General features: G+C 39.1%; 2 protein-coding genes, 3 long non-coding RNA genes and 1 other non-coding gene across 8 annotated transcripts; 2 read left to right on the top strand and 4 right to left on the bottom strand.

Moving 5' to 3' along the window:
- Window positions 1-6005: 6005 nt before the first annotated feature.
- On the bottom strand, window positions 6006-17167 carry LOC148730097 (uncharacterized). Its single transcript, XM_088760988.1, has 2 exons — window positions 6814-17167; window positions 6006-6564 (listed from the first exon to the last, which is right to left on the bottom strand). Exons 1-2 carry the CDS (start codon window positions 12158-12160, stop codon window positions 6206-6208), a joined length of 5706 nt encoding a protein of 1901 aa, XP_088617114.1. The 5' UTR covers window positions 12161-17167; the 3' UTR covers window positions 6006-6205.
- A 4742-nt stretch (window positions 17168-21909) lies between these two features.
- Window positions 21910-29325, bottom strand: LOC148730096 (uncharacterized). Its single transcript, XR_016002179.1, has 3 exons — window positions 29230-29325; window positions 26333-26447; window positions 21910-21994 (listed from the first exon to the last, which is right to left on the bottom strand). It is a non-coding gene; the product is annotated as an uncharacterized LOC148730096 (long non-coding RNA).
- A 6679-nt stretch (window positions 29326-36004) lies between these two features.
- Window positions 36005-41019, bottom strand: LOC148730094 (uncharacterized). Of its 2 annotated transcripts, none has more exons than XR_016001628.1 (5): window positions 40485-41019; window positions 39940-40010; window positions 38305-38409; window positions 37509-37617; window positions 36005-36984 (listed from the first exon to the last, which is right to left on the bottom strand). It is a non-coding gene; the product is annotated as an uncharacterized LOC148730094 (long non-coding RNA). The 2 variants fall into 2 exon arrangements; XR_016001629.1 differs by having other exon boundaries at window positions 36005-36981.
- Trnaa-agc (transfer RNA alanine (anticodon AGC)) lies at window positions 38868-38940 on the bottom strand. Its single transcript has one exon. It is a non-coding gene; the product is annotated as a tRNA-Ala (tRNA).
- A 57-nt stretch (window positions 41020-41076) lies between the features above and the next one.
- On the top strand, window positions 41077-45561 carry LOC148730093 (uncharacterized). Of its 2 annotated transcripts, XR_016001631.1 has the most exons (5): window positions 41077-41193; window positions 42026-42149; window positions 43006-43340; window positions 43819-43908; window positions 44706-45561. It is a non-coding gene; the product is annotated as an uncharacterized LOC148730093 (long non-coding RNA). The 2 variants fall into 2 exon arrangements; XR_016001630.1 differs by lacking the exon at window positions 41077-41193 and having other exon boundaries at window positions 41501-42149.
- A 10431-nt stretch (window positions 45562-55992) lies between these two features.
- On the top strand, window positions 55993-59199 carry LOC148730092 (uncharacterized). Its single transcript, XM_088762318.1, has 5 exons — window positions 55993-56162; window positions 57405-57449; window positions 57871-57918; window positions 58322-58459; window positions 59006-59199. The coding sequence occupies exons 1-4, from the start codon at window positions 56081-56083 to the stop codon at window positions 58447-58449; spliced, it is 303 nt and encodes a 100-aa protein (XP_088618444.1). The 5' UTR covers window positions 55993-56080; the 3' UTR covers window positions 58450-58459; window positions 59006-59199.
- Window positions 59200-59443: the final 244 nt, after the last annotated feature.

Genomic DNA, 59443 nt, shown 5'->3' with positions numbered 1-59443 from the left:
CAGTGAGGGTTTGGTCAAAAACGGAGGATAAAGGTACAAAATCAACTGTTTTTTTTTTCCTTTCGTTCATCTACCTTGTACCTGTGGGAGTCTCTCTTTCCTCGAGAAAAACTGTTTGAAAGACATGCCAAAGTATTGTATGGAATATCCTTCCAGCGCATAACTGATTCGACACATAAATAGCACACGCACATCAACGATGGCAGTTTTTTCAGCACGGTAAACTACTGCCTTTTTCCTATTTCTCGGAATTGACCAATGTCATTCTTCCCCTGAAATAAATTTAAACTCCAATTCTCGGCGAAGGAAAAGGAACAACTTTCGGAAACGCAAATTTAGCCAGTACTCCTAAATTTAATTGTTATGATATTAAATGAATTATATGAGTACTACAGTTCCTAAACGAGCCCCGGGACCCCCCTCTCCCTTTTTTATTTCAAAACTTTACCACTTTCCTTATTTCAAAACTTTCCCCTTTTTTATTTTCAAATTTTCGCTCCTATAAGATAAACAAACAAAAAGTAAAGTTTCACAAAAAATCTCAGAGCAGGTTTCAGAGGAATGAAATCAGGGACCGGCCATTATTTATCGCCTGAGGGGGAGGAGGGGGTCAGAGAATCTTGACTGTCATAATTACATTTATCTGATCCCCGGTATTGCTTTGTAACATTCTTATGACCCCTCCCCCCCCCCCATCAATGAAAAATAATTGGCTGGCAGTCATTTTTCTATAGTTCTCCCCCTTTATACTCAGTCGGCGACGACTAGTTCCCTCTATGTTCTCCCTACAAACCAATGATCGCCCATAATCCTCCACCCCCTCCCCCTTCAGTCTGTAACTAATGACTCTGGTTCCTGAATAAGAGATCTAAAACAGCATGGTGTAACAACTTGCTAGGAGTTAAGAAAACTGGTATGGTCCATAAATGATATGAAAAATGCAGACAGCCGTATTTATTGTATTTCAGTCCTTTGAATTCTAAATGAAAGATTCTGATTCAATGAAAGATTCTGTTGCAAAGAAACCTTTATATTTAGTCTTTATGAAATGGAATGCATAATTAATGCTGGGGTTATATGGAACTCTTTCCGAACATGGGTTCAAAGTGTGAGAAGACAGCAAAGTGCGATTGTTAAAGTAAATTAGATCATAATCCTTGTTCAGGGATCGGTCATTATTTATCAAAAGGGAGGGGGGTTCGGAGTATTTTGGTTGTGTCACATTAAAACAATTTCTCTCCCCTCCTCTTCACCTTAAGGCCTTTTTTTATTCTAACGATACCCCCACTAATGGGCGGTCAATTTCCAGAATTTTTTTTTTAATTCTATATTGAAGTTTTTGATGCTCTATTATAAAGCTAAAGCAGTTCCTTTGCCAATGCGCAGCTGCCGTACAAAGGCGCGATTATTAGAGTAAATAATGTTAGATAACTAATGAGTGGTCCCTTAGAAACCGAAGTTTTAAAGGTTTGCTGATATCATTCGCTGAGGAATAACGTTTTAATGTGCTGGAGATCGACATTTCTCCCGACAAAGCTGATGCATGAAAAGGTTCAGTTATGGAATCTTTGCGGTGATTAGGTGTCGCTAGATTACGATTATTTTCAAATTGCCCTAATGAGTATTGAGTTTCCTTTCGGACAAAAACTTGTGCATGCAAAACGTAGTGAATTAGACTTATGGAATATTGCAGCTTTCAATTTCATTCAGTGTTCACATAAATTATACCCGTGACAAGTTTCCGCACACTGTCTGTTTCACCGATAAATTAGAAGAAATGAGTCATAAGCGAGACAGGCCCATCGATGCATTATATCTTTTAATATTTAGCCGAGGCTCCAGTAAAGGGCTCTAAATTGTTGGTAACATAATTATTGAGTGTAGGAGAATGAAACTAGATAACTTACTTGAGCTCTTGAAAGACATGACCTTCTGTTACTTCATGTCCTACTCAGTTGGCATGTGGTTGCTGTCCGGTCGCCGGCTGTCCGGCTTTAGAATTACCTGACACATGTTATCAAACTATTTGTCGTACCAAAAAGTCGTAATTTTAAGCCAAATAGGTAATCGAAGCTCGGAGCTCTATGTTCGAAGTTCCTGACAGAACATAGACAATTATTACTTCATCGAGTGAAAACATATTTGCAATGCAAATCAATCATTCCGTTACCTCACTGTTTGTCATCTAAATGACATTGCGACAAGAGTAGGTGTTATTTTTGCTAATGATACTTTTTGCTGCAGTGAACTGTAGTTGTGTCCAGGAAGAGTTACTCATATGTTATAGGGAAAAAGACAAAATGACAGGATTCAAAAAGGGAAGGCAAAAATGAGAGTAAAGACAAAGATGACTTCTTGAAAAACTTTTGAGTAACAGAGTAGAAATCTGAAGACCTTTTTCCAAAAGCAAGAAAACCAGAAATGCGATAAGTGCAATGTTCACCTGAAAAAAAAGCGCCCAGAATCTAACTCAAACTTAGTGTTGACTGGCATAATATCTTGTTGAGCATGATGTGAATTTCACAAGACACGGTTTTAACATGATTAATAGCACCAGCACTCCACTTAATTTCAGACTTTCCAGTAAACAAAGGAACTTAAGCAAAGAAAAAATTAAAAAAATAATAATAATGTTCCACTTTTACTAGCGCAATCTGTAAGGGTCTATACCCTCAAACAAAGGGAAAGGAATACTGTTCGTTGCGAAGGAACTGTTAGCTAAAGAACGGCTGCGAAGGAGAAGTGGCATTTTCAGGCCAGTGGAGACAAACACCAGACATGCGCGCAGGAGGATGCTGCGAACCACACGCGACAATCGTCTTTCGAGCTCTAACCGACCTCCCATAGTGCCAGGCTCTGTTCACCTCAAAAAAAAGCAGATTTGCTTTGTAGAGCATTACAAAATTCTCAAACCATTATCTTGGTTGATTGGGCATCGAATATAACAAAGAGCTTTTTTGATGCTTATGGAAACAAGGGCTTTCTAGGTTGGCAAGTAGTGGCGTAGCTAGGATTTCAGACATTCGAATTCTGTGCTCCTTACGTAAACTGGCCCACACTGGTGCTTCATTTTGTATGAAATATAAATATAGAGGCAAGACCGATACAACGTAGATAAGTAAATTTTAAGACGGAGCACTATATTTCTGCTGGCCAAACCAGCCTTCTTCATGTGGAGTGGAATTAACAGAGAATTGGGGTGATGCTTCATAGATAGCTGTATGATGTAACAGCGGAAATATGTAAAACTAATTTGATTGACAATGAGATAACAATAAAAATAGAAATAGTTAGCAAAAATAGAAATGAAGTAAGGTAAATTGGATAAATAACTAGAAACTAATACATTTCTTCGCGAGCGTTAAGGCCATCTGGATAAATAGTGTTGCCTCTTGAAATTAAAAAAGCTTCCCTGGCCTTGCGTATCGAGTCTCTCTTGGAAAACACTTTTTCGATGGCGATTAGCTCCATGTCGTGAGCAGAGTGGTTAGGAGAGGAAATGAAGTGTTCTGCCGCTGTAGTAGGTTTAGATTTAGAGTTAGATTTATCAATGGTACGGCGGTGTTAATTAAAACGGTCTTTTAAACGTCGTTTAGTTTCTCCTATGTATTGTAAGTTACAGCGGTTACACTGAATTAAGTAGATAAGGTTTTTAGTGTCACAGGTCAAGTGAGATTCAATGGGACGTGTTTCGCCGGTAGAAAAAAGGGTATAGTTAGTAAGACCGTCAGAGATGTAGGGGCAAGTAGCGCAGTTTCTACCACAACGGAAAGAGCCGGGGGGGAGTTGAGGATGGGAAATGGTAGAATTAGAGGGGAGTTTGGCTGTTACTAATGTGTCGCGAAGGTTGGGGGAGCGTCTGACGGCGAGAACTGGCAGCTGAGGAAAAGCTTTTTTGCAGCGGTTAGAAGACTGCAGTAGATGCCAGTGTTTTTCGATGATGTTGGAGATGCGAGGAAGCGACGGATTAAAAGTAGTTATAAATGGAATACGGTTAGGTTTTTTTACGTCTTTAGTTTGTAAGGTAAGTGTGCGGCAGATGTCAGCGGCGCGTTGTATTTGTTTGGTGACGAAATTATTGCTTTATCCTCGTTTGAGAGGGTATGAGGTAAGTTGAGCGGCGCGAGTCTCAAAGGCTTTATCTGTAGAACAGATACGTCGTAGGCGGAGTGCCAGACTGAACGGAATGGCTTTTTTGGTATGTAATGGATGGCAAGAAGAGTGCAATAGATACATATGTTTGTCTGTGGGTTTGGTGTAGAGGTCAGTGGAGATATTACCGTCGGTGGTTAAAGAGACACTTACGTCAAGGAAAGCCACATTAGTGGAAAAGTGTGAGCTGGTGAATTTGATGGTGGGGTGGGTATTGTTAAGATTATCGACGAAAATTTTTCAGGTTATCTAAACCTTCGGTCCAGACCATAAAGATATCGTCGAAGTATCTAAACCAAGTGTGGGGTTTACATGGGGCATTTTTCAAAGCGTTAGGTTCGAAAAGACCAAGAAAGAAAGGTTAGCGAAAGAAGGGCCATTTTGGTACCCATGGCTGTGCCGTGAACTTGGAGGTAATGAGCATCATTAAAAGTAAAATTGTTCATGGTAAGAACCATACGAATGAGGTCACAAAGTGTGACGGTAGGAATAGGGGTATTGGAGGAGGTACACAGAAAATGGTCACAAGCATTAATACCTTCGTTATGTGGGATATTGGTGTAGAGGGATGAAACATCAAGTGTAACTAGTAAAGAATTAGGGGGCAAATTACCAATGTAAAACAGTTTGTTGAGGAAGTCATTGGTGTCTTTGATATAAGATGGTAGTTTGTGAACGAGTGGTTGGAGGTAGTGGTCAACAAACTGGGATATTCGTTCAGTGGGGTGGCTATTGGATGAGACAATAGGGCGTCCTGAATTACCGGGTTTGTGTATTTTGGGTAAGATGTAAAATCGTCCTGGTCTTACGTCAGTCTGCAAGAGGTATTGTTTTGTTGTTTCGTTGATGAGTTGGTCGTTATGCATCCTGTTAACAAAAAAGGTAACACGTTTTTGTATATCAGCAGTGATGTCGTTTGTCAAGCGTTTATACAATATAGTGTCAGAATGTTGTCTGTTGCATTCATAGATGTACCAGGTTGTGTCCATAACAACAATACCAGAACCTTTGTCGGCGGGTTTTCTAATTATGTCTTTACGTTCCCTAAGTGAGCGTATGGCTTATCGTTCTGTAGGAGTGAGATTGTCCCGGATTCTTTTAGGTTTGTGTATCAACAAGCTCGTGTTCACACCGCGAAAATGACTGATAAATGGAGTATGATTAGAGCCATGCGGATTCTGTGCATTCGCGCGGTTTTTGCCAAACGGAACCATAGCTTTTATCTATTTTTCTATTAGAACATAGCTAGCTGAACCGCGCAATCAAATTCAATATTTGTAAGCGTGCTCAAAATCCCGATAGTGCACGCTGACAGCGTCAGCAAATCGCTTCGCCAGAAATTTTTTTTTCGCGCGAGCGGCCGATTCTTAGCGCGGGAAAAATAATATATTTCGCGACAATAATGGATACAAAAAGAAACTCGGCCTACTAGTCCGAAAACGAAGACAATGTTTCGACCTTTTCCCTTGGGCTAGAGTTCTGAAATGAGGCAGAAAAAGAGAAAAACAAAGGAAAAGGAGACGCGGCATCAGCGCCGTCACGATTCGCTTCAACTGATATTGTTGTCCATTTTTCCCGTCGGATTTGATGCACAATTCTACCGGCTATGTTCTAAAACAATTGGTTCATGCTTTCAGCTGTGCACTATCGAGTTATGGAGCACGTGGGAAGTTTGGAGAGCACGAAAGAAGCTAGAGTTGCCCTCGGCTATCGCCTCGGGCAACTCTTACGCTTCTTTCGTGCTCTCCAAACTTCCCGCGTGCTCCATAACTCGATAGTGCACGCTAAAGCATGAACCAATTGTTAAACAACCAATCTTTTCAACCACCAAAACACAACACCATCGACTACAGAAGTGCCATTACTTAACTCCTTTAATAATTAGCCTACTAAGTTAAAGATTACAATACGTACAGCACGCCAAAAGTTACTATGGTTGTGATGATTTAAACTATGAACAATTTTCAAATTTTAAAGAATTACTTCGATGTCAAAACTAGAAATTAAACTTAATAGGTTCTAGAGGAACCATACTCCGAGAAAAGTCCAACGTTCATTGCAATAAAGTCACAGACGATGGGTTATTGTAAGACGTTGCGACATCAACATGCTCAGGTCCGAGCTTTTTCAGCCAAACATCCAGCACTCCCTCGTGACAGTCTTTTGCCTGCATTAGGTCACCCAGCTGCTTGTGGACTAGGCCCAGGTTATTGTAAGACGTCGCGACATCAACATGCTCAGGTCCGAGCTTTTTCAGCCGAACATCCAGGGCTCGCTTGTGAAAGTCTTTTGCCTGCTTTAGGTCACCCAGTTGCTCGTGGACATGGCCCAGGTTATTGTAAGACGTTGAGACATAAACATGCTCAGGTACGAGCTTTTTCAGCCAAACATCCAGCGCTCGCTCGTGACAGTCTTTGCCTGCATTAGGTCACCCAGCTGCTTGTGGACTAAGCCCAGGTTATTGTAAGACGTCGCGACATCAACATGCTCAGGTCCGAGCTTTTTCATCCGAACATCCAGGGCTCGCTTGTGAAAGTCTTTTGCCTACTTTAGGTCACCCAGCTGCTCGTGGACATGGCCCAGGTTATTGTAAGACGTTGCGACATGAAACATGCTCAGGTCCGAGCTTTTTCAGCCAAACATCCAGCACTCGCTCGTGACAGTCTTTAGCCTGCTTTAGGTCACCCAGCTGCTCGTGGACTAGGCCCAGGTTATTGTAAGACGTTCCGACATCAACATGCTCAGGTCCGAGTTTTTTCAGCCGAACATCCAGGGCTCGCTTGTGAAAGTCTTTTGCCTGCTTTAGGTCACCCAGTTGCTCGTGGACAAGGCCCAGGTTATTGTAAGACGTTGCGACATAAACATGCTCAGGTCCGAGCTTTTTCAGCCAAACATCCAGCGCTCGCTCGTGACAGTCTTTTGCCTGCTTTAGGTCACCCAGCTGCTTGTGGACTAGGCCCAGGTTATTGTAAGACGTTGCGACATCAACATGCTCAGGTCCGAGCTTTTTCAGCTTAACATCCAGCGCTCGCTCGTGACAGTGTTTTGCCTGCTTTAGGTCACCCAGCTGCTCGTGGACTAGGCCCAGGTTATTGTAAGACATTGCGACATCAACATGCTCAGGTCCGAGCTTTTTCAGCCAAACATCCAGCGCTCGCTCGTGAGAGTCTTTTGCCTGCTTTAGGTCACCCAGCTGCTTGTGGACTAGGCCCAGGTTATTGTAAGACGTTGCGACAGAAACATGATCAGGTCCGAGCTCTTTCAGCTTAACATCCAGCGCTCGCTCGTGATAGTCTTTTGCCTGCTTTAGGTCACCCAGCTGCTCGTGGACTAGGCCCAGGTTATTGTAAGACGTTGCGACAGAAACATGATCAGGTCCGAGCTTTTTCAGCCAAACATCCAGCGCTAGCTCGTGACAGTCTTTTGCCTGCTTTAGGTCACCCAGCTGCTCGTGGACTAGGCCCAGGTTATTGTAAGACGTTGCGACAGAAACATGATCAGGTCCGAGCTTTTTCAGCCAAACATCCAGCGCTCGCTCGTGACAGTGTTTTGCCTGCTTTAGGTCACCCAGCTGCTCGTGGACTAGGCCCAGGTTATTGTAAGACATTGCGACAGAAACATGATCAGGTCCGAGCTTTTTCAGCTTAACATCCAGCGCTCGCTCTTGATAGTCTTTTGCCTGCTTTAGGTCACCCAGCTGCCTGTGGACTAGGCCCAGGCTATCGTAAGACGTTGCGACAGAAACATGATCAGGTCCGAGCTTTTTCAGCTTAACATCCAGCGCTCGCTCATTACAGTCTTTTGCCTGCTTTAGGTCACCCAGCTGCTTGTGGACTAGGCCCAGGTTATTGTAACACGTTGCGACATCAACATGCTCAGGTCCGAGCTTTTTCAGCCAAACATCCAGGGCTCGCTCGTGAAAGTCTTTTGCCTGCTTTAGGTCACCCAGTCGCCCGTGGACAACGCCCAGGTTATTGTAAGACGTTGCGACATCAACATGCTCAGGTCCGAGCTTTTTCAGCTTAACATCCAGCGCTCGCTCGTGACAGTCTTTTGTCTGCTTTAGGTCACCTAGCTGCTCGTGGACTAGGCCCAGGTTATTGTAAGACATTGCGACATCAACATGCTCAGGTCCGAGCTTTTTCAGCTTAACATCCAGCGCTCGCTCGTGATAGTCTTTTGCCTGCTTTAGGTCACCCAGCTGCCTGTGGACTAGGCCCAGGCTATTGTAAGACGTTGCGACAGAAACATGATCAGGTCCGAGCTTTTTCAGCTTAACATCCAGCGCTCGCTCGTGACAGTCTTTTGCCTGCTTTAGGTCACCCAGCTGCTCGTGGACTAGGCCCAGGTTATTGTAAGACGTTGCGACATCAACATGCTCAGGTCCGAGCTTTTTCAGCCGAACATCCAGGGCTCGCTCGTGAAAGTCTTTTGCCTGCTTTAGGTCACCCAGTTGCCCGTAGACAAGGCCCAGGTTATTGTAAGACGTTGCGACATCAACATGCTCAGGTCCGAGCTTTTTCAGCCAAACATCCAGCGCTCGCTCGTGACAGTCTTTTGTCTGCTTTAGGTCACCCAGCTGCTCGTGGACTAGGCCCAGGTTATTGTAAGACGTTGCGACATGAACATGCTCAGGTCCGAGCTTTTTCAGCCGAACATCCAGGGCTCGCTTGTGAAAGTCTTTTGCCTGCTTTAGGTCACCCAGTTGCTGGTGGACACGGCCCAGGTTATTGTACGACGTTGCGACATCAACATGCTCAGGTCCGAGCTTTTTCAGCTTAACATCCAGCGCTCGCTCGTGACAGTCTTTTGCCTGCTTTAGGTCACCCAGTTGCTGGTGGACACGGCCCAGGTTATTGTACGACGTTGCGACATCAACATGCTCAGGTCCGAGCTTTTTCAGCTTAACATCCAGCGCTCGCTCGTGACAGTCTTTTGCCTGCTTTAGGTCACCCAGTTGCTGGTGGACACGGCCCAGGTTATTGTACGACGTTGCGACATCAACATGCTCAGGTCCGAGCTTTTTCAGCCAAACATCCAGCGCTCGCTCGTGATAGTCTTTTGCCTGCTTTAGGTCACCCAGCTGCTTGTGGACTAGGCCCAGGTTATTGTAAGACGTTGCGACAGAAACATGATCAGGTCCGAGCTTTTTCAGCCAAACATCCAGCGCTAGCTCGAGACAGTCTTTTGCCTGCTTTAGGTCACCCAGCTGCTCGTGGACTAGGCCCAGGTTATTGTAAGACATTGCGACATTAACATGCTCTGGTCCGAGCTTTTTCAGCGTAACATCCAGCGCTCGCTCGTGATAGTCTTTTGCCTGCTTTAGGTCACCCAGCTGCCTGTGGACTAAGCCCAGGTTATGGTAAGACGCTGCGACAGAAACATGATCAGGTCCGAGCTTTTTCAGCCAAACATCCAGCGCTCGCTCGTTACAGTCTTTTGCCTGCTTTAGGTCACCTAGCTGCATGTGGACTAGGCCCAGGTTATTGTAACACGTTGCGACATCAACATGCTCAGGTCCGAGCTTTTTCAGCTTAACATCCAGGGCTCGCTCGTGAAAGTCTTTTGCCTGCTTTAGGTCACCCAGTCGCCCGTGGACAAGGCCCAGGTTATTGTAAGACGTTGCGACATCAACATGCTCAGGTCCGAGCTTTTTCAGCCAAACATCCAGCGCTCGCTCGTGACAGTCTTTTGTCTGCTTTAGGTCACCCAGCTGCTCGTGGACTAGGCCCAGGTTATTGTAAGACGTTGCGACATGAACATGCTCAGGTCCGAGCTTTTTCAGGTGAACATCCAGGGCTCGTTCGTGAAAGTCTTTTGCCTGCTTTAGGTCACCCAGTTGCTCGTGGACACGGCCCAGATTATTATAAATAAAGGTTTTTTGTAATTCATTACTTGGGTTTCTTAACTCGGCGATTGCTAGGACTGCTGTAAAGTAGCTTCTTGCAGCTGGATATTGAGAGTGGTCGCAGCACATATTTCCGAGAGTTGTAAAGACGTTAGAATAGTCCTGCAAAGTCGATCCACCAATATGAGCGACTTGCGATATTCCTTCTTTAGAAAAGAAGGGGTTTGCGTCTGTAATCACTTTTGCCAAATGAGGGACAATTCTCGTGCCAATGACTAGAGAATCTTGATCCTCAAATCTGGAGAGGGATAAAGCAGCTCCCAATATGGATTTGATTTTCTCATCCTTTGTACATTTTTTCGTTATTGAATTAGCAACGTAATGGACGACTCCATGCACTCGAATGTACACACCGCTCTCCTCTTCGTCAAACAATAACAATGGGCATCGCTTTATCTTTACGCCAATTGCATCTTTATCTTCATATTCCTTTTCCATTTCCATAATGTACTCGACAGCAATATCTTTTAATATTGGTTGTGGCGCACAAAGAGAGAGAAAAGTGAACAAGTGCTTTATAACTCTGTCGGAACTAATTTCCTTTTCCAAGGCGAGTGTTATTGCTGTGGTCATTGTTTTTGGGTAACTTGGGTTTGTCTTGGCTAGAATGTTCTCAGTTGTGCGTCGCTGTCCTTTTTCAAGTTTTTTTAGATAGTCGGTCCAGCCGAAGTTTGGAGCTATTTTACCTTCCCGAACTTGTCTTACATAGACGGCGGCGCCGGCCAAAGCAAGTGGCAGGTAGTCCAGATACCGTGCAATTTCTTTTTCCATCTTATCATCAGTGACACCAGAAAGGAGCCTTAACAAAGAGCTGGCATCGTCAGGAAGCATCCCTTCACTTACTGATATTTGCTGAATGGAAGAACTTGTCAAAGGAATAGACGCGGTGTCTTGCGTTGTTATCAATAACTGGCCCCTCATCCATTGCTGGTTGGCTAAATCTGCCAAATAAGTATATACCTGGGACAGATTAGTGACATTGTCAACTACCAGTAACCACGAAGTGTAAAGCCCAATTTTTGCGCTTATCAGGGTCTTGAGACTTGCAATTTTCTTTTCTGTGTTCAGATCTTTGGAATTATAAGTGTCTGTAACTGAGTAATCCGGACATTTACAGTTTCGAGCGAAAGAGACATACGACTCCAAAAGTGTCTCTGAATTTTCTGCATTAAGCGTCATAACAAATGAAATCCCAGAGGGAGTTTCTTTGCTTTCGTCGAAAAATTGCTTAGCTACTAGTCGAGCCAGCTGAGATTTTCCACTTCCAGGGTTTCCTGATAAGTACAAGGTGCTTAAGCTGTGATTGTTGGAGCTTTTGAGTGCTTTGAGATGTTGTATGATTTTACCAACATCAGATTCGCGAGGGGAGACGTCATGTGCAGGTTCAGGGGGGAGAATGCAAAATGGGGGAACTTTGGTTTGCAGCTGTTCTTCAAGCGTCTGCCGCTGATTCTCTTTTTTTTCAAGTTCCTTGTCTTTTTCTTCAAGTCTTGTTTCTTTTTCAACAAGTTCCTTTTTTTGTTGTTGAATTTTTGTCTCCTTATTTTGAACCTCCTGTTGAAGGTCGTTAACTTTCTTCAAAACATTTCTTAACTCTTTCGTGGGGAAACTTGTCTGAGTTTGGATTGCACGGATTTGTAGAGTGGGGAGACCGAGTGCGTGAAATGCAGTATTCACCTTTAAAATATCATCTTGAAAATCTCTGCTGGATAGGAAGCCTCGTGGTCTATGCGCAAAGTCTTCATTACGAAATTTTCTGAGATCATCCACATTTGACTGAACAGCTGGATGGAGACTGCAGATGGAATCGGAATAAAGAATGGCATAAAACAGCATGGTACAATCCCATTCCGCTCTGTCACCATTGATCATAGTTTTCAAGAGAAGGGCGTTTCTTCTTCTGTTTCGTGGGGATTCATGGCTCTCAAAGTCCATTCCATTTTTTGGTGCATCTTTCCATTCTCCCAGGGTTGCCTTGTAGCGATTATCCCATTCTTGTTTGAAGATTGTTCGAAGGCCCTCAGCTAGTACATCGGTGACAATGCAACAGATCCTGTAGTAATTCAATTGCTCCTCAGTATATTCCATTGGAGCGGCCATATTCAATCAGACCCTTTCAAAAGCAATGTCGCCATTAGTCAAGTCAGTTAGTTATATCACTTTGTTTATCTTTTCTAAGGACTAAGAATTTTTAAACTTGTCTAAACATTTACTACGATTAAGTTGGGTAAGACACGGACAAGGTTTTGGGACGGGGATTTGACCATAAGGTTGTCAGGGGAAATTTTATTCGTTTGGTAACCAAATCTCAAAAGCTGTGGGTCGCCAACTGTCAAACTTGGAAGGGGGTCTCAATGGGGTTAACCGTCAACCGTGAAATGGCCAAAATATTAACCGTCAACCGTCAAAAACTCAATATTTCTATCGTCAACCGTCAAATAAGCAAGCCAATGTTAGCCGTCAAATGTCTCAGATATCCTTAATTAAGAACTAAACGATTGCCTAAACTGGGGTCAACATCTGTTGTTCATACATTTACGTAAGTCTTTTAACTCCGCGACCAAACTGACTTCCGGTGTGGAAACACTTCCGGTGTCGGAAAACGATAGTCATCTCTATCAAATAGGTGTTACAAATTAACAGTTCTAAACAACCACGTCATTATGAAAAATGACAGCCCAATTTGACAGCCCAATTTGCGCGTTTAGTTGGTCTTATAAACGACATTCCAAAAAATTACCGTTAACCGATGTATGACCTAAAATTTAATCGTCAACTGTAAAAAGGGCTCCGTTTAAACCGTTAACCGTCAACGTGAGCCCCATCTTGGAAAAAAAGTCAAACGACACTTCGCCTATATCAAAAACAACAACAACAAAAATAATATTTTAACCTCAAAACTTGGTCGCCAAACTTTCGTCGCTTCTCACTGAACTGAAAATGGTAGTACGCATTTGTTAACTGGGAAGTTTGTGCTCTCCCTTTATACTCTTTCGTCTCCGACAGAGTACAAAAGGGGGGAGGGGAGGGAAGTGGGACTGTAGAAAACTCACTGCCAGAGCTTTCTGGGGGGATAAAGTAAATTGTACTGTGATAAAATACGGTCATTTTCACATTCCCACACAGATAAAAGATTTCCCCAACCCATCATGAAAAGAAGAACGGTTTGCAAACACACAATTTCTAAGCGAGTTTACCAAGCTTTTCTGGCTTTGCATCTCATACAACAATGACAAAGATCGAGGCCGCGGAACAACATACCCCTTAAGCGACCTGATACTGGCTCGGCCAATCCCAGCGTTCATTTAGACGCAGTATTAGCCAATTCGTTTATTGGCAACTCGTTACCACTAATTCATTTAATTGATTCAACAGTCTTTAACTGGCGTCAATCGAATACGATTCAAGTTTCCTAGAGTGCTGAAATTCAAATTTAAAAAATCTGAACAAAACTTTTAAAATATTTTAAGGTAAGAAAAAGCTTGTAAGAGCAATTTAAGTCGTCACATAGAACGAGGTAGTGGTTCATAGTTCTTTTCTTCCGTTTCCGCATTAGTGATCATACTGAGGTCGTTATCATCAATATGTAATCTGCGAAATTGTCTTGAAAAACGACAAATAATAACCGACACTATAGCTGGCGAGAAACCTTTCTCTCACAAAAAGATAACATCACATATTAAGGGTCATGTTTAGACACCAAACTTTTTACGAGAAATATTAAATATTGTTATATACCTAGACTTTCACTCAACGAAACGATCACTGTGTGTCCCTCCCGCTTCCTCAACTTTTAGCCGTTACTATGTTGTAAATTGACATATCAGCTCGTGGCTATGGGCCGCGTGCTCGTGTAGCACTCTTTGCACATAAAATAATTAACAATCCAACAGGCATCCCGGCAAGTTTTTTCTTGAACTCTACCTCTAGCTCCTGACTTCGATAGCCATTACACTAGATTTGTATCTAACCTTAACTTCCGTAGGCCTCTAATACATAACAATTATGGAGCTTCTACTTTTACTTTCATTGCATCGAAAATATGAGAGGCTATTCCACTGCATCTAAAAAAATTATGTTAATATCGCTTCTCCAAATAATTCAAGCTATATCTTCTAAATTCGCAATCTGCTTCTTAGAATGCATTGATTCAGTTTACTTTAGTTTCTTTGTTCTTAGTCTTTGTTGTTTTGATTCATTAAAATTCACGTATCTACCAATATTTGTTACTTTAGCACCTTTACCATGAGTACTTATATAACTGCAATGTAAAAAAAAAATTAGTTCTCCTTCTTTTAAACTTAATTTAATTTTTATTTATTTATTTACTTGTTTACTCATTTCTCTTTTCTCTTTGTTTATAATATTAACTTTGTATAAATACCTTGGTTAGTGTAAATATAGAATTAAAGTAAAGTAAGTCAGGTGTAAATGTTAAGATACACCAGTTAATTACACGTGACAGTGGCCAACTCGAAAGCTATGCTACTTTGGTCCCTGTGCACATTTTACTTTTGATTATTGATGTAATTTACTGTTTCTTATATATTATGACTTTTATAATCTGTAGTAACCTCTTGAAATAGTGCGAATAAAGACTTTGTTGTTGTTGTTGTTGTTGTTGTTGTTGTAGCAAGAGATAAAAACAAGTTGAGTTGGGAGCAACGTGAGCGGTGTTGTTACGTATGAAAATTATTTAAATATCGAATCAACCGAGTACAGTTGTCGTCCGGCAACGACACTGTGATTGGTTGATTCTTGGTCAACGTGCCCCTGATCAAATACATATATCTTGTTAACCAAGCGCGAGGGCTGAACTGGGAGAATATCGGCCCGAGGTTTTGACAGTACGGACTGAGCGTAGCGAGGTCCGTACAAAAAAGACCGAGGGCCGATATTCTTCCAGTACGGTCCCGAGCAAACTTGGTTAATAAGAGATTTATTAAACAACAAACATATGAAATACATATATAGAATTAGAAAGAGATTTATTATACGATTGAAGTTCAAAGGGAGACAAGTGCGGTATCATTCGGGACCATTCGGGACAGTGCCTGGTTCAATACTGAGAGAATATTGACCGGCAATAGAGCCTTTTGATCGGTTGATTTTAGTTATTGGCCCTCTGACTGCCCGAGTCGTGTAATAAAAATGTATCCCGACCGGGATACAATTTGTATTTGTATGTTTTTGCCATATGGGAAAGTCTAAATATATAACATAACAATTATGTATGGTCCCTCAGGAAACTAGTTAGTTTTTTCACCTAGCTAACTGTTTCCCTGTTTCCCTAGTTTTGTATACCTAACTAACTGTTTCCCTCGGGACAATACAGTAAGTGTGTAATGTAGGCTTTTTTATGCGGGCGCCGATATTAAGTAGTGTCCCAAAGCAGTTCTCTCAACAGTTCCTGGAAAACTGCTTCCTAAATCCTTAAAAGAATTGCTTTTGCTTCAGCACCAAAGCATTTCCATCAGAGTCGAAATCAGTCGTTCGAGATTCATGAAAAATCTAGTGGAAAAAAATCTTAGGGCGAATTTTAAGTATAGTATATGAACTATTGGAGCCGAGGTATTAGATTCGCTGATAAAAAGGTCGGAGCTCTTAACCGTGTAGAGATCGCTTAATCCTTTCATTCCCAAGATCTCATTTGTAATTCTCCTTACTATCTGCCATACAATTCTTACGATGTCAGCTGAGAGAATTTGGCATTGAATCAACTAATAGTCCCCTAAATGCCTATTACGTGTCTGCTTGATAGTGTATTGATTTTGTATGGAGAAATTCTGTCTTGATCACTCATGCGAGTTAACTGTTTAAAAAGCCCTTTACTCTAATTAGCAAGCACAGAAAGAGAAATATTTAACCTTTAATTTTAACGTAAAGTGAAACCACAGAATCCAATCAGGTGAACGCTTAATTAAGGAACTCTTAGAAAAAAAGTTACCCAGGGTTTAAATCTCGGGTCATGATTTCTTTCTTTTACAATGTTATGAAGTGTAAACGATATTTCGTGCGAGTAACGGAATTAAAGAAACTGCACACCCACTCTTCCCAGCAACAGTCAACTCGTCACAAGTAAGGGTGACTGTAAGGTTCATTGGGGGAGGGGTAACCTCGAAGTTGCTCACATTGATCCAAACAAATGCGAGATTTAAGGCCCGTTTAACGGTTTTAACATTTCACTAACATTCGTTCCACAAATGTTGAACGGATGTTAAGCAGATGTTTAACGCAAAAACAAATTTGCGCGGAGGCCTTTCAGAGGCCCTTAAAAGTTCTTCAAATGGTTTTATCAAGGAAAAGTTGAGTCGATGTTGAATGAAAGTTTGAACTGATTTAAACTTGATTCAACACGCTTTTAACAAGGTTTTAACACTTTTTACGTTTTCAACAATGTTGGACGACCTGTTCAAACGCACCGAACATTTGCTTCAACAAAGTGTTAAGTGCATGTCGAAACAGATGTTGACACCATGCATTTAACGCGCCTTTACAGATGAATTAGACCAAATTGAAATTATCGTTACATACTTATACTTAAAGAAACACCTAATTGTGAATTTATTGTCACAAAGTTTAGTTTTTGAGGGGGTTCCGACAGAGTATAAAGGGAGGGCTATATAAAATTGACTTCCAGTTACTCGCTGATGAGGGGAGTGGGGATCATAAGAATATTGTAAAGCTTTATGCGGGGATAAGGTAAATTTTATTGTAATACAATACAGTCATTTTCACATTCCCACACAGATCAACGATTTCTTCGGCCCATCACGGAAAGAAGAAAGGTTTGAAAACACGTAACTTTAGGAAAATTAAGGAAGCTTTCCTGTCTCTGCATTTCATACGACAAAGATCGAGGCCGCGCGAGACAACATGCCGCTTGAGCGACCTGGTACTGGCTCGGCCGATCCCAGCATTCATTTGGACGCAGTATTAGCCAAGTCAGTAATTACTGGCAACGTATTACCATTAATTAATTTAATGGAATCGACATTCTTCAAATGACATCAGTTGAATACGATCTACATTTCCTAGAATGTTCAAATTCAAATTAAAAAAAAAAATTGCGAACAAAACTTTTAAAATATTTTAATGTAAGAATTTTTTTTTAAGAGCAATTTAAGTCGTCACATATAACACAGTGGTTCTATGATCGATCTTTTCTTCCTTTCCGCGCATCAGTGATCACACCGAGGCCATTATCATCAATGTCTTATCTGCAAAATTGTCTTGAAAAACAACAAATAACAGCCGGCACTAGTCTGCAGAAATCGTTTCTGAATTTTATTTATCATATCCAGTAACTATCGAGTACTAATTTGAAATTTCTTCTCTAAAGTAGCCCTTGTGAGATGTTGTTTGTAATTTGTTTACTTGACCCAGCAGAGCATGTAACTTGCATCCGTAATGATGACTAAAGTAACTGTATGTATATCTACATCTAACCACTATTCCAGTTACCAATCTACAGTAGTATCCTCGTAATTCGGGGAGAAGTAAATGGATTCGGGTTAGCGAAGGCTCGAGGTATCGGGACTGGAGTTGAATTGCAGTTGTTCTATCATAATTAATAACGAATCATGTATACACTTCTTGCACGATCGAGAGTCGTTTCGCACATTTAGTTTGTTCCGTATAAGAACGTTTACTTTAGAAGGATTAGCTAAATGTGTCACGTTTTCATAAATGTTACCACGTTCTTATCGATCACGAGTAAAGGTTGGGACGTGTCAATCAGCTCTGTTCAGACACCTACCTAAAGTTAACGTAGCTCCATTTTCTGCCTTTAAAAGCACACACAACCCACAATTCCTCTATTCGCTCCGACGAAGGGCTAACGCTCGAAACGTTAGCTTTAGTAATCGTTACGGTGGCCAATTTACCATTTCAACTTTGTTGATATATCCAAATGATTTTATTACCTAAAGTTAGTGTTATTAGGGTAAATTTGAGCCAAGGGAAAGTATCATCAGTTTGAGTCAACCGAGCTCACATCGACTATTGAATTTAATGATACAAAGTATGCCAAAATTGTCCGAGCGTTCCATTCAAATCCTTGAGAAAAAATAAGAATCGACGAAACTTACCGGATCACAGGTTTTGGGAACTGACGAGTTGAACTCCCAAAATCTCAATTAACAGAAGAAAAGTAATTGAATTCGGCAATCTTCGGTAGAATCGCGAAGGTAAAGCAAATATTTCAAAATCAGCGAGGCGTGTTCATCTCGTGATGTTCATTACAATGCCTCTATTATTAAAACTTTAAGTAATTCTCAGGAGATGGTTAATACAATAGATTGCTTTCACTCACGCGATAAGAGCCATGCAAATTTATCGGAACACAAGAGAAATTTATATCAGAAAAGAGTTCAAATCCCAGAGCGCCGTCCTGGTTCACTAAGTGGAAGTTAGGGGTAGGACATTTCCTCTGCCCGCTCAGTTCTACGGGTATCTATGTGAGAGTGGGTTAATCTTGTACCAGATGCTATGGTGTAAATTTAATGTAAAAGGTCTGTGTACGATATAGTATCTCAATCCTCGTACCCAGACCATTCATGGCCAAGAGGTTACAGTCACACAGTGGGATCTAGGTACCAAATTAAGATAGGGATAACATGTGGCCACCGCTGCAGCAAAACAAAGACAGATTTGAAAATGCCCAATAATTCAACAGACAGTGTACTTTCTCATCAAAGTGACTTACTGCGTAATCAGGAAATTTTAGAAATCTACTCGTTTAATAAAATGAATTTTATAAAGTTACATTTGTTTAATGCTATTCTTCGAAGAAACTCAGAAGAGGAGTTTGTTATGTCCAAGAGATTATAAACCTGAATAATCTGTTGTTAAATATGCCTTAAACTGAATCACCATCTTTGGAAGAAAGACCGAAAGTCGGAAAGCTGTTCATTTGTTGCTTTATGAACTTCAAATCTTCCAATTACTTTTCTAACTATTTAACCACTGAGATTATTTTATGATGAGAACGCCCAGCAAACACTCATACGCGGGAGAATTATGCTAATTTTTGCCCTCGCACCCTTTTGTTCCACCACTGTGGCAAATTTTGCATCGAAATATCGTAAAGAATATAAAAAAAAAGAAAAGAAAAGAAAACTCTTGGAAATAAATCCCCGAATCGATAAACGACACAGTATGGTAACATTATTGTCCGAAGAGAAATATTTTTGCCTCCTTTTTTGTTTTCTTTTTTGAAGAGGGGGGTGAATGCTTTTTAAGGAATGGTCATTATTTGTCGCCTACAAGAATGGGGGGGGGGGGGGAGGGGGGTTGAAGGATGTTGTTTGTATCACAGTAAAACTTACCTAAGGCCTTGCTAGGGTTCTATGATATTCTTATGGTTCAAATTTTCTGATTTTCTGAACCTCCCTCCCATCCTCTAAACCCTTTATATTCAAAACCAGGATTACGGCTAACCAGGCTGGCTCGTTTGACTTGGAATCACAAAGTTGATTACACACGCGCCAAGATCTCGGTAAAATCGCGCCAGCCCGGATTATGTAACCAGGCCCTCTGTTAGTGTGTTAGTAGTTAAAATGTGTCGATTTGTCGAAGTCTGCTAAAACCAGAACAAAAGCACCAATGATTTTCGTTATTTTTCTTACCTATTCAAGAACATGTTTTTGCGCGCGAAATATCTTTGTGAATCAAAATCAGACAAATTTTTCATTTTTGTAAATAGGCTGAGTTTACCTCATGCTAGGTGAATAAAATATATCAGATCTTCAAAAAGGCTCATAAAATTGGATTAAACCAAGACAGTTACATCAAACTGATTTGCAATTAAACTCACTTGAAATTGATATATGCTCCGTGAGAAGAGAGTTTTTTATATCCTTGTGTACATATAAAAAAAGTTACTGAGACAATGTCAGAACTGCAAGTAGATTAATCAACTATTTATACCAACCTTTGATGTATATTGTATTGAGAACTTGAATGTTAATACTTAGTCGAAAGTTGAAGTAGCTTTTCTGCGAGCTTATTCTATGCGCTAGTGTTCTCTGCATTTGATGTTCTGAAAATGTGTTTTAAAATTGTCTTCGCTTTGAAATAGGTATTCAGTACCTATGGAATATACAGAACACTTATTGTCCGCTGGCGGATCCGAGTTTAATAATATCTCTTCCGAGTGAGAAGAGGGAACAATTAAGAGATATTGTGTGATATGCTGGCGAAGGTCTCTGTAGTAAAAGTGAAAGTCTCTGCCTAATTTATCCTAACATACAATTTTTTAATGAAATATCGATTTTTTTTTTGCATTCTACGATATATTTAGCGTTAATCTTCAATCAGAACCATATGTCCCTGAAACAACTTTCCCATTGCGGACTAGGGATATAAAATTATTAGATGTTTTCAAAGGTTCTTTTATTAAAATCATAGCCGCAGTTTTATCATTGCTACAAGGTTTTGTTCCTTTAATAATAGTAATCTCTGTACCATGATCAATTAAGAAAAACTCCTGTAAAACTCATTTATGCCTCTTGCTCGCTTGCCAATAACCAAGTGTTGTACACTGTGCATTGCTAGGGATGAGCACGGTTTGCTGGGAGAATTAAACGGACAACCTTTATTTGCCGTAATTTGGCCACTCAGTTGAGTGGCCGTTTATTATTAATACCAAATCGAATTACAGTGAAACCGGAAATAAAAACCTAATCCCAGCAAAGGTGAGGGCAAACACCCATCGAAAGAGGACTCAACGCACTTCTGAGAATGCTCGAAAACATTGGGCGGGTTAATAGGGTGGGGAATGTTTGCCCTGCACCGAAGCTTAACTAAAAGAGGCCCGAAATCAAATATTCGGATGTTTAAGTATCTCCTATTATAAGTTCCGGATGTAACCCATCCGGGATAATGAAAAGTCGCGGCGCAGGATGCATAAATTAATTTATTCCCTTTGGTAATAAATGTCATTTAAAGTAAATAGGAAAGAAACAAACGAAAAAATTACGAGTATAAAAACCAGCAAACAAAACTTAAAGAACAAATCGAAAAGCAAAAAGGCCAATCCACAAGATAATTCCCGCAAGATGTTTAAGCTGCACAGTAACCTGGACACGCTATAAAGTCATAAAATAACCTGAATTAAAGCATCTTTCTCTATGAACTTGATTTCATAGACTTGTTCATGATCAATAACGTACCATGCCTCTCTACCAGTTAGCTTTGTTTTCCCTCGAGTCCTGATGTTTCCCGAAAAGAGGTCGAGGAAAAAATCAGGACTCTTGGGGAAACAAAATTAACTGTTTTCCTCGGAACCATTCATTAAGTGTATAATCAGTAGGCCTGTCTATACAGGCGCTGATATTAAGTAGTGTTCCAAAGCAGTTCTCTCGAAAGTTCCAGGAAAACTGCTTCCTAAATCCTTAAAAGAATTGCTTTTGCTTTAGCACAAAAGCCTTTCCATCAGAGTTGAAATCAGTCGTTCCAGATTCCTTAAAACTTTAGTGGAAAAGAGGCTTGGGGCGAATTTTCAATGAGCATATGAACTATTGGAGCCGAGGTATAAGGTTCGTTGATGAAAAGTTCGGCGCTCTTAACCATGTAGAGATCACTTAATCCTTTCATTCCCAAGATATCATTAGCAATTCTCTTTACTCTCTGCTGCACAATTCTTACGATGTCAGTTGGGAGAATTTGATATTGGATCAACTAATAGTCCTCTAAATGACTATGACGTGTCTGCTTGATAGTGTATTGGTATGGTAGGGAGAAATTCTGTCTTGATCACTCATGGGAGTTAAATAATTAAGAAGCTTTTTACTCTAACTGACAAGGACAGAAACATAAAAATTTTACCTTAAATATCCACGAAAAGTGAGACCGCAAAATTCAACCAGGTGATCAGCATATACCACAGGTGAAATAAAAAACCAGCGAGGTTGTACGCTTGACAAGAAATTCCTAGAAAGAAATGACCCAGGGTTTTAGATTTCGGGTCAAGATTTCTTACTTTTACAATGTTATGAGGAATAAACAACAGTGCACACGAGTGACGGACTGTAGGAAATTGCCAGCGACCAACCCCTGACAAGGGGTCGGGCATTGAGCATGAAGCATTGAGTCCTTAATCTGGTTTTAAACTTTTAATTGTCTTATTGACACTTCTCTAAAGCACTGAACACTACGTAGTTTAACAGTGCAAGATAGCCCTATATTTTTACCAGTGAAATTACCGGAACTACCATTTGACTCAATGACGTCACAATATCGATATCGAAGAAAAACGTCCAATACCTTACACGGTAACGTATCGATTCGGAAAATCCGTATCGGCCTATCCTAAGTGCCGTGTATTGAGGCGAAACAACTAAGACGCAAAGCAAGCCAGTGAAGTGATATGGTAGCTCGAACGATAAATTAAACATTTTAAAAACTATTTGCAACTTACAAATAACGCAACACAAGTTGAGAGGTCAAAAAAATATTCTCTAGGTGGAAGTAATTTCCGAAGACCAACCGACCTGTAAAAATAACTAGTATGCTATCATAAAGAACATTCTTGCTTAGGTTCAATGATATTGTCAAGAAAGCGCTAAAGAATTTATTTAGGGATATGTAAATAATTATTTTATTCTCTTAGGATCAATGTAGTGGGTGATATTTGTATCTGTTACGTAACTTGTATTCTTCACTTGTGTAATGCGTTGTGTAATTAACCTTTATTGTATATATCAAATTGTTTTCTTCATTCTTTTCTGGCACCTTGCGTCCACATGTATTTAAGGATTCGGGTGGTTACGGTGTGTGTTTTTTTTTTTTTTGAGAGGGAGAAGGTCACCGGCGGCGAAGGTTGGAAAAGTTACAGAGACTCATTTAGGCACGTTTCAATCACTGAGAGTCATTCAGAAAAAACTCGTTCTTGCACACGACAAAGAATTCATTTCCCGGGGGCTTGCGCGTGCCGAGAAGCTGGCCCAAAAAAAAAAAAACACGCAGAAGAAGAAAAAGGAGAAGGTTATCTTCTGTCAAAGGGAAAGCCAGTGAAGACAAGGGGAATGAAGGAAAAATCTGGGCGAGGACCGAGTTACGTTAAATTGGAGACTACTACGTTTAGCTGCGTAAAACGTGAGTTGAGTTTAAATTGTTAAACGCGAGTCTGGGTTGTTAAACCCGAAGATTGGTTTGTGAATCGTGAGTTTGGTTTATGTGTCGTTTGGTGGTGAAACGTGGTTGTTAAGAACAGGTCAAGCACAGGACGCGAAGGTCAACGGAACTGAACTAAAAAAAAAACCTACCTTTTTTTATCTTAATAGTAATTACTCTTGTAAATAGTTTTAGTGTACTGTAGTTTAGATTATCATATTTTCTGTAAATTTAATTAGGATAAATAATTTAGTTCATTATGTTGGTTTCTCTATTGTTTTAATTAGGATAATAGATATTTGTAGGCCTACGTTTAGTTGTGTTATGGCGTGTCTTCTCGGGTTCGTTTGTGCTTGGTGTTTTGTCTGTGTTGGAGGGCGCCCACCTTTGTGGCGCCGATTCGTCACAGATATTTAGGGCCGAGATAAATTCATATGTTTGATACTCGCCAAATCAGCCGTGCACATGCGCAATAAGACGAATACTCCCGGAGTCTCGAACACAATAAAGTTTTTCACGCTACCTAGAGGGTCTCCTATACTTTTTACGTGAGGGGTGATTGGATAATTTTTGTCTCGTGAATCGTGATTTTATTTTTTATCTACTCGTTAATCGAACGAATTTTTTACTAACGTGACCCGCAAATTGAGAGCTTAATAAACGTGATTCGTGAACCATTTTGTTTCGCGTGATAAATTTCGGCTATTTAATTGTTGTGGAATTGTACGTATTGTTCTCGAACAGCTGTGGTAAGGTGTTGGCAGGAGATGGACCTCATGTGGATTGATACAGTCAGAAAACAGACCACTGAGGAACCGGTCATTATTTATTGAGGGGGGCGGGGAGGGTCACTATATTTGGGGAGAGGGTGACAATTTTTTGAGCCCCACTTTGGGGAGGGCCATTTTTAAAAAGATTCCATTGAGGGTAGGGCTACGATTTTTTGAGATTATAAGTATTCACCACGAGTCTTTGAACTCAGAGTTCTCTTGACTGGTTACAGCATGAAAAGTACATGTGTTATGGATGGGAAAGGTCTTTATTAAAGGCATAACTGTTTAATGAAACACTCTATATTTGTGTCGGTTTGTTAGATGATTCGTTTGTTGTACGAATGTTGTACAAATTTAAAAATACAACTCATGAGAAAATGTCATAATCAGTAGCAGCTACTAAAAAACTGCAAAAGTGCCATGTCTGACTTGCGCACGTGCACCACACATTGACTATATAACTAATGATACCTAACAACATGCTCTACTTTTTGAACAGAGACCGGCAATATTTTCTTCGAGAATGAAAGTAATATCTAAAACTTCTGACAGTTAGTCTGACACATGATCCACGTATGGTGTGCCAGATGAGGAATTATCCCAGTATTGGCCATGATATGGTCATCAGAAGTATCCTCCTGCACTGAACTAATTCGGCTGGCCGCTTCAAAAACACTGCAGTCATCGTCATCATCGTATCCGTCGTCGTCACCACCATCATCATCATCGTGGTAACTACCGGTACTGGTTGCATCACTGGCTCCATATTTGCCTAGTAGGCTCGAGAAATAGTCCCTTGCGTCACTGCTAAGCCGAGTTGTATCATGTTGTCATACCAGTAACACCAACCATTTCTTCTCTCTTTTGTTCAACTTGAAAACAAGCTTTTTTTAACTTTTGAACAATGAAGATGATGTCGAGGATAAAGAATCAGATCAAGAATATAAAGATGATGTAGTACTTGAGGAAATCGGCGGCGAAAGTGATGAAGATGAAACAACAGAGAATGCACAACAAAGTGAAAATAATGAAGATGACAGCGAGGACAACGACGACAGTGACGACAGAGATCACGACGACGACAACGACGACAGCAGTGGCGGCGTTAGCGATGAAGTCAATGAAGGCAACAATGACGATAACAGCGAAGAAGTGCAAATAAGTGACATTCTGTGTACTACCAGATTTGGTAGAACATGCAGTACATAGAAAGGACGAGATCTTTATTATTGATTCTGTTCTAAAGAAGGTTGATATCTGACTATGGGAAAAGCTGAAAGTTAGTTCTAAACCACTGTTTTACTGTTTTCGCCGTTCGGAAGGGTCACAATTTTTTTTTTATTTAAGCTTTTGGAGGGTCAATTTATTTAAATCCTTTATGGGGGAGGGCCACAACTTCTTGGCCAAAATTTTTCTCAGTTTAGTGGCCCTCCCCCCCCCCCCAGTAAATAATGACCGGTCCCTAATGGTTCTTGAACAACTAAGATGAGACATTAGACCATTTTTTGTCGCACGAGACTGGTCACGATTGGAAAAATAACATATTCATTTAACGTGATTGTCTTGAATTTTGCGTGACCGTGAAAGAGTTTGGGATATTATTCGTGACGCGTGAAAAGACCAAATGCCTTTGCGTGACTTAGTATTACAGAGGGATATAGGGGACCCTCTACCCTCTACCTAGAAAGAACATTAGTCAAAATCTCTGGTACCCTATGTAGAGCTACTCAGGTATTCATGGCGATCGAGAAAATCTTGAACACACACAGAATTTTGAACAAGGCGATAACGTTCTTTGGATATTTTCCTATGGAGGAAAGACATTGAGAACGCAGCAAATAAAAGTCAGAAAAATTAATTAACCAAGGAATCATTAAACCATAAATTCGTGGATGAGCTGGCCATATGGTTCTTCCGCGTTACGCTTTCATTTTCAAGGCGAGGCGCAGTCGGCTGTTAAGGCTAAATATTGCTCCTCGGTACCGACTATTAACACACGAATTCCTTCAGACAATCCCTAAAACTTCCACTCAAACGCTGAACTTGTCTTACGCGTTATTCGTGTCCCTGAACTTGAGGGCAGAGTGTTTTTTTTGTCACAAGTCCCTTATGGAGATTTCAATCTTTTAAAGCATGGAAAAAATGGCTAGTGGGTTTAAACCATCACTTACCATTCCACGATTTTTTTTAAGGCAGCAGTACACTATTATTTCGTGATTTATCAAGCGATGTGTACTTTTGTGGCGTAATGTCAGTTGTAACAAATGACAGATAGGACTAGTTGCAAGGACAGGTCGAGTCCCTTCGTGTGTGCAAACACCAGCGCAGGACTAATGAAAACACCCTCTACTCTAGTTGATAAACAACGAAACAATTGACTAACCTTAAGCCTTCTACCAAGAAGAAAATCACAAAATCTAACCAGATGATCAGCACATACGATGAATGAAGTAGTGAAGTAAAAAAACCATCGAGGCTGAACACTAGACAAGAAATCCCTAGAAAGAAATGACACCGGGTTGATATTTCGGTTCAAGATTTCCTAATTCCACAGTTTTATGAAGTATTTTGTATTTATTTGTATTTGCGAATATTTATACAGGGTGGCCCAGTTTATCAGATAGCTAGTTTAAATGGGGCCCTGTGAAACCTACCCCTCCCACCCCAGGGGAGGACATCCATCACACAGTGATCTCGTGGGAAATTAAAGTCTCCTACCCCTAACCCTGCAGGAGACGGTACCGCCATTTATTCGGACCTATCCGAGAAGACTAGAATATCTAACCATTTCTTGATGTTATAGTAAGGTAACATATTCTTCTCAATTATTTTAAGACCTTGAGTGTTGGTCCGGCCGGGGCTCGAACCCTCGACCTCCTGCACAACAGTTCAGCGCTCTATCCATTGAGCTAACCGGGAGGCGGTATATAGGGTAAACAATATTTCAAGCGAGCAACGCTCGGTTGGTAATTGCCTTCGTGGGTCCTGTATTTCTTGTTGAATTGCTAATTCGATTTAGTTAATGATTTTTGCTTGAAAGATCCCGCCACAATTAGAGAGGGAGGGTACGAGGGTTCTTGTCATTCTGTCACTGTCTGCGTGATATTAATATTAATATTAATATCTGCGTAATATTAAATCTTATTTATTGGAATCAAATTCCCAACTGAGGTCAATTGAATTTCCTGTTCTAGAATGTTTGTGATTTGAGGAAATCTTTACAAAACGTTAATGCTACCGTTCTTGGACTTCCAGATTTTAAATTTAAAGCACTTTTCCTATCGGAAAAACTCTTAAGAGCGGCTCTTATTAATTGATGTTTTCACGTGTGAACTATTATCGATTCTCTCAATGTGCCATTCGTTTTTGTTGCTATCGGCATAAGAGGGCAACGCCGCCAAGATCATTCGTGTCTACAATAATTTTTGAAACCAAAGCTGGAAAGCAAGAAATAAGTCATGGATCGTTAATGGCCGGCAGTAATGTAGGGGAATCGTCGACTAGACTAGGACTTATACTAAGCTGTTAGGAGTTGACTGATCCGTCATATTCATAGCTCGCTAATGGTGATTAGGGATTCTAGCCAAATCGAGGCGCTGTTGTTTACCAGAAGTTCATGAGTATTTATAGTGAATGAACAGATAACGTCTCAACAGAACTGGCAATCGAAATACCGTGCAAAATACCTCTGTCACGTTCATCGATCAAGTTTATAGCAATCTGAAAACACGCGTATTTTGTTGGCCTTTCAGCGGGCATTTTATAAAGCTCCGAAGTTTGTTGACATGTAACACATTTTTTTCCAACCGTAAGATAGCGGTAGCTCTTGGCCGAGATAATAATAGACTTTCAGAAAGCTATCAACACAGACAACTGGCCAGATATTTTATGAAATGAGTGAAACTACAGACTCAGTTTAGAACGAGAAATCGAAGTATCTATCAACTCAAAAGCGAAAGCGCTGACTGCATTAATTAGTATACTCATTCAGCAAACACTTCCCTGCTTTGATCATTCGTTTCATTAGACATTGGAGAATAAGATAAGAAGATAGGAATGACTTTGACTCACTATTTCAATTCAGGACTCTCAGGAACTCTTGAATTCGACGCAGGAACAGTTTCATTTAACAGATCAGATGAAGAAAATTTTTATACCATCATTTGTTTAAGGGTGCGGTTCATACCGATCTCATGATTTTAGCAATTTCGATTTTTGTACGTAGCGTAACGTCAGTTGTGACAAATGACAGATTGGACTATTTGTAAGGACCAGTCGAGTCCCTTCGTGTGTGCTGACCTCAATCTTTAGAACTAATCAGACCTTTCGTCTAGTTGATAAGCAAAGAAGCAATTGACTAACCTTAGCTTTCTACCAAAAGGAAACTAAACTACAAAATCCAACCAGATGATCAGCACATACGATGCATGAAAAAAAAAAAAAAAAAAAACCATCGAGGTCATGGACTAGACAAGAAATTCCTAGAGAAAAATGACACCGGGTTTATATTTCGGGTCAAGATTTCCTTTTTCTACAGTATTATGAAGTGTAAACAATATTTCAATGGAGTGACGGATTGTAGGTAATTACCTTCGCGAGTTCCTTTATTTCTTGTTTAATTAATTGCCAATTCGATTAAATGATTTCTGCTTCAAAGATCTCGCCACAGTAAGAGAGAGAGGAAGTGAGGGTTCTTGTCATTCTGCTACTGCCTGTCTTGCGTAATGTTTCAATGTTATTCATTGGAGTCAAATTCTCAATTAACGGCAGCAGAGTTCGAAGCTCAGCATTAAAAGTGAATGAACAGATCATGTCACAACAGGACTCACAATCGCCGAAATACCGAACAAAATACGTCTGTCATAAACATCAGTCACTCATTCAGCAATCTGCGTTTAGTTAAGGTGTACTAGCGAGTAATACTGTTGGCCTTTCAATGTACTTGTTATGAAGCCAAAACGTTAATCGGTATATGCAACCCATAATTTCCGTCTGGAAGATAGCGGCAATATTTTTGGGTCAGGCTAATGATAGACTTTCGGGTAGCTATCGACACAGACTTTGCAGGATATTTCATAATTGAATCAAGCAACATAGATTTGGTCTGAGTCCGTTAAACTAAAGACAATAGCGCTTGAAAGGACAAATCTAAATATCCATCTATTCAAAAATAAACTGATGCGGCAAAATAGCTTAAATAGTGGTTGAAATACTGCTCTGCTTTGATCAATCGTTTCACAAGATATCTTGGAATTACAATAAGAATAATATTTAACTCACCGTTTCAAGATTTTCACGGACTTTTGAAATCGAACTCAGAGCGTGGCAGATCAGATAAACATAATTCTCCAGCCTGTCACTTACCGGAGCACGAAAGTGAAAATACTCTTTTGTTAAGGGCGCGGTGCATTATCATCTCGTGACTTCAGCTATTTAGATGTCTAGTTTTGTGGCATAACGTCAACTGTACCAAATGACAGATTTTATTTAATGGCTGTAACCAGAGAAAATTAGGTGGGAAATTGAATAACTTGGATGCGGGTATTAAAAATAAATGAAAATCGGGCGATCTGTGCAAGTTTTTGTCCAAAATCTGTCCTTTCTGTCCACTCGTAATTTTCCTCACATTTATCGTTTTATCACGCAATATGCCCTCAAAATGGGAAGCAGTGGGGGAGGGAGAGCTGGGAATAATTCATTTAGTGGTTGTGAGTATTATTGATTTGTTTGAGACACTAAATTTGTTTTGTTTTGTTTTTTGCTCAGCCACTGGTCAGTATGTGAAGTTTCCTTTCCCTTTGAGGAAGGGTAGTTTGCTGAGAAAAAAAAAATCAGTAGATCCAGCCTTTTTGCGTATGTGTTATTTTAGCGGGAAAAGCCAAGCCTTAGGCAGCCTATATAACAGTAATTGCCGCCGGTTGAGTGCTATTAGACTACAAAGCGTTGAAAGATATGCATTTTCGAGATTTTTTTTTTGTGTGTCTTTCTTTCAAGGTCAATTAACAATTGTTCCACGAGCGCGAGTTGGATATGAGATGATAGATAGCCAACGAGGCGCGTAGCGCCTCGTTGGCTATAATCATCTCATATCTAACAAGCGCGAGTGGAATAACTGTTTCATTAAAAAAAAGCGCCCCCAAGATATTAGACAAATCTTCTCGACTTTACTTTGTTAGAAGAAACGGATGTTACAATGTACAGATATTAGATTATGGTATATTGGCTCATATACCATAACGGCTAAGCCAATAAAAAGTCTTGAATTGCATTATCCAATGATCCAGTTTTTAATAATTACAATTAGACCTGTTGAAATCAGGAACCTTTCCGAAATAGAATTCCGATTTGGAACGAAAAGAGTCATTACTTGAGAGGTAAGTGGATCAAACAGCGAGGCATTTCCAAGTACGTCCATGACATCATTGTAGCCTTCTATGAGCTGGAAAATAAAAAATTTCGTGACCGAAATCATTCTAAATTTCCATCATCCTAAACTGTGACAAGCTGGGACCATTTGCTGGTACTCGTGTAATTTGTTCTTTTTACTCTTCTTTTTCCCTGCTTTATTTTGTTATGGTTGCTGCAACCAAATTGTTGATAATTTGTAAGGAATCATGTATATTCAATTCTTGCATAATCAATAAAACAGTGGGCATAACAGTCAATAGTTTTAAAGTCTACCAAGTAGTTTCAACTGTATCCGGGAGTCACCCTTTGGAATTTAATTATCCTCAAAACTCATTCGAACGTAGTGTATCCACGGCTAATTCACAGTTTCCTTTGAAGTTGTTTTGGTAACCATCATGACCACCGTGACGTAATCAGAACGCCATTAACGACTTACGGTAGTTCCTTCTTACAGGGGGAAGGGACATTTCCCCACCCCCTCAGTTCGCAAAGTATCAGTTGGCGCATTTCGATCACTGGACTTAAAATTCGCAAAAAGTTCAAATGTTTTAAATATTTTGGCACTCTATGAAGGTTATGAAAAAATAGTTTTGACTAGTGTTAAAATCCGAAAAAAAAAAAAGAGAAAATCCTGCATTTCTAGTCTTCTTTTCTTTATCCTATCGATATTTGGCTAACATAGGCTGAGAATGTTTTGGCGCGCGCTTCAAGTTGGCGGAAGAAGAGGAAAAACTCAGAACTCTTATGGGCTCCAGCTCTTATCCATTCTCTCAGTTTGTATTTTGACGTAGATGTTAGAATTGTCTTGAAATAACGTTAACGACGTTAAAATAGTTCAACTCTTAAATGCTATAATTGTGTTTTGAGTTGAGACGTTTTGCGTGCGCGCGCGCAAATCGCAGGAGTTTCCGCGCCTTTTTTTTTGACAGGATTAGGGGGAAAAATGATTCCTAATACTCTTCACATATTACACAGTTACCAAACATGCGTGAATGTTTTGTCATGAAAGTGATTGCCTTAACTTGTTTTTCAATTTTGTTCTGAGTTCAGACGTTTTGCGCGAGCGCAAAAATCGATCCAAGAAAAACAAATCGATTGTCCACTGTAACTGACACTCCGTTACAGTTTGAAATACGTACCTTTTTTAATCTCGACGATTCACTTGTACATAACACTCACAGAAAAAATACAGAATTAACGATGCGAACTTAAACCCAACGAAACTAAAATACAACGAAAGGAATACGAGAAACTAAAGGAAAATACAAACGAAAGCGTAACTACTTACAAGATCTGGACGGCACTCCGGAATAACAACGACTGAATGAAAATCACAACTACGATGTTATATAGCGGATAAAAGGCTAAAACAATAGACTAAACAAGGCTACACAATACTCAAAGGCGATTACATGAAACAGCGCTGACAAACTTAATTTACATTTTGACAGCACGAAAAAATACAAACTAATAAATACAGAACTGAACTATCGAGACGAGAACTATTTACACTAATTACATTTAACAAAGACGAACGACAGAACTGATGAAAAAAAAAAAAAAACTCTCGTGGCTACAGCCACCATCATTTTAGATGGTGCACATTTTCGAAGCAGATCTGTAACTTGCCTTCAAATGACGGCTAAAAGAGTAAATTATTTTCTTGTAAATTTTTTCTGTTGTTGCTGCGATTTGATGTTATCATTTACTTGCTCAGAGTTTCAAAACAGGTAGAAAACTATCGCTGAGGTGTCTTTATCCAGTCCTCGTAAAATTTAAAAAAAAATTAAATATTGAAATGGGTCCCTGAGGAGGGAACTTACACGCGAAAAACCAAACAGCAGCATCAACAACTAATACGAAATTTTGCTAAGTTCTACAGCATTCGGTGGTTTCACACAGAATCACTGAGTGGGGCAATGAAAGCAATTTTCAGCTGTGGAGCGGGAATTTAAACGACTGAGCCAACCTTCAAAAATGCAAGTGTTTAAGGATTGCCCGAGAAGGAGAGAGGGGATTTTGAAGCTTCGAGTTGATCGACGCATAGCTCCTGAAAGTGTTTTATACTCTTCATATATCACACAGTTACCACAAATACAGTAATGCTTTGAGATGAAATGATTACCTTTTGATTCCAATCTTGAATTTCTTTTTTTCAAGATGAAATAAGAAGCTTTCCGACGCAAACGGAAAGGGACATCTCAGGTAAATCAGTCCGTTTATGTGAATTAGGTAGAGCGAAACTTGGGCAAGTGAGAAAATTCCTATCAAGGATAATGGTGTTCCAAGAGAAACACAAAGGGACCGTTCATTATTTTGCGCCTGACAGGGGATTGGAAGATTTTGGTTGCGTTAGGATAAAATTATCATCCCCTCCCCCCCCATTCGTTTTTTTTACTCTTACGATTCTTTCTTATTCGCAGTTAATTGGAAGTCAATTTTCTATAGCCCCCTCTTTATACTCTCTTGGCGAAGACGGATCACCCCACTGATTCCCCTAAAAACAATGTGATCCCCAAAAATCCTCCATTCACATACTCCATTCAAATCGACTTGCGCTGCGCGCTGGTTGGATTTTGAAATCAAGCGTCTGATTTCATATCAAATTGAATCCCACTCTCTTCAGTTATTTATTCATTATTTATTATCCCACCTATGTATGATTTTTCAGAGTTAAATGAAATTTAAATGGACGGATCTATTTGGAAACGCGGTGAACGTAAGTTGCACAGACTTTAACTAGCTTTGTAAGTCTTGATTTTCCACAATCGGCGATTTGTCTATAAAACTTGAATTGCATCACCAATCAGGTGAAAAGCTAAAACCAGTCATGAATTGTTCACTTCCTTTTTACTGCGCCTCAGGAAGTTTGCTCGTATGTTTTGAAATTATCTACGACTCCTTAATCTGATGGCTGCTGTGACTGCTGTGGCTCAATCGATGAATCTCGGCATTAATCAATCAATATCAGTTAGTCAGCTTGTCAGTCAGCCAATCAATCATTCATTCAGTGAGTGAGTCAGTCAATCATTTACTCTGTTATTCCTCGAATTTTACTGACGAAGTGCTTTTAGTCGAAGTCAGAAACATGGAACTCCATTTCTCCTTTTGGTAGTCAAGACCTCACGACTATAAATTGGTACCATTAACAGAGTAAAGAACAATCACAATTATAGACAGTTCAGTGATAATTATGCTGACAATAAGTCATCCGTCGTCTTTTGTAAAAATATATCTGTGGCTGGTTTCATATGGTTTAGCTACCAATTTATAGTCGTGAGGTCTTGACTACCATAATGGTACCATTCACTTGACTAAGATTTCCAGTGTGGCAGTCGAAACGTCAATTTTTTTAACTAGATAGCTTGACTCTACGATTGAACTCCTCATTCAGCACTTTAACCATGATGAACAAAAGTATCTATTATTAAAGGTCAAATATAGATCAAGCCTCGCCCCGCTTAACAACTCTCAACCATTTGGTTTCTAAAATGCAGTTTGTAATTCTCTCCTCAATCTGCTGAACATTTCTGTTATATCGTAATGAGAATGTAGCATTACATCAAGATAGACTAAAAGCACTTCGTCAGTAAAATTCGAGTTTGAGTAAATTGCTGGTAAATTGTATATAGGTGGCCGGTTTCATATGCTTTAGCTACCAATTTTGTTTTCTCCATCAGGTGCCATTTACATGGAGGGTCTCAGCCTGATTTCAAGTTCCCTATCAAAGGGAATCGCCCTTAGCACAAGCATGATTGTAGTCACATTTTATTTTCAATTCTTGTTTTTCGTTAGTTTGTTAGATGATTGTAGATTTCGAGATTTTTAATGAAGAGGAAAATTAACAGTGTGTTATGTCAAGGAGTGTTTGACAATTTTTCTCCTCAATTTGTCATTACATTGTATGTACCAAGAAAGGACACCTACCACAGTGGATAGATAACAACCTACCCAACAGCATGTTCCGCATTTTATCAGACACGTATCACTCCTGAGGAAAATTTTCCACCATAGGCCGGCGTGAGAGGTGTGGGAGGGGGGGGGAGGGTGGGGGAGAGGGGTCACATCCTGAAGTGCCACTTTGGGACATAGATATATTATAGGTGATATTATAAAGTATGATAAGAATTCTCATGCTATAAAATATAACTTTTTCCTCCGCAGGAGGAACTCACCTTTGAACTCCTCCCCTTTGTTAAGTCTCATTCTTGATTCATGCCGTTGAGCGGATTTTAATTGACCCGTGGAACATGCTGTATGATTAATGATTTGGTTTCACCGAAAGTGTTAAGATTCGTCAAGTTTCCATGTAATCTGAGCTTTCTTCTAACTTCAGACCTTTATAAAGGCTAGGGATTTTCGCCACTTTAAAGTGTAGGGTGCCTCGGGAATTTGAAGTTCTTGGGCAACCTTAAAATTACGAACTCCGTTTTACTTTCAAATTATATGCATGTTTACCGTGAATTTTTGCAAAGCAGCCATCTATCTTCTCTTGACGATATTTGTCCCTACTTTGCCATTTTTCTCTCCCAGTGAAAAGGTTTTACTTCTTGGTAATTTGATTAATTTTGGGTGTTTTTGTAGACAACATGGCTCGCCTAAGTCACTGAAGATAGGTAAATAAAATCGGGACGAAATTAATTCCAAAATGTGCGCCTTTAAGTTGTCCTGTATTTTTTTAAATCAGCTGATCCAAGTAAGCCCTTACTATTATTTGTTTCCTGGCAACCTTTGCATATTATTTATATTAGTCAATTGCAATTTAGAATTGATAAGTTGCATATAAACTACGATCTTTTCTGTAAAAGTACTCTCCAGATTATAGACCCCAAGCCAAACAAAATATTTGAACACCAGACCTGTCTGTACACAGCTCTATGGAAAATAAATAGACAGCCTTACTGCTTGCAGCATGTATAAATGCTATTGTTAGTCAGGGCTCACTGGGATGAGAATAATTTTGCAAAGTCTAACACAGGCTGAAATAACTAAATTAAGTTTCCTTAAAGGTAACTTAAAGGTTAACATTAGAAGTATTTAAGTCATCTTTAGGTGACATACGGAAGTTCTGAAATGTATCTTTAATTGAACTTTCCGAAGTCAATTAAAGTGTCCTTATGAACCATTTAGTTGACACTTTAAGGTCACATAAAAGCAAACCTAAATAACCATTTCATTGATTTTAGGAATCCTCTTAATTCTTGTAAAGTCAACCAAAACTTCTACTTGTAAATGCATCTTCAAGGTTTCTTCAATCTTTTGTTTCCCTTTAAGTACTGCTTAAAGTTACAGGTTTTGTTGTAATTCATCTTTAGTTGTACTTTCAGACTCTCTTAAATTTCAAGTTTTGTTAACATTCATCTTTAAGTGCCTCTAAAAGCAGCAGGTTTCACTTTCAACTGACTTTTGATTTGCTTAATCACACCCACATTTATATCCCAATAACTTATGATATTTTGGGCAACCTTACAATTGATAGAAAAAGAAGCATCACACATTCAAGTAATAACAAAGTGTTTGAAATTGCAGTGATGAAATAGTTTCATTCAAAACTCATTTGTTCCCCTGAGATAACATAAACCTACAATGAAGCTGAGGATATCCCAGTCGAGCCCCATACATAATTAAAAAAAGAGATGTCCAAATGTTTGAATTACTGATTGACATACTTTATTAAAATTGTTTCACTTTCGTCAATGTATAATATAATCTCAGTCATGCAGGTAACAGAATATTTACCACTATAAAAGTATGACAAATACACAAATTATATAACTAGCTGTAGTAACACACTACACAAAAAGCTATTGATTCACAAATTGTACTCTCAAGTCCAGCTACTAAGAAATGTGATTTGAAATGATACTTGTCTAACAATAAAAAATATAAGTTCAACCTATCAATCTAAAATTCAGAAAAATTTTCTTAATTGACTTAAATTTGCAATAAGTCTCAGTTATTTGCTACATTATTACAACTGTAATACTTATTAAATATGATCATATACCTTAATTTCTTTTAGTAAACAAGTGATAGAAAACAGTTCTCTTACTCTAAAATGCAGCTGAAACTTTGATAGACAAAAATGATGAGTACATCTATATAGAAAAAAGTATCTCATGTGGAGGAAATTTATTAACATTGAAGAATTCACGATCACTTACTTTAGATGAGACCATAATTATTCAATGAAAAAGAAGCCTCATGCAGGCATGTGAAATAAACTCATTCTAGACTTGGCTTGACATTTTGTACATTTCGATTTCATTGATTAGTAAAACAATTTTCTCCCTGTATTATTGCCTACTCTGGAAAATTTTCAGTAGGTGGGCATCTCAGAAAAGGTTTCCCATAAACCCTGGGCGGATTCTCTCCTTAGCTCTTGAAGTGAGCTTTTTCTTATAAGCCTTGTCAAGTTTCTTTTCAATTTTTTTTCAATCTCCTACTTTCCCACTGAAGGTGAGGCACAGAGTACTTTGTTACTTTTGAGGCATTTCCATCGACATCCTTGTAGCAGCTTTCCTCACTGCTCATTGCCTCCATGACAAGAACCTCTGCTGCTCTTCCCTTTTCATGCTGGTTGGCCCGGTTGACCAGCTCCAGGGCTGTAGTTCATCTCATTAACTTCTAAAAAAATAAAAAATTAAAAAGGCATGAGAAGGGTATTATAGGACTTCAAATGAAAAATATGATCCAAATCACTAATTTCTCTTGATATGTATATGTGTGTACCCATTGTAAGAATGGAATTCTTAAGCATGTTATAATATAGGGTCTCTTTGTCCTTTTTTTTTTCATCAAATGGTGCATACAAACTATCATTTATCTCACATCACATTTTAATATTTTTCAAATTTATTTTACAAAGATTTTCTTGGAAGGCTCTAGATACAGACCAGAATACCTAACTTATTTAACAATTTCTCTAATAAGAACATAGTCCCTTAGATGTGTCTATATTCAAACTCATCCAATTTTGAAGTGCCAAAATAAAGACATTCAATGGGAAATAGCTTCCCTCCCATTGATCAAGTGTACTTGAGGGTGTACTCAGTCTGGTAACATTGAACATCTGTCGGACCCCATCATTTGTGAACAGCAGGGTATATGAAAAGTAAAATATTCAAAATAGTATCCCAGCCAATAAATACCTCTCTTTGGTGACCACTCTTCCAGGTTTTTTGTTTATGAGCCTCATAGTGGTTACCACTCTTCAGCTTCTGTGTTTTCACACATATTTGAAATATCTTTGTAAAGCAGCTGTTTAAAGAAATGATTATGAAAATGCCATGAGAACCTGTTTGTAAAAAGATTCCCACATAAATTAATGACAATGTTCAAATTTATAATAAGTTATGGCAGGCCGCCTTGGAATATCTGCCAAGTGATATAAATTTGCAGTATGTCCTTGGTGATTCATTGCTAAGGTGTAAAGTATGCTTTTTTGAGGATCTACACTGAAGTGTCTCAGATCTAGAGACAAGAAATAAACCCGAAAATTTCAGTTTGCAACATATTTAAATTTCTGTAACATTTGGGAAAGTTAATATGTAAGTTAGGAAAAACTGTAAAATGCACCCCCCCCTCTTGTCCTAAATTTGACCATGTAATGAAGGTGCTCATTAGAAGTTTCAGGGTATCTAACTGTGTTACTGAATGCTAGTTTTATGATGACATTTATGTTGAGGGGAAAGTGGTAAAAGACATGAATTGATGGTAGAGACAAAAAGCAGGGGTATCATTAAGGGCTGGGCAATAGACAAATTGACCAACTTTGAGCATAATTTTGCCTGGATGTTTTCAAGCCAAGGCCTTCAATAAAACTCAAGTTGCCATAAAGGAGATATGCATCAATATGCTTGAGTGCAAAATCCTTATGCTCACCCACAAAATGTAATGACACCCCAGTAAAAGTGAAATGCATGTGCTATGATTATTGGTAGCTACCTTCTGACTTCTTTTGTCCAAGGACACTTTTCAAGTCCTCCTTGTTGATGTATTGCCTGCTCTATTGTCCGCTCAAAAAGGATGTTGTTGCTGTCAGAATTTATTCTAAGACAAAAACAAATACAATGAAGCCTGGTATTCTGTAGTAACAGCATTAACACTAAGACAAAAGTACAGTCAAACCTCGATTATCCGGACCTGTTGGGACTTAGGTAATCAGTCAGGATAAATGAAAATATGAATCGTATATGAGAACGATTCTTCGCAGTAAAGCACTATTTGAGCAATAGTGAAAATCAGACCCGAAAAAAATTTCAGGCCTGTACGGGATTCGAACCACTGACCTCTGCGATACTAGTGCAGCGCTCTACCAATTGAGCTAACAAGCCAACTGGGAGCAGGCCATCAAATTAATTCGATATAAACCCGTAGATGATAAATCAAACAACAACAAACATATGAAACATATGTGTGAACTGCGGTTATGAGACGTATATGAGAACGATTCTTCGCAGTAAAGCACTATTTGAGCAATAGTGAAAATCAGACCTGAAAAAAATTTCAGGCCTGTACGGGATTCGAACCACTGACCTCTGCGATGCTAGTGCAGCGCTCTACCAATTGAGCTAACAAGCCAACTGGGAGCAGGCCATCAAATTAATTCGATATAAACCCGTAGATGATAAATCAAACAACAACAAACATATGAAACATATGTGCGAACTGCGGTTATGAGACGTATATGAGAACGATTCTTCGCAGTAAAGCACTATTTGAGCAATAGTGAAAATCAGAAGCTGCGAAGAATTGTTCTCATATACGTCTCATAACCGCAGTTCACACATGTTTCATATGTTTGTTGTTGTTTGAAAATATGAATATTAATGAGAAAATAATGTAAACAAAAGAAATGAAGATAAAAATCTGCTTCGATGACTCTCCAAGTGCTCGATCTTTTGAAAGCGGAGGAGGCAATGTTTTAAACGCACTTTTCCTGAATTTAGACATAATCTCTGAATTTTTTTACCTCATAAACTTTGGAAGATCAAAGCTCATTAATGGTCATGAAAAAATCGGGACCAGAGAAAAAGTCTGGATAATCGAAAAGTCCGCAAAATCGAGGTTCCACTGTAACCACCATAAGGTGTTCACATAACATCTCAATATTTCAAGCAGCAGCTTAGACTCGGATTTCCTTGCTCAATCAAGATTTATAACATAACCAAAGTAAAGCGCGCACTCTGATTGGTCAATTTAGCGTCCCCCATTTGCCCATGGGTGTACGCTGCTGACGTGAGCAAATGCAAAGACTATTTTTCCGCGCGCGCTTGTTTTTTCTGGTAACGTAAGATTTGTTAAATAAAAGGGAACTCTTTAGCTACAATGTATCAATGTTATGTTATAAAACAAATGGTAAACACCACACCGTACACCATTGAGTTATGGATGCACTTGGGAGGTTTGCTAAGCACTCAAGAAGCTAGAGTCGCTCTCGGCTATCGCCTCGAGCGACTCTTACGCTTCTTTCGTGCTTAGCAACCTCCCGCGTGCATCCATAACTCAATAGTGTACGCTGTGGTGTTTACCATTTGTTAAAAAGTAAAATACCTCTGAATCTAAAAACATATTACTCACTCTTCGTCACGATAGAAACCACCGAAGTCATCTTTTTTCAAAAGGAGTTTGTACATTCTCCTCACAGTTCTCTAAAAGAATGAAAAAAATTCAACAATCAGTTTGTCACGTTTGTCCTATTTCTACTTTCGCGCTTTTTAAAAACCCTGGTTGTTTGAAGGCTAGATGATGTGGAGCAATCGACACAAGCACAATTAAAAATTAACCTTACCCATCTATGTGAATAAAACTGGCAAGGTCAAGAGGGTCCAAGAGAAAAAATGATAAAATGGATTTTCATACTAGATAATTCTCGTTGAAACAAAAGGGAGGAAAAAAACTTTTCTGGTAGACCTGTTTATGGTAAAGGATCATCAAGTAAATGTAACCACATCTAATCATGTCAATTGATTACCGCCGAAATAATTAATTTAATTATGCATATAATTCGCGCGCCAAACATGTACTCAACGTAAAAGAAAATCTTCCACGAAACAGAACTGATTCAAGCAAATTATGAACACATATCACATTATTAATGCTTATCAGTTATGTTTTTTACTCACTCGACAAGCCGGTGGAACTACTACCGTCGTTCGCCTTTGTCTTCTGTTTTGGCGCCGACGGACGTTGGCTGCATTAACAACAGTTTGAAGACGGCTCTCGATCCGCTGAAGCGCTTCAGAGTTTTCTTTGTTGCTGCGCTCTTGCTGCTGCCGAAGCTTTACATTTTCGCTCGCCAGAGCGTGATTGCTGCGGATCAACTCCTTCAGAAGCACAATGCAATCGTCGGACACTTTATTCCTTTTTTCGCCGCTGGAATCACATCATGGTTTTTATCGTGCAATCGTCTTTCTGCCATATTCTTTTCTTACTTGCTTTAACTTCCAATTAACGGTAAAATAACCACACTACAAGTGCTTCTCTCGGATGCTTTGTGATGCTTTGTTAACAAAGTAGTCAAACGTAATATTGAGGTTCAAAAAAGCGCGAATTAATAGTGCTAAACAAGGACCTCCTGTTAACATATTGCCTCGTTGTGATGTGTATCGTACTGTGCCTGGCTAATGGGGTGACGCCATATCGAAGGCGTTCGTCGAGGGTCGAACACACAAGTTTATAGTACAGCGGTTAAAATTGAAATAGGTCGTGTAAGCTGCAGCACGTGTTCCCCGCGAAAAGTTCAAACCCGAAGTGTGTAAAATCGCACTGAACAAAGGATGAAGATATACAAAAACGAATGAAAATGCACTTTCTTCCTAGTTACCTTGTGAGGTAAATATTTCGTACCTTAACACCTCATGATTTAATGAGAATAGTGACTACTGTATTAAACTTAAAAACTAAATGTCGCGTGTGGGTGCAGAGCGTGAGACAAATGAGAATTCCGCAATTGTAACCAACCTGTTTTAAGTGCACCAGCTCGATGCAAGACCAAGATAGAGAAAGCCAGCCCGTTTTGGCGTCAGCGACTTCACTAAAAATATAATGACAGGCAACTAAAGGCTTACTTTATTCTCAAAGTGACTGCCGTCTTAAATTGAAGGAACAGCTTTTTTCACTTACGACTTAATAATTTTACACTTGTTATAAGCAGTAGAAGTAGACATTGCATGCCTAACATGTTTGCTCTTCTGTTGGCAGAACAGGGCAAGTCAATAAGTCATGTCTACAGTACTTAGTCGCTACTAGATAAATAGGGTTAATTTATTACAGCGAGGAGCGCTTTCGTATATTTTATGAAACCGCAGTACACATATATGATTTTCATTTATTCAAATTTATTGGCGGGTTTAACACGAACCAACATAATGACCTGCTCCCAGTTGGCTTGTTAGCTCAGTTTGTAGAGCACTGCACCGGTATCGCAGAGGTAATAGGTTCAACGCCGTACGGACCTAAAATTTTTTCAGGCCTTATTTCCACCTACTAGATAAGTAGGGTTTATTACTGCGAAGAACGCTTTCATACATTTTATGAAAGCGCAGTAAACATATATTATTTTCATATATTTACTGAGTCGTCGCCATCATAACGCATTCTAGTGTCTTAGTCAAAAATTATCTACGGTTTTTAAATGTCATCCTTTCGCGGGATTTCGCGCCAGTACAAATGAAGACTCGAGTGTAATTGGAAGCAAGGAAACAGAAAGGCGAGAAAACACGAACTACACGTTCGAACTTTGCTTGTTCAAGTAAACAGCTTCATACCGATACCAAAGTTTCAAAAAGGTTAGTTATAAATATATCTGAAAATCTAGCTGTGTGTAGGTCAAGGATATCTTGTAACAAAGGAAATTAAATTAAGCGTTAAGTCACGGCGTCGACGTTATCATTCGATGAGATTTCTTGTGCATGAAGGTGATTTCGTTAGTTGTGAATTGTTTTCTTTTAATTGGGATTAGAAAAATTATGAAAGCATGCTTGTGATAAAAAAGCTGGCATGGCATGCAAACAGAACTCAATGGAGAACAAAGAATTGGGGGGACGGTGTGGGAGGTAATTGACAGTTTTGGAATAAAGATTGCTTTTCAACAGTAATTTTTTATTTGAACTAGGAAGGAAATTAATAACAAGATTATTTCACTTCAAAGACAGTCAAATAAATGACAATACAACCAATACTGTAGAGTTTTTATTCAGTGGGAGGGGAGAGGAGTGGGCTTACTAGGGACTAGACGTTTTAGTCCGGAAGCCTTGATAGAGATGGGGGGTACCTAAAGAGCAAAGTTGTGGCATCGAGCTCGCATGAATGCTGGAGTGTAGCTATTAAAAACCTCATATCAGTGCCATCAAAGGAATGTAAGTTTCATTCCTTGATTGTATTTTGAATTTCAAATTTTAAGTAATCATACATGATACTTGTTATAAACCGAAACATCAAAGACATTTTTAATATCTTTGAAAGTTTGGCTAAAGGAAAAATTGCATTGCAATTTAGGATAAAGTATGTCTTAATTCTTAGCCGACTGTCATCTTCCAAATAATAGCTGGTCTGGTTGACCATTTTTTGGTTGTGATAAGTAATATTAATTAAATATGCTGAATCTAAGTTTCCCTCAACTATTCAAATTCTGCTTTTTTGTAGAGATGGGTAAACACGACAAGGAAGAAAGAAAAAGTTTTCAACATTTCTTATCGTGTTCATGGGTAGAAAAAGCTGTAAAAACACAAAAGAGGAGATAAGAGGAATGAAAAGAGAAAGGAAAAAATGGAAACAACTGCAAAGAAACCTTGACAAAGAGAAGACACTTGCGTCTGGATTACAGATCGAGAAGGCTCGCCTTGAGAAACAACAAAAGATATGCGACAATATAACATTTGAGAAAATATTATGATTGATGGCACTCACTTCTCAAGCAAGAGGAGGCTTCAAGAAAGGCTTGGATATCAATTCCAAGGCAATCTGTAGTGCAAGGGAAGGTATGTACAACATTTTAAATCTTCAAAGCCAGAAAGGTCTTAAAGCAGTTGCATCACCCCTTCCTCATCATCACCCTTAAAGTGGAGAGGGGGGGGGAGTTTGAGGGACAACTTGGGTGTTGTCACAGAATTGGTTACTGCATCTACTTCCTGATGCTGTTTAACCAAGTCTTCCTCACTAGAATTTGTTTTACCATCACCTCTAAAACAAGATACATTTGAGTCATTCCATCTGTTTTAAACCCTTAGGTAATTTCAAATGAGGCAGCCATGTTGAAAGTAGCACTCCATTTACATTTGCTGATCTGACCTTGATGTCAGTGCATTTATGTTACTACGAAAAGAAATTTCCATTTAAAATTCTGTGTAAATAAATACATTACAACATATAGAGAAGCATTTAATCATCATTTATTTCTTGTTCCAAAGAGGTGGGCTAACAAAGGATTTATTAACTTTTTGTCTTGTTGAAATGTAGGTCATTGCAAAAGCAACATGTGAGTCCATTGTGGAAGTTGACTGTGCCCTTTTGGAGCCCTCAAAATATGAATCTGGAATGGAGGTGAAGGTACATGTGGGTTCTGGTGTGTGTGGGTGCTGCAACGAGATGTTTTACAGGGGCAATCCCATTGCAGTTAAAACATTTTATCTTGCTACAGTAGAGGAACTCAAATAGGAGGCAAGAGTCATGTCAAAGTTCCAACATGCAAATTCTCCTCTTCTTGTTGGGGTGTGTACACTGTGAAAGCCTTACCTTCTAGTGTCATCCTTTTACCATGTTTTTGACATGCCTTTTACAATGTCTTTGTCACTGAAGAGCAGAAGGTTGAATCTTTGACTGGTTATTTGGCTGACCTTGATCAATCAGTTGGCTCAAGCAATATCTTAATTACATAAACAAGGATTTATTCATAGGGATATCAAAGTAGATAGTGTCATTATCTCGTACGTAAACAGTGAGTATCGTGCCATATCAATCGATTTTGGCAAATGTGTAGCTTTAACAGCAGTTGATTCCCTTGTGAAACATTTCACACCTGAAGAACACAAAATTTACAAAGGTAGGCATGGTCACATTGCTCCTGAAATTGTCTGTGATGCCAGTCCACCTTTGCATGCCAGTGATGTGTTCTCTTTTGGAAGAGTGATCTGTGCAGTTGGTACATACCTCCAATGCCACTTCCTTTGTGCTTTGAGGAAAAAGTGCATTCTTAGTGATCTTGAGTTAAGACCACAATTAAGTGATATAATTAATGAACTAGAGGTGCAATTAAAATTTCATATGAAGTGATTAATTAAGGTGTACTAACATAAAATCCTGTTGAAGCTGTTCACTGTTTCTTAGGTTCTGTTTTTTTTTTTCAGGGAGTGAGGAATCTGCTCTTTTTCCTGCCAAGACTTGTTCCCACAAGGGCACTGAAAGCTTTCTCGATGGCACATCATAGGTTGGCAGATGATGAGATGGCACATCTTGTCAGTCAGTGCTTTTGTTGTACTGCCAATGTGTTGGTAAAATTGTTACCCTGTATGATTTGAAGCTTTGGATGAAGTCAACAGATTAACATGTATTTCTGTAAAATCGATACTGTCTGTCAGCTTCATAGGGAGATTTCCACAAATAACATTGTTTGTATATATGAAACGAAATTTACACTGATCCATGAAAATAAAAACTTCACAATACATATACAAAAAAAAAAAAAGAAAGAAAAAGACCAACTACAGAGAATAACCAAAAGTGCTAACCTCATTATAGTAATGCTTGATACAGACAGTTATTTTTTGTTGCCTTTATAGAGTGCTAGAAACACAAACTATCACGTATTCATTATTATTGTTTAAATTATTTCTCTGAAATTCCCATTTATTGTGACAGTAACGTGAGTGTAGAAAGCTTTCTCAATGGCATTTTGTAAGTTGGCAGGTGAAAAAGTGGCACATCTTGTAAATTAGTGCTTTCAAGTGACAGAAGTCTTTCTTTTACCCATTCTTTAATTGCATACCAATGGTTTTGATTAATAAAGCTATTTATTCAGTTTAATTGTAAATGACAGTTTCTTAGGATTTATTGTGACTTGATTTTTGGAGATATGAGCTATAGAACACATTATTTATATTGTAGACAATTTGTTCGGCCGAAGTCAAAATAATTTGTTAGTTTTGTGCAATTTATGTTCGCAGTGTTTATGAAAACAATAAAATGTCATGTCTGTGGTAGGCAGAGACCTGGCACTTTTGTTTGTCCGATTAGTTGTTTTAGTAAGGGTGGATTAGATGAGCCGAGTTCACTGTTTGCTAGGATGGCATTATGTGGGCAGGCCAGCCTGACTCATGTAATCAGCCTCTAAGTGGATGATTGGCAGGCCTGTAGCCTGAATTATTATTTCCCTCAGATTTCTAGCAAAGGTAAATAGATCAACCACAATTAATTCCAGTTTCATTTACATTAAATTTTATTCTGAATACAGTTGAACCCAGTAAATGGGCCACCCTCAGGGAACTGGCAAATGGCCACTAAATAAGGGTTTTTATTTCTTTTTTTGTTAGATCCCAATGCAAATTTATAGCAAATGAACAGCTTTGCTCAATAAGCAAGGTAAATGTAAAGCAAATGTCAAATTTACGTCACATTTGCATGGAATTTTGTCAGGAACAAATACTTGAGTTTAGCTTCAGTTTATAGCTATTGCAAATTTAGTTCAAGCACACTTCTTTTTCAGCTTGAGGATAGTGTTTCAGAAGAAGACTTTTCATTCCCAGCAGACAAGGTGGATTACAGAAAGCTAATGGTATCATATATAGGATAGTGAAAGAAAAACCATTACAATCTGTGTCCCTTGCGAGGATTCGAACCTCCTGCAGTCAAGAGTCAGAGAAGGTGATCCCAGCTGGGAGGAGAGTTTCGTGCGCTCCTCTCAGTGCTTGTCTATTTTCGCGTCCTGAGGAGAGGTGCAGTGCAGATTGCCCATACTTTGTTCTTACCCTCTGGTACCTCGGCAATGATATACCCGTATCGTTTTTATTTTTATGCATTATGATTTTTTTTTATTTTCATTGATTGATACGAGCATTGAGCCGTTAAATAGGTCTCAAACCCGGAGGCTAGATAAGTCGGTTCTCGGCTATAACCACCAGAGGACTGTGTCTGTGTTCAAGCGGGGATTTACTTTTCTCTTTTCTCCGGCACCCTTGACATTCAAAGTCAAAGGAATACAAAAAGTATCTGCTTTTTAACTGAACAACATTAAAAAATTATGGCATTTGCAGAACGGAATGGTGACTGGAGCTTAACTTGAGAGGGGCCACGAGAACTAATTGTCTATATCATATCAGTCAAAAATCAATTATCTCAGAAAAATTGCGCATCACCTTATCAGCTGGAAGTCAAAAAGAAGTAAGAGCTGGGTCAATATTCATAAGGAACATCTGCTCTATCAGCTGGGCAGAGGAAGAAATTTGTGTGGACCTTTGTGATGATTCAAACCTCAATTTATTTAACATCGCTACCAAACCCTTATCAGCTGGAAGACAAAAAAAAGTAAGAGCTGGGTCAATATTCATGAGGAACATCTGCTCTATCAGCTGGGCAGGGGAAGAAATTTGTGTGGACCTTTGTGATGATTCAAACCTCAATTTATTTAACATCGCTACCAAACGTTCTTATAGCAGAGCAGAAAGACAAACTTCTGGGTAGACGCATGTGAGGATTCAAACCTCAGGCTTTTCAATCAATATTCCTGGAAAGGAGAAAGACTGTAAGCCTTACATTTAATACGGAGAAAGAAATAAGCCACACGACAAAAGAAAACAAAGGCAAATAATATGAACCAGAAACATTACAAACTTGCCGCAATAGTCTACGAAGGTACTTTCTCAATGGGGCGTCCATGCCCCCACAGCCAGTAGACAACTCCGACCTCAATGGCGTCCATGCCCCCACAGCCAGTAGACAACTCCGGCCTCAATGGCGTCCATGCCCCCACAGCCAGTAGACAACTCCGACCTCAATGGCGTCCATGCCCCCACAGCCAGTAGACAACTCCGACCTCAATGGCGTCCATGCCCCCACAGCCAGTAGACAACTCCGACCTCAAAAAATCTTCAGGGATTGAGTGCGAGGAAGTTTCAATGTTAATCGTCTCAAGCAACGTTCAATAGCAGTCACGTTCTCATGTAATAATTAAAGACGTAAAGATATATGTAGATATGTATAAAGACATACACATGACTTTTTTTATATTCAAATTAACTAACCTTCATAGTCGGGTGAACTTGAAATTTCGTGAAATCACGGGAATTTGAAGTCGCCACGAAAGTATCTGTTAATTTCTTTCCGTTACCTTTCCGCTTATGTCTTTCGAAAGTTGAACGTGATTCGAAGCCATTAAAGCGCGCGCAGAAAACATTTCCTTTCTTGTCATCGCACTCCATGCAAGGAGTGAAACCGTCGCTTTCAATAAGATGTTTCGACCCCAGAAAGAATTGTGAGCTCACGTTGCTGCACGTAGAACAAAATTTGCTCTTCTGGCTCATCAGTGTAAGTGTTGGCTGATTTGTGATGAATTTTCTGTTGACAGTTCAGATTACAATGAGACTATCTTTAATGCATGAATTAAAGATGTCAGAACAGCCATACTCATTTTAATCTCGCCTTAAAGTCAAATTAAATGTATTTTAATGAAACACCCTCTTTTGTGCCAAAAAAGAAACCACTTAAAGGATGCTAAAAGATTTGCGCTACTAAAGTTAAACTTATGTTCAATTAAAGATTCATTAAAGGTTAGAGTTAGCTTTCGGATATTTTATTTGACAATTAAAGACGATTAAAGCTTTACTCAACCTTTAAGACTGCTTTAGATTTTGCCTGAAGGCACTGAAATAAGAACATTCGTCCATTGGGGGGTACAGGGCAACTTTGGGGGGGGGTCGGAGGGAAATGGAGAAATACAGAAATACACAAGGTTGTTTCACCAGATCTTCGGTTCGAATTAAAAACCTTGCAGTTTTTTGGGGTATTATTCAAGTCTATTTCCTCTCTAAGGAGTAGTAATTTCTGAGATCTTTTTGAACCAGGATAACCCTAAGACAGGGAAGTTTTGATCAAACACGGAGGTTAACGGAACAAAATCCACGGAGTATTTTTTTGTATTTTTTTTTTTTTTATCACATAGTCATCTACCTTGTCCCTCCCCCTTCGAGAAAAGCTGTTCCCGAATGTCGCCACTCCTGCTGTTCCTAATGGTACTGATTGAAAGACATGCCATAGAATCGCATAGCTCAAAGTAAACACGCGCTCTGATTGGTCAATACGTCAACCGGAAGAGAGGGTATTTAGCGTGGAATCGCACCAACGCATAAAGCGATATAGCTGACGTGAGTCGCGAGCAAAAATTATTGTTACGAACGTAATTAACGTAAATACAACTAGTGCTACGAAAATATGAACAAATTTATAGAAAACGAATGTCTTCCGAATTTTGAATTGAAATTGAAATTTTTAGAAAATTGGAGGAAACCACTCACGCTCAAAAGTACGAGAAAACGCATAGCAAAGAATCAAAATGCCTGAGACGAGGGAAGAAAGCCAAACGACAGTTCTCGCCGAGGAAAACCAAACAAGCGTTACGAAAGAAAACCAAAACAGGTATCAATGCCGAAAAGGGTCAAACATCTTTTCACGAAATCCAAACCATTGTAGCCTATACAGACGACGAACTGGCCTCTTTTAGATACAACATGGTTTCAAAACACTAGACGGCAAATTCACAAATTCGAGTGGTCGCAAAACTGTCATCCAAGCGCTCAGTGGTGATTTCGACTCAGTGGAGATATCAGAGCTCACTGGCCACTCCAATCCGGAATCCATATCTTGATACAGCCATAATCCTCTGGAAAAAAAGCGGCGAATGTCGAATAAGTTGGCCGGTTTCAACCTACGCCAAGCACGACACCTACCAACGGCTATTCAAGTCATGCTTTACGGGAAATTGTTCTCAATAGCTCAGCCCCGCCAAGCAACACAGCAGCTACTAGTGACCTTGACAGCAATGCCAGTCGTTCTAGTTACCTGATGGCAGGAGCAGTTGGCGGAATGTTTATTGGAGTAACTTTTAATAATTCTCCAGTAAATATTTCCATAAACTTTCAGTCCAGCATTGACACCAACGAGCGACTCCCTGCGATGAAAGAAAAACAGTTAAAATTGTGACTTTTAACTGAACTTTTTTTCGCCAGAGTTTACCGAGAAATTCCAGTCTTAATCATTATATTTTGAATACACTTTTTTTTACAACTGTAAAGCACTTACCGGTTTTTTGTAGATCTTGCTTTGCCAGAACGCTTGAAATTTTCATTTCGCTTGAGGATTTGACCATTCAGTTGTTGATTGTCGGCGCCACATTCTGCCAAGTGGAGTGGTAGCAGGCAAATCTCTGTCTTAAATAACTCCGTATTGTGTACTTTTAGTTTTTTTCGCTGAAGATTGTAAAATGTGAGGCACCGCTTTCTCCACGAGTTTGAAATAAAAGTGGTTTTCATTCTAAAAATATCTTGTTCCCTCTATTCGCTAGATATTGACACCTGACTTTGAAAGGGTTTCCATTGTTTGCGCACTGGCGTGGCGCACAAAAATACAGAACATCTGGTTTCGCCCAGTGATTTGGTGGCTTTAGCTGCGTGATTCAAGAAAAATTCACGAGGTACAATTAAAATTGTCGACGGTTCAAACGTGAGCGACTTACCTTGCTTTCCATTCCCTTAACAATGACAGTTCTGACAGTTGACTTTAAAATGGCTTTCTTAAGGGCGCGCGTACGGAATAAAAACAGACAATAACATTGCCGTTTTAATTTCTTGTTTTCTTATTTTTATTCAGTTATGCGATTCAAGAAAAATTCACTACCTGACTCGTGAATTCCACGTTGAATTTCACTTAAAAAATCGATATCGCACGAATCGCTTCGCGATTCGTGCGATATCGGTTTTTCGCGTGAAGTTTAACGTGGAATTCACTCGTCAGGCAGTGAATTTTTCTATAGTATTGCATGACACACCCTTCCTGTAAATAACTTGACAGATAACTAGCGCACACACATTAAAAATTGCGGCTTTTTCTCCATCTTCGGAGCTTACCAGAAGAAATTCGGCATTTTCTTACAAACGAGCAAAGTGACTCATATTTTTTCTCTTTCTTGGAATTGAGCACTGGCGGTTTTTTGCAAAACGGGATTGTAGAAGTGCCACTACCTAACTTTTTAATAATCAGCCTACTTAGTTGAGGATTGTTGTAGGTTTCCGCTTTTCCTTTAATCATAAAATTACAATACTTATAGAGATCAGTATGGAGAATATGCATACCGATGTTAGGGCGTAAAGGGATAGTTAAAACTTCTGGATGATCAGTTGCGCATTTGCCTTTGGTTTTAGGAGGGGTTAATTAGTAGAAATGCGCTCTATAAGAAAACAGTGTTTTATATCCGTGTGTACATATCATATCAAGTTACTAAGGCAATGTCAGAACTGCAAATAGATTAACTGATAAACTACAAGCTGGTGTTCTCAGCATTTTTTGTTCTTAAAATGTGTTTTAACATTCTCTTTGGTTTAAATATGTAGTCAGTAGCTCTAAGAATAAGCAGAACATTATTTGTACACTGTGGTGTATACGAGTTAATTATACCTCTCAGGATTAAAGAGGAGCAAACGAGTGAGAACTATTATCAACACTCAAAGGTAAAATTGATATTTACGCGCGGCCAAGTGATGACCTAAGTGATGTCGAAAAGATTTTTGAGTTACTGTACTAAAGTACAAAGTGGACAGCACAAAAAAGGTTTTATTTCCATCAGTGCTATGCTTCCATGCTGAAAATTGAACCACAATGATTCGGAATAGCCAGCACCTTTTTTCAGAGTAGATGGTGAAATATGCAGTTTATTTGCAAAGGCGAAGCAAATGAAAAAAGCATGTATCACTTAAAGAGGTACTGAGGTTTGGGTACTTTTAAAAGGTTTTAGTAGGGTTACTGGACTCAGGAGAAGGAGTGTGGACAGAGAGGTGAAAAATTTTAAAGGGGGCTGTGTGGTTTTAGATCCTAGAAATATGTTAGAGTAATGAAGTCTTATCACGGCAGTCTTATGGAAATAAAGGGAGAAGAAGTCATGCACCGTTAGTAGTAGAAAGGTACTTGTTAATAGGTTGCCCACAATTGCTAGAACAAATTGAAGTTTGGAGCCTAATGAGGAAGCAAGTAATGGGTTAACACCCATGAGAGAAATGTGGTGGTCCTAACTGTTAAGAAAGTGGAATCTGTGTTTAGAAGTGGCCTTTAAACCCTTTGAGTGACCAGCCTACAATTTCTTCCAACAATCCTGCTAGATGTTTCATGAAGATCATGAGAATGAAAGAAATCATTGCCAACCTAAGAAGATTTGATTGTTTAACAAATTCCCCTCGTCAATGTAGCGACCGACACAAGCGAAGCAAAATTTCGACAACAACTATTAGTTTCGCAAATGAAGACACACTATGAAGCGAGGATATATTTTACGGACAAGCCTTGAATCGTTTTATTTAACGTAGTCGTGGTATCCAAGTACTTATCGTAAACTGAAATATGAATTTATAAGGAAGAAGCTAAGCTAAATGCGAATAGACAAACCAACATTCCAAACATTCCGATATAAAGGCAAGATGCAAAGCTAGCTAAAAACTCAAACAAACTAAACAAAAAACTATATAGAAGCTCAAGGAAAGGAAAATTAGCACTTACACAACAGTCCCGCTTGTAAGAATTGAACCAAAACGAACTTCAATATAAGTTAGGTATTCGGAAACGAAACGGGAAATTCAAACAGACACTTACTCTAACACAGAAAACTGTAGTCTTACGGCAAACGACAACAACCGAACGATAAACAAAAAAACTTCAACTACTCTTCTCTAAAAATCGCACACGTCGACATTAAAAAGGGTCCGCGTGATTTGCTTACGAGATTACTTCGTAACCTCAAAGCACGCGAGTCGCGCGCGCACAAGTCTGTTAACGTCGTCTTAACAGCAGGCAAAAAGAGTGGCAGCCGTTACAGTCAATAACAATGAAAATATACAGAGTAGGGTATGGAGAGTTTGGAAGCTGATCTAAGGGAGTAAAGGGTTTGAAAGCCCCGATGGGGCTTTTGTGTTGTGTTCAAAGACAAGATGCAGTGTGCACTCACAGTTCCTCTCCCCACCCAGGTGTGTAAATGGGTAATGGACAAAACTATCAGGGAAACCTGATGAAATGCTAACGGGGGGGGGGGGGGAGCAGGAGGATGTAAACTGTAATCGACTGGCATCCCTTCCAGGGAAAGTAGCTATACTGTGTGAGTTAGCTCATAGTAAATTATAAAAAAAAATGGGATCAAACTCGATGGAAATCGGATACTGTCCGTGTTTGCAGGGTTTTACTGTTGAAAGCAAGGAATGCATAATTTCTCAAATAAGTTGAAATACGGAATCTTTCAACATGCACTCAGTTGCAACGAGATAATAGTGGGCATACTCAGTTGAAAGCGAACAGTGTGAATTTCCATTTTTCCAATCTGTTTTTGAAAATTGATAAATGACAAAAAGGATTTTGAGGGAAAAGTTGATCTTTTTTCGTTAACATTTGGATTCAGAACAGACAAGCATAAAGACTACATAACTGTATTAATAAAGTACTTTAAATTTATCGGAGAAGAAAAGATGATTTACACCTGAAAAAAATTCAAGTTCAAAAGCGCTGACTTGGCCGCCATTCTGTTGTTTTGGTAACCATTATGACCGCCATGACGTAATGAGAACCCCACTAACAACTCACAGTAGTTCCTTCTTGTGAGGGGGTAGGGATACTTCCCCTAACCCCTCAGTTCGCAAAGTATCATTAACGACGGTGGGTAGAGAAGGATAAAATATGAACACAAAGCAGGTGACACTGAATGCAAACAAATAAATGGAGCGAGACGCTAAATCTCCGAAAAAGCCCATGAATAACTTATTCATATTTTTATAGCCACTTTTCTTAGTTCCGTTTTACCGTGATCCGTACTGTAAAAAGCTGGACTAATTAAAAGCGCGCGATTTATCAATTACATTCATGAGTTTAATATTCTGGCCCACTGAGATGCTTCGAAAAAAGATCTATGTCTGACCTTGGCAGTTGAAACTAGATGAATATTATTTACTCGGGGCGCGATAGTTTGAAAATAATAAATTTCCCGCCTAGCCACATCAGATTTCTGGTTTTTGAAAGTTACTACGCAAAACGTCAACATACCGCCCGTGAAATGAAAAATACACGAACTAGCCATTGTTTCTTTAAGTTATTAAGTTTGTAGAGGTGTCAAGACGGATACGGTAAGTCTATTGCGGACCGGTTCCACAATAATTGGAAGCAGGCTAGAGTATGTAGTCTGTAGATGAGCGCGACCATTCATAACGATAGTAATTATGTTATAGAAATTGGGTAGTCTTTAACTAAATTGATTTCGTTTCTAAGTTTGAATACATCTTCATACTAAATAGATGATTAATATCATGTCTTCGAACAGGTCCGAATAGGCAACAACATCTAAATCGACACAAAATAGTCATTACAAAGCGAAACTGGTGAGAGGCACAAATCGATTGAAAAATGGGGCTTTGATAGTCAGTGCGTGCACACATAAAAAAAAGCGATTAGTCGCAGTCGGCTACACCAGAACAATGGTACAATGAGATCCCTTTTTTTCTAGCCATTTAAATTGGGGTGTCCTTTACATTACAATGGTGTTATACACAACTAGTCAATATGAAAAACATTATGTAGTAGGACGCAATACCTTGGTGGCTCAAAATTACGGATAACTTTCTATATTTTTCTAAACTAGCTGGGTTTACCCCATGCTGGATGATTAATATATTTCAGATTATTAAAAACTAGATTTGATAAAAAGCAGAAGAGCATATTAGTGACAAAACTGGTTTAGACGCACCGATGGATAGAAATGGCGCGCTTTGCTCGCTGAGCTGTGCAAAGAATGAAAAGATTGTGGATTAGTCGCGATCTACTAAACCAGCACAAAAGTACATTGAAATGATTTTTTTCCCTTGAAGATGTCTTTTATACTAAAAATGCTCGGCAAAGATATTGCGCCATTAGTATCACAATTTGGCTAATTATAGTTTTCCGCGTTAACGTTTTGTTTTCCTATACGCATTCCTCAAAATTTACAAAGAAATGTTGGATTTTTAACAAGACTATTTACACTGACGTAAATCGATGTCAAATATCTTTAAGAAATAAAACTGGCTGTGCACACTTATGAGTAAAAATGGGGGTAATTTCTCGCTGGACTACGAAGAATAAAAGAATGAGGTTTGGTTGCAGTCGGCTAAACTTTTACAAAAGCATGATTATTTTTGAATAAAAAATTTATTTTCAAAACGTACATAAATAAGTTCAGGAAAAAAGAGCTAGCTCAGTTTTCACTTCGACTTTGGTGAAGAAGAGTCTTCTCTTCTCTAAGTTTGTAGAGGTGTCAAGACGGATACGGTAAGTCTATTGCGGACCGGTTCCACAATAATTGGAAGCAGGTCAGAGTATGTAGTCTGTAGATGAGTGCGACCATTCATAACGATAGTAATTATGTTATAGAAATTGGGTAGTCTTTAACTAAATTGATTTCGTTTCTAAGTTTGAATACATCTTCATTCTAAATAGATGATTAATATCATGTCTTCGAACAGGTCCGAATAGGCAACAACATCTAAATCGACACAAAATAGTCATTACACAAAGCGAAACTGGTGAGAGGCACAAATTGATTAAAAAAGGGGGCTTTGATAGTCAATGCGTGCACACATAAAAAAAAAACGACTAGTCGCAGTCGGCTACACCAGAACAATAGTACAATGACATCCCTTTTTTTCTAGCCATTATAATTGGGGTGACCTTTACATTACAATGGTGTTATACACGACTAGTCAATATGAAAAACATTATGTAGTAGTACGCAATACCTTGGTGGCTCAAAATTGCGGATAACTTTCTATATTTTTCTAAACTAGCTGGGTTTACCCCATGCTGGATGAGAAATATATTTCAGATTATTAAAAACTAGATTTGATAAAAAGCAGAAGAGCATATGAGTGACAAAACTGGTTTAGATGCACCGATGGATAGAAATGGCGCGCTTTGCTCGCTGAGCTGTGCAAAGAATGAAAAGATTGTGGATTAGTCGCGATCTACTAAACCCGCACAAAAGTACATTGAAATGATTTTTTTTCCCTTGAAGATGTCTGTAATGCTAAAAATGCTCGGCAAAGATATCGCGCCATTAATATCACAATTTGGCTAATTATAGTTTTCCGCGTTAACGTTTTGTTTTCCTATACGCATTCCCCAAAATTTACAAAGAAATGTCGGATTTTTAACAAGACTATTCACACTGACGTAAATCGATGTCAAATATCTTTAAGAAATAAAACTGGCTGTGCACACTTATGAGTAAAAATGGGGGTAATTTCTCGCTGGACTACAAAGAATAAAAGAATGAGGTTTGGTTGCAGTCTGCTAATTTTTTACAAAAGCATGATTATTTTTGAATAAAAAATTTATTTTCAAAACGTACATAAATAAGTTCAGGAAAAAAGAGCTAGCTCAGTTTTCACTTCGACTTTGGTGAAGAAGAGTCTCCTCGCGTTTGATCTTCTGGTCGCACGATTATTCTGCAGAAAAGATGAACGGCTTTGTCCTTGCCTTAGTTCTTCTCGTTAGCATCTGCTCGGCCGCTAGAGTGCCATTACTTCGTGAGACTGAAGGTAAGAACCGTTTATTTCGAGTTGGCAGAGTGGTAGATATATTTATAGATCCTCACCCAGCGTGCATAATCAGCCGAGTTGGCGCCTTTCGATCAGTAGACTTAAAGTTCGAAAAAAGTTAAAAGGTTCCAAATATTTTGGCACTCTATGAAGGTTTTGAAGATACAATTTTGACTAGTGTTAAAATCCGAAGAAAAAAAGTAAAGCTTGCATTTCTATTCTTATTTTTCTTTATCCTACCGATATTTGGATAACATAGGCTGAGATCGTTTTGGCGCGCTTCAAGTTAGTTAAAGAAGTGGAAAAACTCACCACTCTTATCCATTTTCTTAGTTTGTATTTTGACGTAGATGTTAAAATTGTCTCGAAATAACGTTAGCGACGATCAAATAATTTCTCTTAATATCATGATTGTGTTTTTTCTTTCGAGTTGAGACATTTTGCGCGCGCGCGCGCAATGGCAGGGGTTCCGTGCCTTTTTTCTTGACGTGATTAGGCGCACAAAATGATTCCTAATACTCTTCATATATCACACAGTTACCAGACATGCATGAATGTTTTGTGATGAAAATGATTACCTTGACCTGTTTTTCAAATTTGTTGTGAGTTGAGACGTTTTGCGCGCGCTCAAAAATCGATCCAAGGAAAACAAATCGATTGGCCACCACCATTTTGATGGTGTACATTTTCGAAGTGGATCTAACTTACCTTTAAATGACGGCTAAGAGCAAATTATTTTATTGTAATTTTTTTTTTCAGTTGTTGCTGGGATTTGATTTGATTTGTTATCATTTACAGGTAGAAAACTATTCCCGAGGTGTCTTAAGCCTGGCTTCGTAAAATCTCCAAAAAATTAAATATTGTAATGGCCCCTGAGTGAGCAACAAGCCAAAACAAAACAGCAGCATCAACAACTAATATGTAACTTTTCTAAATTCTACAGCAATCGGTGGTTTCACACTAAATCATGGTGGGGGGGGGGGGGGGGAAGGAAATTGAAAGCAATTTTGGCCTGAAGAGCGCCGGGGAATTTAAACGAGCGAATCTTCAAAAATGTAGATGCTTAGGAATTGCCAGGGGAGGTGAGGGGGCATTTGGAAGTTTAGAATTGATCGACGCATAGTTCTTAAAAGTGTGTTATACTCTTTATACATCACACAGTTACTACACATGCATCATGAATGGTTTGGGATAAAAATGATTGCCTTTTGATTCCACTGATTTTGATTTTTCGTTTTTAAGATGAAATAAGGAGCTTTCCGAAGCAAACGGAAAGGGATATCTCAGGTAAATCAGTCCGTTGATGTGAATTGAACCCAGTCTAGTCAATTGAGTATTTCAAGGGTAATTGTGTTCCAAAAGATAAACGAAGGGACCGTTCATTATTTTGCGCCTAAGAGGGGATTAGAAGATTTTGGTTGTGTCACGATAAAATTCCCCCCCTCGTTCTTTTTTTACTCTTATGATCCTTTCTTATTGGCAGTTGATTGGAAGTCAATTTTCTATAGCCCCCCTCTTTAAACTCTGTTAGCGAAGACGGATCACTCCTCTGGTTCACCTGAAAACCACGTGATCCCCAAAATCCTTCATTAAAGTACTTGTGATTTCAAATCGACCCACGCTGCGTCTGATTTCGCATCAAATTGAACCCCACTCTCTTTCATTATTTATTCACTATTTATTCTCCTACCTACGTATGATTTTTCAGAGTTAAATGAAATTCCAATGGACGGATCTGTTTGGAAACGCGGTGAACGTAAGTTGTACAGACTCTACCTGGCTTTAATTTGTTAGTCTTGATTTTCTACAATCGGCGATTTGTCTATAAAACTTACTTCACCAATGAGGTGAAAAGCTAAAACTAGTCATGAATTGTTCACTTCGGTTTTCCTGCGCCTCAGGAAGTTTGCTCGTATGTTTTGAAAACTATCTTCGGCTCCTTAATCTGATGGCTGCTGTAGCTGCTACGGTTCAATCGATCAATCGATGAATCTCGTCATTGATCAATCAATATCAGTCAGTCAGCTTGTCAGTCAGCCAATCAATCATTCATTCAGTGAGTCAGCGGTCAGTCATTCAGTAAATCAATATAATTAACAAACATATTACGAAGACTTTTATCTCCATATCAATTATTTGTTTCTGTGTTCCTATTTCAGCCAGCATTTGCCCTAACTGCAAGTCGCTAGGTCCTGGATGCTATTGTACCTACAGGCGTGACTATTGCCTTGCTTGGGGTTGTGGTACCAGCGGACGATGCAATGATGACAACTGTATTTCCAAGTGAAATATATAAGGTAAAGAGAGCTTTCCCTTAAACTGAGGTTTGAACAAAGTGACATGTATCCCATGAACTCCCAAGATCTAATCAGTAACTCTCCTGACTGTCTGCCATACAATTCTTATGATGTTAGTTTGATCTCATTAGTTATTCTCCTTACTGTCTGCCATACAATTCTTATGATGTTAGTTTGGAGAATTTGTTATTGGATCAACTCATGATCCTTAATTGATATTTTCCTCTATTCTCATCACTTGTCTGCTGGATATGGTATTGATGTTGTAAGGAGAAATTCTGTCTTGGTCACTGATGGGAGTGTATGGGATGCAAGCCTAAATATATATATAGAACACCACAAACCGTAGAACCATTAGCCAATCATCTGTTAATCTCAAATTAGTCGCGCCGCAGGAACACGTACTAAAATTGGACTTAAAAACGTTTTTACTAGAAGAGGGGTATTTTTGAGGGATAAGTTCTCTCACTTCATATATTCTTCGCTGTCTATAATTGTTACCGTTCTTTGCTCTGCAATGCTCATTTCCTTTGTTTTCTCCATCAGGTGCAATTTACGTGGACAGTTTCAGCCTGACTTTAAGTTGCTTTTCAGAGGGAGTCGCCATGCACTTAGCACCAACGTAATTGCAGTCGAATTTTTTGTGTTTTCATTTCTTGTTTTTCGTTAGTTTGTTTGATGGCTGTAGATCTAGAGATTTTCAATGAAGAAGAACATTAAAAGTGTGTTATTTCAATCAAGATGACTGTGGCAATTTTCTTTCTCAATTTTTTTTTTTATCGCCACCACGTTGTAAGTTTCTCGAAGTACCTTTAATAGTAGGCCGATAATGACCTGCCAAACCGCATGCTCGGCATTTAATCAGACAAGCAATAAGCAAAATATCCAGCAAAGTCATGAGAGGGGAGGGGCGGGGGAGGTCACACACTAGAGTGTCATTTGGGGTATGAATACCTGTATATCATAAATTACGTACAAAATGAG

Source organism: Stylophora pistillata, chromosome 5 (assembly GCF_964205215.1).
Source record: "Stylophora pistillata chromosome 5, jaStyPist1.2, whole genome shotgun sequence".
Taxonomy (NCBI): domain Eukaryota; kingdom Metazoa; phylum Cnidaria; class Anthozoa; order Scleractinia; family Pocilloporidae; genus Stylophora; species Stylophora pistillata.
Note: the sequence above shows the minus strand (reverse complement) of the source record. Positions and strands in the feature narration are given on the sequence as shown.

Excerpts from the sequence above, each read along its gene's own strand:
- LOC148730097 (XM_088760988.1), bottom strand. The coding sequence starts at position 12,160 with ATGGCCGCTCCAATGGAATATACTGAGGAGCAATTGAATTACTACAGG. Across the intron at positions 6,565-6,813 it reads CCTAAAGCAGGCTAAAGACT|ACTGTCACGAGCGAGCGCTG; the intron begins GTCACGAGCGAG and ends ATGCAGGCAAAG.
- LOC148730092 (XM_088762318.1), top strand. The coding sequence starts at position 56,081 with ATGAACGGCTTTGTCCTTGCCTTAGTTCTTCTCGTTAGCATCTGCTCG. Across the intron at positions 57,450-57,870 it reads AACGGAAAGGGATATCTCAG|AGTTAAATGAAATTCCAATG; the intron begins GTAAATCAGTCC and ends ATGATTTTTCAG. Across the intron at positions 57,919-58,321 it reads TGTTTGGAAACGCGGTGAAC|CCAGCATTTGCCCTAACTGC; the intron begins GTAAGTTGTACA and ends TTCCTATTTCAG.